We start from the raw sequence: 72,089 nt of genomic DNA on the forward strand, positions 1-72,089 counted from the left end.
TCCTAAATTCATAATCAATACAGATATAAATAACAATGTGATGTCAAAACAAGTTGACATGTGATGTTAAAGAAAGTGTGCTGTATCAATTTACCAGATTTTGCTAACCGTTACTTTGGACAAAATCAAGACGTCAATATTATTGTAATGCTTTTTATAGAAGAAATCTTAAATTACAGCTTATTCTGATTTAAATTATGAATTTGCAATGAACTATGATTAATCACAGCAAATTCTGCAACTATTTTCATTATATTTTTTTTAAAGTTTGGCAGCCCTATTTTGAACTGAACAGTCAATATTCTTAGAGGAGAGAAATTGATAATAGACATTGGAAGAGAAACCTAGTGTCGGCCCTCTTGGTCTAATGGTCTAATTCTGCTGTGGGAGGCCTAGGTTCTAATCCAGCTGGTTACAAAAGCACAAGTGAAATTTAGAATATCACATGTGAAATGTTTGGAAGCCACATGTATGAGTCATGTGAAAAATACATGTGAAACTTTACACATCTGAAAACCAATTGTCTGACATGAAAAAAATTGAAAAATAAATAACCCAGTGATTTGTTCATACATGTGTCCCGAAACCACATTTTTTCTAACGTGTATTTTCCCGTGATTTTTTATCATTTTCTTTTGTAAGGGAAGCTTTGTGTCATTTCCCTGTAACCCCTATCTATGTCATGACAAAAGAGAGATGTGATTTGTGCGTGCGTGCGTGCTTGATTGATTGAATTCAGCCCTTTAGTCTCTGTAAAAAGTAAAAATAGCATTTACTTTCATAATTCATAGCTCTAAATGAATAACATATTAGCTGCCTCTATAGCCAAAATTTCAACATTTAGATGCCAATGTATTTTCTGCAACAACACACAACAACAACACACTCATACATTATAAACATTATAAACACGCTGGTTCCAGTGACTCCTAGGCCTAGAGACGACGAGAGATGATTGACTATCAGCTGATCAGAACAAATAATGGAGATAGCTAGTAAGCTATGCTGTCGAAACAAACCTGTTTTTACTTGATTTGAGTTTGTTCTGCTGCTGACATCTGACTCTTACTAACAAGCAGCCAAATTGCCCAATTGTTTGTCCCTAACAGTGAGAAACACTGATGAGAGATCCACCACAAAAGAAGCCTACCAGTACTCAAGTCCCCCCGCCCGGCGCCTGCAGCCAGTGGCCACTGCATGCAAGTCAGATGAGTGCACTCTTGGGGCAGGAGGGCGTGGGACTGGGAATTTTCTGAGGCTCAAGAGCTTATGAAATGATCTAGTTTGATGTGCAATTCTACCGAGCTGCGAAGGCACGTTTTCATAGGAGGGTAAAAGGGCAGGTGCTTCCAATAAATGTATTTCTATGGATGAAACACCATCAAGAATATTCTCCGCCCTCAGCTCTCCAGCCATGGCTCTGCAAATGTGAACTAATGGTGTTGTGATTATCCACCTAACTGAGTGGCGTGTGGCTAACCACAGGGCAATTACCACGGCTGGCCTCTTAGTAGGCTTTCCGAGCAATTGGCCCAGGCCTGGGAGATGAACAGCCCACTGGGCACACCACGTCATTTCAACGTGGATAATTGGGTAATATTTGGTTGAGATGTTGATCAATGACATTACACCCTATATTCAACCACAATGTCTGATTTTTGGTTTAGCTGTCACCAAAATGTCTATCACTGCACTCTCAATCATTTAAAAGCACAGCAAGAACAAATGGAAATACAATGTCTGATTTTGTATTTATTTATACAACATATTCATGTGTTATCACTGTGCTTCATCTAATTGCAAAACCAAATTACCTGGATTGCAGTTGAGATTACATTAAATGTACAGGGTGCAGGTGATCAATGACGTTTGAGATTCTGCAGAGATTATTACAGCAATTGTGAAAATCTCCACAGACCAGCGAAGACCTATGCATGCTATCTTGAACATGATGACATAATAATACATTTGTATAGTAAGCTCAAAATGTGTCAATGGATGTGTAACTCATTTTAAGGTTGAATGTTACATTAGTTTGTTAGATTACATATTTAACCTATATATACAGTATATATATGTATTACAAAAGTTATATTGAATATTGCTTATCCACGCTTGGATTGCGTCCTACCTGACAGGTCGCTCCTACCAGGTGGCGTGGCGAGAATCTGTCTCCTCACCACGCGCTCTCACCACTGGCGTCCCCCAGGGCTCTGTTCTAGGCCCTCTCCTATTCTCGCTATACACCAAGTCACTTGGCTCTGTCATAACCTCACATGGTCTCTCCTATCATTGCTATGCAGACGACACACAATTAATCTTCTCCTTTCCCCCTTCTGATGACCAGGTGGCGAATCGCATCTCTGCATGTCTGGCAGACATATCAGTGTGGATGACGGATCACCACCTCAAGCTGAACCTCGGCAAGACGGAGCTGCTCTTCCTCCCGGGGAAGGACTGCCCGTTCCATGATCTCGCCATCACGGTTGACAACTCCATTGTGTCCTCCTCCCAGAGCGCTAAGAACCTTGGCGTGATCCTGGACAACACCCTGTCGTTCTCAACTAACATCAAGGCGGTGGCCCGTTCTTGTAGGTTCATGCTCTACAACATCCGCAGAGTACGACCCTGCCTCACACAGGAAGCAGCGCAGGTCCTAATCCAGGCACTTGTCATCTCCCGTCTGGATTACTGCAACTCGCTGTTGGCTGGGCTCCCTGCCTGTGCCATTAAACCCCTACAACTCATCCAGAACGCCGCAGCCCGTCTGGTGTTCAACCTTCCCAAGTTCTCTCACGTCACCCCGCTCCTCCGCTCTCTCCACTGGCTTCCAGTTGAAGCTCGCATCCGCTACAAGACCATGGTGCTTGCCTACGGAGCTGTGAGGGGAACGGCACCTCAGTACCTCCAGGCTCTGATCAGGCCCTACACCCAAACAAGGGCACTGCGTTCATCCACCTCTGGCCTGCTCGCCTCCCTACCACTGAGGAAGTACAGTTCCCGCGCAGCCCAGTCAAAACTGTTCGCAGCTCTGGCCCCCCAATGGTGGAACAAACTCCCTCACGACGCCAGGACAGCGGAGTCAATCACCACCTTCCGGAGACACCTGAAACCCCACCTCTTTCAGGAATACCTAGGATAGGATAAAGTAATCCTTCTCACCCCCTTAAAAGATTTAGATGCACTATTGTAAAGTGGCTGTTCCACTGGATGTCTTAAGGTGAACGCACCAATTTGTAAGTCGCTCTGGATAAGAGCGTCTGCTAAATGACTTAAATGTAAATGTAAATATTGAACATTTAAAGGACTTGTACACTATATATACAAAGGTACGTGGACACCCCTTCAAATGAATGGATTCGGTTATTTCAGCAGCACCCGTTGCTGACAGGTGTAATGAAATCGAGCACACAGCCATGCAATCTCCATAGACAAACATTGGCAGTAGAATGGCCTTACTGAAGAGCTCAGTGACTTTCAATGCGGCACAGTCATAGGAGGTCACCTTTCCATCAAGTCAATTCATAAAAATGTTGTCCTACTAGAGCTGCCCCGGCCAACTGTAAGTGATGGTATAATGAAGTGGAAACATCTGGAAGCAATAATGGCTCAGCTGTGAAGTGCTAGGCCATACAAGCTCAGAGAACGGGAATGCCAAGTGCTGAAGCGTGTAGTGCGTAAAAAACGTCTGTCTTCGGTTGCAACACTCACCATTGAGTTCCAAACTGCCCCTGGAAGCAATATCAGCACAATAACTTTTAGTCAGAAGCTTCATGAAATGAGTTTCCATTGCCAAGCAGCCACACACAAGCCGAAGATCACCATGCACAATGGCTGGAGTGGTGTAAAATTTTCCGCCATTGGACTTTGGAGCAGTGGAAATGCATTTTATGGAGTAATAAATCACGTTTCACCATCTGGCAGTCCAACGGATGAATCTGGGTTTGGCGGATGCGAGGAGAACGCTATCTGCCCCAATGCATTATGCAAACTGTAAAGTTTGGTGGAGGAGGAATAATGGTCTGGGGCTTTTTCCTGTTTCAGCATGACAATGCCCCCGTGCACAAAGCGAGGTCCATACAAAAATAGCTGAGATCGGTGTGAAAGAACTTGACTTGCCTGCACAGAGCCCTGACCTCAACCCCATCGAACACCTTTGGGATGAATTGTAAATCCGACTGCGAGTCAGACCTAATCGCCCAACATCAGTGCCCGACCTCAATATTGCTTCTGTGGCTGAATGGAATTAAGTCCCCGCAGCAATGTTCCAACAGCTACTGAAAAACCTTCCCAGAAGAGTGGAGGTAGTTATAGCAGTAAAGGGAGGACCAACTCCATATTACTGCCCTTGATTTTGGAATGAGATGTTCGAAGATGTCACACTCTGACCATGATTTGCGTTGTTTGTTTCTATGTTTTGTTTGGTCAGGGTGTGATAGGAGTGGGCATTCTATGTTGTATGTCTAGTTTGTCTATTTCTATGTGTTTTGGTCTGATATGGTTCTCAATCAGTGGCAGGTGTTTGTTGTTGTCTCTGATTGGGAACCATATTTAGGTAACCTATGTTGTATTGTAGTTGGTGAGTTATTGTCTATGTGATGTTGCATGTTTGCACACAGTATTGATAGCGGTCACGTTCGTCTTATTATTTTGTTTGTTTGTTTAGTGTTCGTTGTGTTCTTTCATCTACATTAAAATAATGTATTCACACCACGCTGCGCTTTGGTCTCCTCACTACGACGATGGTGACAGAATAACCCACCAACAATGGACCAAGCAGCGTGGTAAAGGCCAGCAGCAGCAGCAGCAGCAGCAAAGAACGCAGGACTCATGGACTTGGGAGGAGATTCTAGATGGCGACGGACTCTGGGCACAGCCCGGGGATTTGATGTCACCTGGGTCAGCTCTAAAATACTTGTCCTGAGGTGCATGCTAGCCGTCTGGGGAAGACTGTGCCAGCCCCCCGCACCAGGCCTCCTGTGGCCTCCCTAACCCTGCACGTCCTGTGCCAGCTCGGAGTTACAGTTCCCCAGAACCGTGCTTACCGTGGGGGGCGTTGTACTGGTCAGGCACCGTGTTATGCGGTAGAGTGCACAGTGTCCCCAGTATGCGTGCTTAGCCTGGTGCACTACATCCCAGCTCCCTGCATCTGCCGGGCTAGTGTGACAATCCAGCCAGGGCGGATGGTGCCAGCCCTGCTCTCATGATCTCCAGTGCACCTTCACGGTCCGGTCTATCCGGTGCCATCTCCACGCACCAGCCCTCCGGTGGCAGCCCCCCGCACCAGGCTTCCTGTGCGTCTCCAGAGCCCAGTGCTCCCTGTTCCTCCTCCCCGCACTCGCAATGAGGTGCATGTCCTCGTGCAGAACCACCAGTGCCGGCACCACGCACCAGGCCTACAGTGAGCCTCGCCTGTCCTGTGCTGCCAGAGTCTCCCGTCTGTCCCGAGCCGCCAGAGTCTCCCGTCTGTCCCGAGCCGCCAGAGTCTCCCGTCTGTACCGAGCTGCTAGAGTCTCCCGTCTGTCCCGAGCAGCTAGAGTCTCCCGCTGTCCCGAGCTGCTAGAGTCTCCCGTCTGTCCCGAGCTGCTAGTCTCCCGTCTGCCCCGAGCTGCTAGAGTCTCCCGTCTGTCCTGAGCTGCTAGAGTCTCCCCTCTGTCCCAAGCTGCTAGAGTCTCCCGTCTGTCCCGAGCTGCTAGAGTATCCCGTCTGTCCCGAGCTGTCAGAGTCTTCCGTCTGTTCCGAGCCGTTGGAACCGCCAGTCAGCCAGGAACCGCCAGAGCTGTCAGCCAGCCGGAACCTGCCAGAGCCATCAGTCAGCCGGGGCCTGCCAGAGCCGTCAAGTCAGCCGGGACCTGCCAGAGCCGTCAGTCAGCCGGGACCTGCCAGAGCCGTCAGCCAACCGGGAGCTGCCAGAGCCGTCAGCCAGCCGGGAGCTGCCAGAGCCGTCAACCAGCCGGGACCTGCCAGAGCCGTCAGTCAGCCGGGACCTGCCAGAGCCGTCAGCCAGCCGGGAGCTGCCAGAGCCGTCAGCCAGCCGGGAGCTGCCAGAGCCGTCAGCCAGCCGTCAGTCAGCCGGGACCTGCCAGAGCCGTCAGCCAACCGGGAGCTGCCAGAGCCGTCAGTCAGCCGGGACCTGCCAGAGCCGTCAGCCAGCCGGGAGCTGCCAGAGTCGTCAGCCAGCCGGGAGGTGCCAGAGCCGTCAGCCAGCCGGGAGCTGGAGGAGCCGTCAGCCAGCCGTTAATTTCAGAATGGGTGGCAAGGAAGAAGTTAGTCCTAAATATTTCAAAAACTAGAAGCATTGTATTTGGGACAAATCATTCACTAAACCATAAACCACAACTAAATATTGTAACAAATAATGTGGAAATTGAGCAAGTTGAAATTACTAAACTGCTTGGAGTAACCCTGTATTGTAAACTGTCATGGTCAAAACATATTGATACAACAGTAGCTAAGATGTGGAGAAGTCTGTCCATAATAAAGTGCTGCTCTACTTTCTTTACAGCACTATCAACAAGACAGGTCCTACAGGTTCTAGTTTTGTCACACCTGGACTACTGTTCAGGCGTGTGGTTAGGTGCCAGAAAGAAGGACTTTGTAGCAATTGGTTCAGAACAGGGCAGCACAGCTAGCCATTGGATGTACACAGAGAGCAAACATGAATAACATGCACGTCAAAGTGGACGAGAGATTGACTTCATCACTACTTGCATTTGTGAGAGATATTGACATGTTGAAAGCACTGAGCTCTCTGTTTAAATGACTAGCCTACTGCTCAGACACCCACGCATACCCCACAAGAAATGCCACCAGAGGTCTCTTCACAGTCCCCAAGTCCAGATAGGACTATGGTAGGTGCACAGTAATACATAAAGCCATGACTACATAGAACCCTATTCCACAGTAAGGTAACTTATGCAAGCAGTAGAATCAGATTTTAAAAAACGGATAAAAATACACCTTATGGAACAGCGGGGACTGTGAAACAACACAAACATAGGTGCAGACACATGCATACACAAACATGATAACATACACACTATACACACACGTACAGATGGATTTTGTGTTGTAGATATGTGGTAGTGGAGTAGGGGCCTGAGGGCACACAGTGTGTTGTGAAATCTGTTGAATGTATTGTAATGTTTTTAAAATGGTATATTACTGCCTAAGTTTTGCTGGACCCCAGGAAGAGTAGCTGCTGCCAAAGGGGATCCATAATAAATACAAATAGTCAGGTACAAATATGATAGGTATGCAGGGCTGGGATTGCTGAAAACCCTGGGAGACCCAAGGGTAGCTGTAGATAGATTCATTCTCAAGGAGTTGCTGCCCAGACTATAGTAATTGTTTTCTTCTGATAGTGAAGATCTGGCATTGTTTTATAAGGAATAAATTCAACATATTCTTTACAAGGTTTGTCTATGTTGAAATTTGGTTACCATGACGACCTATACCTGTGGTTGAAATGTCACCCTCAAAACAACAGTTTGACTGTATTTTCCACATTGATTCCACCTCACAATACGTTGTCAAATTTACAAAAGAAATGTTGATTCAACCAGTTTGTGCCCAATGGGAGGTCTGCCCAATTCAAGCACAGGGGACTCTCATCTAATATAGTCAGAAGAATAAGATACCAAACATCAAGTAAGTAGGTATATTACTATCTATGATATTATATGCCTCTGATAAATGGAGCTGAAATAATAAGACAGGGAGGTTTAAAGCTAGAATCCATTCAATAATAACACAGTTACCCCACGTCTGTTTTGGTAAAAAGCTGAGGGATGGGTCTGAAGAATTGTAACCACTCACAAATTCATAGAAAGGGCTATGGATGCAAGAACTGACCATCCAGGATATCAAAATGATAGTGTTAACCATGTTTTTAGGCTGTACAGTGCCCTGCAAAAGTATTCATCCCCCTTGGCGTTTTTTCCTATTTTGTTGCAATACAACCTTGACTTAAAATTGATTTTTTAAATTGGATTTCATGTAATGGACATAGACAAAATAGTCCAAATTGGTGAAGTCAAATGAAAAAAAATGACTTGTTTTTAAAAATTCTTTAAAAAAAAAAAACGGAATAGTGGTGTGTGCATGTGTATTCACACCATTTGCTATGAAGTCCCTAAATAAGATCTGGTGCAACCAATTAACTTCAGAAGTCAAATAATAAGTTTAAAAAGTCCACCTGTGTGCAATCTAAGTGACACACACATGATCTCAGTACATACAGTTGAAGTTGGAAGTTCACATACACTTAGGTTGGAGTCATTAACATTTGTTTTTCAACCACTCCACGCATTTCTTGTTAACAAACTATGGTTTTGGCAAGTCGGTTAGAACATCTACTTTGTGCATGACACAAGTAATTTTTCCAACAATTGTTTACAGACAGATTATTTCAATTATCATTCACTGTATCACAATTCCAGTGGGTCAGAAGTGTACATACAGTAAGTTGACAGTGCCTTTAAAAAGCTTGGAAAATTCCAGAAAATTATGTCATGGCTTTAGAAGCATCTGATAGGCTAATTGACATAATTTGAGTCAATCGTAGTTGTACCTGTGGCTATATTTTAAGGCCTACCTTCAAACGCAGCGCCTCTTTGCTTGAAATAATGGGAAAATCAAAAGAAATCAGCCAAGACATCAGAAAAAAATTGTCTGGTTCATCCTTGGGAGCAATTTCCAAACGCCTGAAGGTACCATGTTCATCTGTGAAAAACAATAGTAAGCAAGTATAAACACCATGGGACCACGCAGCCATCATACCACTCGGGAAGGAGACGCGTTCTGTCTCATAGAGATGAACATACATTGATGCGAAAAGTGCAAATCAATCCCAGAACAACAGAAAAAGATGTGAAGATGCTGGAGGAAACAGGTACAAAAGTATCTATATCCACAGTAAAAAACGAGTCCTATATCGACATAACCTGAAAGACCGCTCAGCAAGGAAGAAGCCGCTGCTCCAAAACAGCATTCAAAAGCCAGACTACGGTTTGCAACTGCACATGGGGACAAAGATTGTACTTTTTGTGGAAATGTCCTCTGGTCTGATGATACAAAAATAGAACTGTTTGGCCATAATAATTGTTATGTTTGGAGGAAAAAGGGTGAGGCTTGCAAGAACACCATCCGTGAAGCACGGGTGTGGCAACATGATTTTATGGGGGTGTTTTACTGCCGGAAGGACTGGTGCACTTCACAAAATAGATGGCATCATGAGGTAGGAAAATTATGTGGATATATTGAAGCAACATGTCAAGGCATCAGTCAGGAAGTTAAAGCTTGGTTGCAAATGGGTCTTCCAAATGGACAATGACCCCATGCATACTTCCAAAGTTGTGGAAAATCAGTTTAAGGACAAGAAAGCCATTGTATTGGAATGGCCATTACAACGCCCTGACCTTATTCCTATAGGAAAATTGAGGCCTAAAAACCTGACTCAGTTACACCAGCTCTGTCAAGAGGAATCGGCCAAAATTCACCCAACTTATTGTGGAAAGCTTGTGGAAGGCTACCCGAAACGTTTGACCCAAGTTAAACAATTTAAAGTCAAGTTCTACCAAATACTAATTGAGTATATGTAAACTTCTGTCCCACTGGGAATGTGATGAAAGAAATAAAAGCTGAAATAAATCCTTCTCTCTACTATTTTTCTGACATTAGACATTCTTAAAATAAGGTGGTGATCCTAACTGAGCTAAGACCAGGAATTTTTACTCAGATTAAATGTCAGCAATTGTGAAATACTGAGTTTAAATGTATTTGGCTAAGTTGTATGTAAAAGTCGGACTTCAAATGTGTACACCTGTTCTGAAAGGCCCCATAGTTTTCAACACCACAAAGCAAGGGGCACCATGAAGACCAAGGAGTCTCTCCAAATAGGTCATGAACAATGTTGTGTAGAAGTACAAACCAGGGTTGGGTTATAAAAAAATATATGAAACTTTTAACATCCCACAGAGCACCATTAAATCAATGATTAACAAATTGAAAGAATATGGCATCACAACAGACCTGCCAAGAGAGGGCCGCCCACCAAAACTCACAGACCATGTGTAACGGATGTGAAACGCTAGCTTAGTTAGTGGTGGTGCACGCTAAATAGTGTTTCAATCGGTGACGTCACTTGCTCTGAGACCTTGAAGTAGTAGTTCCCCTTGCTCTGCAAGGGCCGCGGCTTTTGTCGAGCGATGGGTAACAATGCTTCGTGGGTGACTGTTGTTGATGTGTGCAGAGGGTCCCTGGTTCGCGCCCGGGTATGGGCGAGGGGACGGTCTAAAGTTATACTGTTACACATGCAAGGAGCGCACTATTCAGAGAGGCAACACAGAGACCAAAGATGACCCTGAAGGAGCTGCAAAGTTCCACAGCGGAGATTGGAGTATCTGTCCATAGGACCACTTTAAGCCCACACTCCACAGAGCTGGGCTCTACGGAAGAGTGGTCCGAAAATAAAGCCATTGCTTAAAGAAAGAAATAAGCAAACATGTTTGGTGTTCACCAAAAGACATGAGGGAGACTCCCCAAACATATGGAAGAAGTTACTCTGGTCATATGAGACTAATATTGAGCTTTTTGGCCGCCAAGGAAAACGCCATTTCTGGCGCAAACCCAACACTTCCCATCACTCCTAGAACACCATGTTTTTCATCATCAGGGACGGTTTAACCGGTAAGAATTGAATGAATGATGAATGGTGCTAAATACAGGGAAATTCTTGAGGGAAACATGTTTCAGTCTTCCAGAGATGTGTGACTGGGACAGAGGTTCACCTTCCAGTAGGACAATGACCCTAAGCATACTGCTAAAGCAACACTCAAGTGGTTTAAGGGGAAACATTTAAATGTATTGGAAAAGCCTAGTTAAAGCCCAGACCTCAATCCAATTGAGAATCTGTGATATGACCGATATGACTATTTCTGTACACCAGCGGGACCCATCCAATTTGATTTGAAGGAGCTGGAGTGGTTTTGCCTTGAAGAATGGGCAAAAATCCCAGTAGCTAGATGTGCCAAGTTTATAGGGACATACTCCAATAGACTTGCAGCTGTAACTGCTGCAAAAGGTGGCTCTACAAAGTATTGACTTGGGGGGGGGTGAATAGTTATGCACACTCAAGTTCTGTTTTTGCATCTTCAAAGTGGTAGGCATGTTTTGTAAATCAAATTATCAACCCCCCAAAAAACTATTATAATTCCAGGTTGTAAGGCAACATAAAAGGAAAAATGCCAAGAGGGTGAATACTTTTGCAAGCCACTGTATAGTGTTTGTTTATATTTACATTGTTTACAAACATTGGACTAAGACAAGCTTATATTTTGTGTTCTGATGGAGTACAGTTGACAGTTGAACTAAGCTCATGAGGCATTTATAAGGCATGTTCTTTAAAAATCAATGGATATACAGTGCCTTTGGAAAGTATTCAGACCCCTAGACTTTCCACATTTTGTTAGGTTACAGCCTTATTCTAAAATTAATTCAATATTTTTTCCCATCAATCTGCACAATGATAACCCATAAATAAAAATGCAAAAATTGTTTTTTAGACATTTTTGCTAATTTATAAAAATAAAGAACTGAAATATCACATTTACATAAATATTCAGACCCTTTACTCAGTTCTTTGTTGAAGCACCTTTGGCAGCGATTACAGCCTCGAGTCTTAGGTATGACGTTACAAGCTTGGCGCACCTTTATTTGGGGAGTTTCTCCCATTATTCTCTGCAGATCCTCTCAAGCTCTGTCAGATTGGATGGGGAGCATCGCTGCACAGTTATTTTCAGGTCTCTCCAGAGATGTTAGATTGGGTTCAAGCACGGGCTCTTACTGGGCCACTCAAGGACATCCAGAGACTTGTCCCGAAGCCACCTCTGCGTTGTCTTGTCTTTGCCTCGATCCTGACTAGTCTCCCAGTCCCGGCCACTGAAAATGATCCTCACAGCATGATGCTTTCACCACCATGCTTCACTGTAGGGATGGTGCCAGGTTTCCTCCAGATGTGACTCTTGGCATTCAGGCCATCTTGGTTTCAACAGACAAGATAATCTTGTTTCTCATGGTCTGAGAGTCTTTAAGTGCCTTTTGGCAATCTACAAGCGGGCTGTCATCTAGCCTTTTACTGAGGAGTGACTTCCGTCTGGCCATTCTACCAGAAAAGGCCTGATTGGTGGAGTGCTGCAGAGATGGTTGTCTTTCTGGAAGGTTCTCCCATTTCCACAGGGGAACTCTAGAGCTTTGTCAGAGTGACCATTGGGTTCTTGATCACCTCCCTGACCCTTCTCCCCCGATTGCTCAGTTTGGCCGGGCTGCCAGCTCTAGGAAGAGTCTTAATGGCTCCAAACATCTTCCACTTAAGAATGATAGAGGCCACTGTGTTCCTGTGGACCTTCAATGCTGAATAAATGTTTTGGTACCCTTCCCCTGATCTGTGCCTCGACACAATCGGTTTCAGGCTTGTTTCTTGAAAAACGAACAAGTAATTGTAGTTTTTCCAAGGTGTGCTCATCAGGAAAGATAGGCTTTTGGCGCGCGTGAATGATGGCGCTCTCCGTTATTTTCCTTTTCTATTGAACATTTCCGTCTGAAATATTATCATTTATTTACATATTAGGGTACCTGAGGATTTGATTAGAAACATTGTTTAACTTGTTTGGACAAAGTTTACCGGTAGCTTTATGGATTCCTTTGTATGCATGTTGAAGGAGTGGATTACTGAAATCAATGGCGCCAACTAAACTGACTTTTTGTTGGATACTAAGAAGCACTTTATCGAACAAAACAAACATTCATTGTGTAGGTGGGACCCTTGGGATTGCAAACAGAGGAAGATCTTCAATGGTAAGTGATTTTAGTTTATCACTATTTGTGATTTTTGTGAAGCCTATGCTAGTTGAAAAAGTATTTTGATGTGGGGCGCTGTCCTCAGAGGATTTATGTAGACAGGTGTGTCCCTTTCCAAATCATGTCCAATCAATTGAATTTACCGCATGTGGACTCCAATTAGGTTGTAGAAACATCTAGAATGATCAATGGAAACACGATGTACCTGAGCTCAATTTTGGGTGTCATGGCAAAGAGTCTGAATTCTTATGTAAACAAGGTATTTCTGTTTTCTATTTTTAATAAATTGGCACCAATTTCTACAAACCTGTTTTCGCTTTTGTCGTTATGTGTAGATTGCTGAGATAAAAAAAATAAAAAAATTAGAATAAGGCTGTAACGTAACAAAATGTGGAAAAACTCGATGGTCTGAATACTTCCCGAAGGCTGGATGCAACTAAGGATTTCAGTTTTAAAGATGCGCTCCAGCAAACAAAAATTGTTTTCAAACCTCAAGGAGTTGGTCTGATGCTGCCCTCTGATGCCCCCCTTGCTTGCAGGAACAACAGAGGAGAACAGAAGAAGAAAGTCCCCCACTTGTGCAATGTCATGAGGATACCTGGACCACCTATTGAGATGTGACTTTTGCTAAGTATATCAGGTGATAAATGAGCTGATAAGAAGACTGAAGTGGGACTTTAATTGTAAAAGTAAATCACACATTTCAGTTATCAGGATATTTGGTTCATAGGACTTTCGAAAGAGTTATGTAGCAGGTTTGGCTAGAGACATGTTGTCTGTGCCATCTGTCTTGTTAACATTAACTTCCTATCTTCAGCTCTTGCCAGGGAGGAGACAGCCTCGGGGGTCCAGCAAATATGGGTCTGGTACTTGCAGCGCACCTCACGGTCCAAACCCGCCACCGCACCAAAGTTGCGTATAAAACACCTGTAAAAAATGGCAAACCCAAGGAACTGCTGGACCTGCTTGAGTGAGGTGGGATGGGGCCAGTCGGCGACTGCCTCAATCTTTACTGGGTCCATTTGGATGCCTTTCGGTAGAGATATTGTGACCCAGGAAGGAAACCTGGGATACGTGGAACTCACACTTCTCTATCTTGACATATAGTTGACTCTGCAAGAGGTATATCAGGACTTGGTTGATGTGCAGTATGTGTTCCGGAAGGGTCTTGGAGAGGATCAAGATGTCATCAAGGTAAACAAAGACGAACCAATTGAACATATCCCTCAAGGTGTCATTGACCAATGCTTGAAAGACTGCAGGTTAGTTCGATAATCCGAAGGGCATGACTAAATGTTAAAGGCAGGCTTTCACTCATCTCCCTCCCTGAGTCTCAACAGATTGTAAGTGTTGCGGAAGTCCAGTTTAGTGAAAAATTGTGTCCCTTGGACCAACTCAAATGCGGGGGACATCAGGGGTAGGGGGTAATGATTGTTGATTGTAATCTGGTTCAGCCCTATGTAGTCGATGCAGGGACTCAGGCCTCTATCCTTCTTACCCCAGAAGAAGAAGCCTGCACCAGCAGGGGATGTAAGAGGGGCGAATGAAACCTACCTCCAGCAACTCCTGGATGTAAATATCCATGACTGCTGCTTCAGGGGTTGAGAGGGAATTACAGCCAACTCCGAGGATATGTGATGCCGGGTAGGGGTTCTATGGCACAGCCGTAAGGACGATGAGGGGTAAGGGTGGTGGCCTGCCTCTTACTGAAGGCCTCCCGGAGTTCGAAGTATTCGGGAGGGAGAGCGGAAAAGTCTTGGTCTTCAAGGGACACCTATGCCCTATGGACAAGGAGGACAAGTTAATGACAGAGGACACCCATGGCCAATGGGAAATCAGAACCCCCACAGTTCTTATTTTCCTCAGAATCAACAATGAAGGCGCCCGACTCCCCTGCTCCAGTGTCCCCAGTACAAATTCAATGATGGAAGAGAAGAGCCAATGGTTACTCTTAATGTTAATGGACATGACCTACCATTTCTAATAGACACTGGAGCTCACTGTTCGTGTTATACAGCCCCTACCAGAACATTTATCAGCGCAACAGGCAGAATTGTTGGCTCTGAAAACAGCTTGTGAATTAGGGGCAGGAAAGGCACTTACTGTTTATTCAGACTCAACATATGCTATTGGGGTTTGTCTGACCTGGTGTGGGGTTTGGAGAGCAAGAAGGTTTACTAATACCACAGGCACACCTATTAAAAACAGACCTTATGTTGAACAGTTGATTGAAGCTATGCGAAAACCTAACAAATTGGCTATTGTTAAAGTTGAGGCACACACGGGTAGGAGTGATTATGCTAGTATTGGTAACAACATAGCTGATGAGGAGGCCAAATTGGCTGCTTCCCGTTGTCACATGCATGCATTCTAGTTTTAGTTGTTTGTGTCACCTGAAACTACTGAAATTCAGAAACAGCAGCAGTCTGATATTCTCAACCACCAAGTATGGAGGGAGAGAGGATGTGTTCTCTGTCCTAGGTCTGGCTTATGGTTACATCTTTTGTCTGGCATGCCCTGTTTACCATCAACCATGATCTCTACTGTATGCCGAAGGGGGGGGATATGGTGGAGGAGAAGATTTCGGCCCAATGGTTTTGTCCAAATTTGAATCAGCACGTAAAACAGTTCATTTACCATTGCTCAACGTGTATGCTATATAACATAGACAAGGGAACTCCACTACAACCAGGGAAGTTCCCCACTCCAAAATTACCTTTTGTCCACCTTGCTATGGAATTCATAGACATGGTGGAGCAAAAAGAAAGAAAGATAGTGCCTGTTGATAATTGTTGATAATTGACAGGTTCACCAGGTGGGTGGAAGCATTTCCCACCACCAACTGTGATGCGTGAACAGTTGCAAAATTGCTAGTCAGAGAAGTTATACCCAGGTTTGGTGTGACTGATGTTTTGTCTGCAGACAATGGCGCCCATATCATAGGAGATGTGGTTGCCCAAGTGGCCAAAATGATGGGTGTTGGCCAGAAGTTTGTGTCCATCTATCACCCGCAGAGTAACTGGTTTACAGAGAGGGCTAATCAAACAATCAAAGGGGGGCTCGCAAAAGCCTGCCATTCCACAAAAATGAGCTGGGTGGAATGCTTGCCCCTTGTCCTCATGAAAATGTGCAGCAGTCTTAACAAAGGTATTGGGTGTACACCTTACGAGACGTTAACAAGACAACCCATGAACACACCAGGTGTTCGACCTATGACTGACCGACAGATAGACATAACTGAGGCACAGTGTGATCACATTGAGTACACTAACCTCTATTGTCAGGTCTCTCCACTCTGCCTGCAGGAAAGCAAACAAGGTTCCCCCAGGTGAAGACCCTGACGAGCTTCCCATAAATGTTGGAGACTGGGTGAAACTCAGAGTCCACAAGCAAAAATGGAACCATCCACGATGAATGGGTCCATTCCAGGTAACCATGGTAACACCAACAGCCCTGCGAGTGGCGAGAGGTCCGGCTGGCATCATCTCTCCCACTGCAAGCACCTCCCAGAGTGGAAGCCATGGATGAGCGACTGGAGGGAGGGAGAGCAGGGCCACAAGAACATCTGAAGGAGGAAGAAGGTCTGAGCCAAAGGACAGAAGCAGAGGGCCCAGACCAAAAGGCCAGAAAGAAAGATGAAGAAGAAGGCTCTAGCCAACGAGCAGAATAAGGAGACATCATTTCACACTCACACTCAGGTTCTATAACTAGGAAACAGAGACTACACCGGGTCTGGTGGTTTGTTTTACCCATCATGCTTTCCATGGGTCTCCTTGTTGGCGCAGCCACGGGACACCCTGGGGGATCTGAGGAAATCAACAAATGGATACAAATGGTGAGAAAAATTGGAAATCAGACTAAGAGGCCAGGAACCCAGGTTTTGCTATTTAGAAAGCCTACATCAACCACTGAGCTGTTCGGGAGTCAGGTTGAGCCTATGAGAAGGTTGGAGTTTGGAGTTTTTATACTTTATGCAGAGCGGTAATGAGAAACAACCTACTAGGTACACAGGACATTTCTTTGGGAGAAGAACTGAGAGGTTAGCCGGGGATCATGGGACACATGTATGTTAGGGTGGTCACAAGAAGGGAGCAAACTTACCTAATGTGGTAGAAGGAAGCAGGAAGATCCCTCTATGGCCTAGAAGTCACCTCGGGAGAGGTGAGAACTACCTTCTGTCTTCAAATTGAGAACTACCCATTCTTTACGGTGTAATTATCCCAGCAGGCACCCGTGAAGATAATTGTTAGGAAATGGAAGCTTGAGTATCAATCCCATTACTGACCTCCCTAAGCCCGAAGTCAACCCCTGCCCTGTGTCTTTGTAATGATAGGAAGGAAGGTATGGGAGATACTAGAGCTTGTCGTGTATATATGGGTCAACTGAGAGAAGAGTATAGTGATAGGGGAAACTATGCTAAAGGGGATTTTAGTGTTAGACTTACAGCAAAAGGTGACAGGTGTAAACCTTTCCAGGATAGAGGAAGGCATGAGAGCACCTTTTGGATGGATGTGGGTATGCAGTGACAAGGGGTACCTCCTGGACGGGGAGGGTGTTGTTATTTGGGGAGAACAGAAATGTACATGTTAAGAATTCCGGTCACCGACCTTTTCAATGAGACAGGTCAAACCAACTCTGGGGAACTGAAGCTTGCCAAAAGACTCATCCCAGACAATCAGGAAGCCTATGGTCATGTCCTACACCCGGGTGAGATTTTTGGTATGTCAATCATACCCTCCTGGGGTGTGGCTGTCCTGGGAAAGTGGGTAAACAATTGAACCTACTCTTTACAGGCCCATTTAATGATCCAAGGATTTAGCCAACTCTCATTAGAGTTGGCTTTAGATTACATTTCCCAGGGCATAGACATATCTGATATGTATGAATAAACCAATTAGGCACATTTGGGCAGTATTGATACAATATTTTTAATGGATATGCAATAGTTCATTGGATCAGTCAAACTTTGCACATACACTGCTGACATCTGGTGGCCAAAGTCTAAATTGTGCCTAGGCTAGAATAATTCATTATGACCATTCTCTTGCATTTCAAAGATGGTACAAAAAAAAAACTCATGTTTCTTTCTTTGTATTATCTTTAACCAGATCTAATGTGTTAAATTCTCCAACATTAATTTCACATTTCCACAAACTTCAAAGTGTTTCCTTTCAAAGGGTATCAAGAATATGCACATCCTTGATTCAGGTCCTGAGCGACAGGGAGTTAGATTTGGGTATGTCATTTTAGGCGAAAATTGGAAAAAAAGGGTGGATCTTTAAGAGATTTTTAAGGAACTTGACAACGAAACAATTTTCTTGTTATTTTGTTACTTTAACAGAACATTTCTTAAAATTTCAAACATGGTTACATTTAAATTAAAACATAAATAATGTTCTAGTAACATTCTCAAACTGGTTCGACATTGGGAATATGAAGAACTGATAAATGTGCACCTTTTCTTGATGGTAGCAAAATATCAATCACAGGGCAGAAAAGAATGGCCAAAGACTATGCACTTATGCTCAACTTTTGTGAAAAGTAACCACAACATGTCACTGAAGATGATCAGCTTGATCACCTCTGGTTTGGTAAGTGGAGTTAACTTTGTCTGCACCCACTTCAGTATGCAGCTTCCCAACTCAAAGAACCATCTGTGTGCAATTCCCACATGCCAGACGCATATGGACTGTATGTAGGATCTTCTGTTCCAAGTTCCTGGAGGCACAGGTTGAAGTTGGACAGCTGGTGGTAAACATTGGAGTGGGTCACATTTTGGTGTGTACGCCACTCCCTGCAGATTGATAGAAATGACATTGCAGACCCAGGAAATGTATTATGCTACTCTTCTGTTTTGAATGTGATGGTCACTGTGTGCTACAGTCTTTCCAGTATGTGATAGTACAGTAGGGTTTTAGTGCTCCAAAGTCATGGCTATATGGCATGAAAGTGACATGTTGGCTGTAATATTTTTGTGCATGGAAATTATGTAGACTATATATTGAATTGAAAGGAAGGAGTGATTTCAATTACATATTTGTTGTACCAATTGGGAGTGGAGTTAAGTCAAAATTAGATTTTTTTTGTACTGGTTGCTTCATATGGTGGTGTTGGTTTAATGTTGACAGAAAGGGAAAGCAAATGTTTAACCTTTTACTGCAGTGGGCTAAATCAGGGTCACACGTTGATTCTTGGTAGTTTTAAACAAATCTACTTTGAAACAAAAGCATACACCTCACATACATGGTTATGGGCTTAAAAAATAAGACACCTGTACCATGTTAGATAAGAGAGTTGAAATGTATTCCATTTTGAGTTTGCATCCCAATATTACACTTTATATACACACACATCACAGAAGACTGAAATATAACAAAACTGTTTGACAAACACCAGATTGTCATTGTAAAAAAAAAAGAAAACGTATTAATTATGGAAAATATTAATAACATTACACCCGAGGTCAAAGGGGGCGCTTTTGGTCAATGACTGCAGGAAAGGGCTACTCACACTTGTTTATTGGAAATCTTTTGCATTAAGGAAGCTTAAAACTAACTTAATTTTAGCTGTAAGGTAAATGGACTGTAAAGAAGACGCAGGGAGTCAGGAAGCAGGTGTAGTCTGAGTTTAATATGAACGAACATAGAGAGAATGCAAGAACAAGAGTAGCGTTTTTGAACAGGAACACAGATACAATTGTGGTAGCAGGATAACAAGACTGTTATATTTATGCACCAAATGGTTGTTTTATTGAATAGAGTAAGGTTCTTAGGACTCTCTCTCCTTTCAGAGTTAATTGAGATGAGTCTTTATGGAGCTTGGGTTGGCAACTGATTAAGTGATAGCACGAGAGGCAGATGACCAGAGGAAAACCCAAAGTGGCTTATAGTACCTCCAATGTATATTGGAGAGGTGGAACCAAGCATTCTGGGTTTCAGCTATATAAACTGTGCATTGTCTGTAAAGAGTAGGCTCTCAGCCCAACAGTCAAGACTTTTGTGTCGACGGTTTCAGTATTGCAATAATTGATCGATATTGACTTGTTTGAAGAAATGACAAAGTCTCTCTCACTCTCTACATAGAATATTCCACCATAAAATACTGTCTGTTGGTGATACAACAGCTAAAGGGGAAGTAATCGAAAAAATCAAGAGAAAACTGCAAGACTCAATAGAAGACAAAACAAGGAACAAACCAAAAAGACAGGCTTTTGAAGAAGTAACTATTTTTCATAAAATTGTACAGTTATCTTAGCTAGCTGAATTGTTTACTTGTTGCTAAGCAGTTGCTAGGGACTCTCCTGGAAGAAGCTAGCTAGCTTACAAAGAATAACAACAAAAAATATCTAGTTAACAGAAGAAAGGAAGACAAAATAAGGACAGAAGAAAAAGGAAAAGAAAAGGACAACAAAGTGAAACCTCTAAAGAAACAAGAGACCATAATACAAGAAACAGCACTATAGAGAGATAGAACAACAACAACGCAGCCACTGCCAGCTAGCCTACTTCAGCAGTACTGTATCATTTGAATTATTTTAGTCAATAAGATTCCTGCTACGTAAGCTTAACTTTCTGAACATTCGAGACGTGTAGTCCATTTGTCATTCAATCTCCTTTGCATTAGCGTAGCCTCTTCTGTAGCCTGTCAACTATGTGTCTGTCTATCCCTGTTCTCTCCTCTCTGCACAGACCATACAAACGCTCCACACCGCGTGGCCGCGGCCACTCTAATCTGGTGGTCCCAGCGCGCACGACCCACGTGGAGTTCCAGGTCTCCGGTAGCCTCTGGAACTGCCGATCTGCGGCCAACAAGGCAGAGTTCATCTCAGCCTATGCCTCCCTCCAGTCCCTCGACTTCTTGGCACTGACGGAAACATGGTTCACCACAGATAACACTGCTCCTCCTACTGCTCTCTTTCGTCCGCCCACGTGTTCTCGCACACCCCGAGAGCTTCTGGTCAGCGGGGTGGTGGCACCGGGATCCTCATCTCTCCCAAGTGGTCATTCTCTCTTTCTCCCTTACCCATCTGTCTATCGCCTCCTTTGAATTCCATGCTGTCACAGTTACCAGCCCTTTCAAGCTTAACATCCTTATCATTTATCGCCCTCCAGGTTCCCTCGGAGAGTTCATCAATGAGCTTGATGCCTTGATAAGCTCCTTTCCTGAGGACGGCTCACCTCTCACAGTTCTGGGCGACTTTAACCTCCCCATGTCTACCTTTGACTCATTCCTCTCTGCCTCCTTCTTTCCACTCCTCTCCTCTTTTGACCTCACCCTCTCACCTTCCCCCTCTACTCACAAGGCAGGCAATACGCTCGACCTCATCTTTACTAGATGCTGTTCTTCCACTAACCTCACTGCAACTCCCCTCCAAGTCTCCGACCACTACCTTGTATCCTTTTCCCTCTTGCTCTCATCCAACACTTCCCACACTGCCCCTACTCGGATGGTATCGCGCCGTCCCAATCTTCGCTCTCTCTCCCCCGCTACTCTCTCCTCTTCCATCCTATCATCTCTTCCCTCTGCTCAAACCTTTTCCAACCTATCTCCTGATTCTGCCTCCTCAACCCTCCTCTCCTCCCTTTCTGCATCCCTTGATTCTCTATGTCCCCTATCCTCCAGGCCGGCTCGGTCCTCCCCTCCTGCTCCGTGGCTCGACGACTCATTGCGAGCTCACAGAACAGGGCTCCGGGCAGCCGAGCGGAAATGGAGGAAAACTCGCCTCCCTGCGGACCTGGCATCCTTTCACTCCCTCCTCTCTACATTTTCCTCTTCTGTCTCTACTGCTAAAGCCACTTTCTACCACTCTAAAGTCAAGCATCTGCCTCTAACCCTAGGAAGCTCTTTGCCACCTTCTCCTCCCTCCTGAATCCTCCTCCCCCTCCCCCTCCTCCCTCTCTGCAGATGACTTCGTCAACCATTTTGAAAAGAAGGTCGACGACATCCAATCCTCGTTTGCTAAGTCAAACGACACCGCTGGTTCTGCTCACACTGCCCTACCCTGTGCTCTGACCTCTTTCTCCCTCTCTCTCCAGATGAAATCTCGCGTCTTGTGACGGCCGGCCGCCCAACAACCTGCCCGCTTGACCCTATTCCCTCCTCTCTTCTCCAGACCATTTCCGGAGACCTTCTCCCTTACCTCACCTCGCTCATCAACTCATCCCTGACCGCTGGCTACGTCCCTTCTGTCTTCAAGAGAGCGAGAGTTGCACCCCTTCTGAAAAAACCTACACTCGATCCCTCCGATGTCAACAACTACAGACCAGTATCCCTTCTTTCTTTTCTCTCCAAAACTCTTGAACGTGCCGTCCTTGGCCAGCTCTCCCGCTATCTCTCTCAGAATGACCTTCTTGATCCAAATCAGTCAGGTTTCAAGACTAGTCATTCAACTGAGACTGCTCTTCTCTGTATCACGGAGGCCCTCCGCACTGCTAAAGCTAACTCTCTCTCCTCTGCTCTCATCCTTCTAGACCTATCGGCTGCCTTCGATACTGTGAACCATCAGATCCTCCTCTCCACCCTCTCCGAGTTGGGCATCTCCGGCGCGGCCCACGCTTGGTTGCGTCCTACCTGACAGGTCGCTCCTACCAGGTGGCGTGGCGAGAATCTGTCTCCTCACCACGCGCTCTCACCACTGGCGTCCCCCAGGGCTCTGTTCTAGGCCCTCTCCTATTCTCGCTATACACCAAGTCACTTGGCTCTGTCATAACCTCACATGGTCTCTCCTATCATTGCTATGCAGACGACACACAATTAATCTTCTCCTTTCCCCCTTCTGATGACCAGGTGGCGAATCGCATCTCTGCATGTCTGGCAGACATATCAGTGTGGATGACGGATCACCACCTCAAGCTGAACCTCGGCAAGACGGAGCTGCTCTTCCTCCCGGGAAGGACTGCCCGTTCCATGATCTCGCCATCACGGTTGACAACTCCATTGTGTCCTCCTCCCAGAGCGCTAAGAACCTTGGCGTGATCCTGGACAACACCCTGTCGTTCTCAACTAACATCAAGGCGGTGGCCCGTTCTTGTAGGTTCATGCTCTACAACATCCGCAGAGTACGACCCTGCCTCACACAGGAAGCAGCGCAGGTCCTAATCCAGGCACTTGTCATCTCCCGTCTGGATTACTGCAACTCGCTGTTGGCTGGGCTCCCTGCCTGTGCCATTAAACCCCTACAACTCATCCAGAACGCCGCAGCCCGTCTGGTGTTCAACCTTCCCAAGTTCTCTCACGTCACCCCACTCCTCCGCTCTCTCCACTGGCTTCCAGTTGAAGCTCGCATCCGCTACAAGACCATGGTGCTTGCCTACGGAGCTGTGAGAGGAACGGCACCTCAGTACCTCCAGGCTCTGATCAGGCCCTACACCCAAACAAGGGCACTGCGTTCATCCACCTCTGGCCTGCTCGCCTCCCTACCACTGAGGAAGTACAGTTCCCGCGCAGCCCAGTCAAAACTGTTCGCAGCTCTGGCCCCCCAATGGTGGAACAAACTCCCTCACGACGACAGGACAGCGGAGTCAATCACCACCTTCCGGAGACACCTGAAACCCCCCCTTAAAAGATTTAGATGCACTATTGTAAAGTGGCTGTTCCACTGGATGTCTTAAGGTGAACGCACCAATTTGTAAGTCGCTCTGGATAAGAGCGTCTGCTAAATGACTTAAATGTAAATGTAATCGTGGAAGTGATGAAGTCCAAGTGTGCCTAATGAGGTGCAGGTGTACGTAATGATAGTTTGCCAGGACTGGTGGTTAGTAGACCGGCAACATCGAGTGCCAGAGCGGGAGTAGACGTGATAGAACCCCCACCGACGCGCGGCTCCAGCGACAGGAGGACGGCCCCGAAGGCGAGGAGCGGGCCGGTCGGCGAAGGTGGAAATCTCGGGTGATGTTGGGATCTAGAATGTCATCCACTGGAAGCCGAACAGCACTCCTCTGGACCATACCCCTCCCAGTCCACCAGATACTGGAACTGACCCCCATGACGTTGGGAGTCCAGGAGGGATCTGACGTCATCTGACAGGCTTCCTTCGATGTCCAGGGGAGGTGGAGGGGTGTCGTGGGAGATGGCATAAGCCAGGAGACCAGAAACCCCCATGCTGATGAGGGAAACATGAAAAGAGGGTGAGATACGGTAGTTCTAGTGGGGAGCTGTAATTTGTACATTATTTCATTGATCCTCTGGAGGAATTTGCATGGCCCCACAAACCGGGGGCTCAGCTTCCGGTAGGTCAGGCAGAGGGGGAGGTTCCTGGTGGAAGGCAGACGCGATCACCAGGATGAAACACGGGAGCCTCCCTGCAGTGGCGGTCCGTCTGCTCTTTCTGGCGGCAGATGGCGCGTTGGAGCCTCACCTGGGCAGTGTTCCAAACCTCCTCTGCAGGAGCTTCTGGGTCGGGGTCCATGGAGCCAGGGCCGGTTGGTACCCCGGGACGCACTGGAAGGGTGACAGCCCAGTGGAGGAGTGACGAAGTGAATTCTGGGCATACTCCGCCCAGGGAAGGAACCGGGCCCACTTCCCCTGCCGGTCCTGGCAGTGACTCCTAAACTCAGGCACTCTGACCAGCTTGAGCGCAACCAAAACCACGTTCGGCGAATCATCCTTGGCACAGCATATCTCATCCCTAAAGCCAACACCTCATTTGGCCGCCTTTCGTTCCAGTACTCTGCTGCCTGTGACTGGAACGAACTGCAAAAATCGCTGAAGTTGGAGACTTTTATCTCCCTCACCAACTTCAAACATCAGCTATCCGCGCAGCTAACCGATCGCTGCAGCTGTACATAGTCTATTGGTAAATAGCCCACCCATTTTCACCTACCTCATTCCCATACTGTTTTTATACTGTTTTTTTTATTTATTTATTTACTTTTCTGCTCTTTTGCACACCAATATCTCTACCTGTACATGACCATCTGATCATTTATCACCCCAGTGTTAATCTGCAAAATTGTATTATTCGCCTACCTCCTCATGCCTTTTGCACACATTGTATATAGACTGCCCATTTTTTTTTTCTACTGTGTTATTGACTTGTTAATTGTTTACTCCATGTGTAACTCTGTGTTGTCTGTTCACACTGCTATGCTTTATCTTGGCCAGGTCGCAGTTGCAAATGAGAACTTGTTCTCAACTAGCCTACCTGGTTAAATAAAGGTGAAATAAATAAAATAAAATAAAAAAATAAAAGGCTGCACTAAATTCATTATCACTACCCTCATTCCATGAGCAAAGAGACATTTTGCCTGGACGTTTTCCTCTTTCTCTGCATCTTGGAAAAACGCAATCAATCTTATTTGGTTCCAGAGCAAAGCTTGCAAGGTCCCCTGTTTTAGTGTCAAAGTTGGCAACTTAGAAGTTACTCTTCAGTGGGTCATATGATTGAGTGTAGTCTGGCCCAGGAGTGTGAAGGTGAACGGAAAGGCTCTGGAGCAACGAACCGCCCTTGGCTATGGAATCCTGACCTGTTCACCGGACATGCTACCTGTCCCAGACCTGCTGTTTTTAACTCTAGAGACAGCAGGAGTGGTAGAGATACTCTTAATGATTGGCTATGAAAAGCCAACTGACATTTTACTCCTGAGGTGCTGACTTGCTGCACCCTCGACAACTACTGTGATTATTATTATTTGACCATTGCTGGTCAATTATGAACATTTGAACATCTCCACCCGGCACAGTCAGAAGAGGACTGGCCACCCCTCATAGCCCTGTTCCTCTCTGTTTCTTCCTAGGTTTTGGCCTTTCTAGGGAGTTTTTCCTAACCACCGTGCTGCTACACCTGCATTGCTTGCTGTTTGGGGTTTTAGGCTGGGTGTCTGTACAGCACTTTGAGATATCAGCTGATGTACAAAGGGCTATATAAATACACTTGATTTGATTTTGATAGTCTATTTGACATAATTTGAGTCAATTGGAAGTGTACCTGTGGATGTATTTCAAGGCCTACCTTCGAACTCAGTGACTATGCTTGACATCAGGGGAAAATCAAAATAAATCAGCCAAGACCTCAGAAAATAAGTCTGGTTCATCCCTGGGAGCAATTTCCAAATGCCTGAAGGTACCACGTTCATCTCTGCAAACAATAGTACGCAAGTATAAACACCATGGGACCACGCAGCCATTATACTGCTCAGGAAGGAGACTTGTTCTATCTCCGAGAGATGAACGTACTTTGGTGCGAAAATTGCAAATCATTCCCAGAACAGCAGCAAAGGACCTTGTGAAGATGCTGGAGGAAACAGGTACAAAAGTATCTATATCCACAGTAAAACGAGTACTATAATCGACATAACCTGAAAGGCCGATCAGCAAGGAATATGCCAACCGCCATAAAAAAGCCAGACTACGGTTTGCAACTGCACATGGGGACAAAGATTCTGCAAAATTGGGATACATGGCTGATCCTGCTTGCACAAAACCCTCTCTCAGACCTTGTCACAGGCTTAGCATACTTCATTTCCTGATAATGGGCCATCCACTGTGGATGGGCATCCCATTGTAATAAAACTGGTTAGTTAGGTTCAAATTAAACCAGACTGACTCAACTTTGCATCCATTGAGCTACTTGGTACCATTTATACTTTTTAAACTAGAAAAGTTTTGTGCCATAGTCTGACCAAGGAATAAAGGGATACTTCAAACAACCAAAGCGGGTGGACAATGTTGATAGGACCATTGAAAGGCACAATCACAATACAATGACGCTGCAAGGTAAAAGTGGGAGGCTTGATCACTTGGGCACATTGGATACTCTGACAATAGGGGCAGTGAGTGCCAATAGTGTGGCACGCCATTATAATATAAATGAAGTGCAGATGTACATGGGACACACCGCTAATATAACATAATACATTTAAGGCACCCGTTACGGCATGTGAGTGCTAGGCTACTTTTAGAAATACTGGCTGAAATTATATAAATATGCCATTGCATTTATTTTAAATGAACAAAAGAACAACATACAATATTAAACAAAATAAACAAGGTTTTTAACCGATAGTATGTTACATCCAGGTACATTAGTGATTCACAGGAAGAATAAACCCATCATGAAACAAATGAGCCACATCTACAAGATCAGAGAGAGCAGTTAATGAGTGATTGTGACCCATAGAGAGAGGACTCATCATGGATATAACCCATTTTGGCATGGACATTGCCATTGAGGGCATCCACCATGCCTCCGCCATTTCAAAGTATTAAAAGTAGCCAACTGGATGGGGATTCCTATGGGTTGTAACATCAATGGCACTGCCCATGCTGTCAAAGACACTATAATGTCAGAGATAAAGTTGAGTCCTCTCTCCCTTTGGTGTAACACAATATCTGAAAACAAAGACGCATACTAACTATCCAAAGGAATGTGTGTTACATCAATTACCCCCGACACAAATGGGGGGGGGGGGGTGAACATGCAAAAGACAAGTCTAAGGTACGTGATTCAAACCCAACAGACATCTCTTCAGACAGGGCTCACAGAGTGGAAGAGAATGTACAATGGTGCATTATTATTCAAGTCTTAGTTTTACAAAGGGAAAACATTAAAAACATTGTCACTTCCTCCTTTCTAAATGATGAGTACATCGCTTATTCATGATTTAAGATTCCTTCATTGTTAATCAATCGCCTTTCAGAACAGAATGTCTTCGTTCTTTATAAGCGTCTCCACCACCTGTCTCTGATAGCGGATGTCATTGAGCGCCGTCATCGCATCCAGGTCTGGGGCCCGCATGAGGGTGGGCCCAAAAACAATGCCAAGGTTTTCTGCATTCATCAGGTTGTCTTTCTCATTTTGGATTACCCTTTAAAGAGGAACAGGAAAGGGTCAGGGCAAGGAGAGAGAAACAGCAACAACAACTAAAATAACCCCTTTGGATGCCATTGACATGCTCATTCAGGTCCAAATTAGTTTTCTACCATCAAACCAATTATTGGCTATTGTTAACATATAATTCCAAGTAAAAAATATGAACTCTACAATTAATAATAATAACTTACAAAAAGGTCCGTCTTGATTGCATAAGTATTTGTCCTCTAAGATTTTCCTTAAGTCACACAATAAGCTGCTTCACAAGTATTTACACATTTTAACAATAGAACCGCCATTGGCCGACGGGCATTTGATTTTGTCATTAAAATAAGGCAGAGGCTGCGGATCCCACCCCCATGGATCCCTTTTCCCCAGAACTGAAGATCCGAATCACATCGTGCATGTGATTCTTTGGCAGCATGAGAAAAATGTGACCATTCGCACAATCATCTGAAAATCTCATAAGAAATGAGGTGATGTTATTTGTCTTACAGTATGTTATACTGTACTATCATTAATACTATCATTATGTGATCTTGTAGACATTGATTCAGCTTTGATCTAACTTTATTAAACAAGTATCATTCGCCCGGGTGGCATGTTCTCTGGGCAGCTCAACGAGTAGAGCAGAGACTGTGCAAAGTAGAGAACCCAGCACATGCGCAGACGCTTCGGACCTTTAGCCGTCGGGAAGAGGGGTGCAGAGAAGACGGGACTGCAGCCACTCCTTTAAAATAAATCTGCAACATCGTCCTCTTTCTCAGACTTAAGAATTTTTTGAAACCTAATTGCCAAGACAAACAGCATTGGTACCAACACCTGATGTGTCTTTCCTCAGTTCATGATTGAATTTGAATTAACTGAATAATGATCATGACGATGGTGAAGGAGGTGATTGAATTTACAATGGCAAGAGAAACAAAGTGAATTGATGCACAGACTATCAGAGATGGATTAAAATTTGGAACCTCTCACTCTAGTTATTCATATGGAAAATTGTTATTTTAAAATGTTATTTTTTATTGTATTATATTTCATTATATTATTATAAATACTACAACAGCAGAAATCAATTGACATGGCAGGAATCAACTATTCAACGTGAGATAAAGATGCTGTTAGATTCCACTGGAACAGAGCTGCAAAATACGTGCATGCCAGGGAATGTAAGGAAAATGTGGCACCACACGTTTGACCGGCAGCATTTTCATTTAAATTACATTTGAGAAATGCACCCGTCCCATAAGTTTGGGGAAGCAAATTTTCACCATAAAAATGCACCTTTATAATATAAAATAATATTCATCAACACATTTGAAGACTGATGTAAGATCACATTACAAATAGTAGGCTGAATCAATCACTGTTTGCAAAAAAAAATAATACCCATCAATGCATGGCTGAGCGAGTATAGTGTAGAGGCCTGGGCTATATCAGATACATTTCTTCTTTCTTTGCACATGAAAAACACATTTCATGCAATTCTACTACACCTTATATGACTGGAGACATTAGCAGAACCTTTTTTAATAAGACAGATTACAGGGTAGCCTACTCTGCTGAAACTGACGATTAATAACAACAACGTTGTCCATAGAAATAGGCCTACGATAAGGGGATGCACAAATACGACGTCCATCTAAACTGGAGGAAATTATTGTCAAAAAAAAACTAACTTAAGTGGGACTGACCCAACAATGATAGTGTGAATATGCGCTGTGCGCATATTCATATGGCCGATGGTCTCCACTGCTGCCAATAAGGTATGCTATAGGACTACTGTTCTTTGCTCAATTAAGATGAACATTTTGATATCTAAAAGACAGATTAGTCTTTTCATTGTGTTCGCTTTACAGCAATAGCCATTTGCTTTCCAAACGGTGTTTTCCTGCGATTGAATTTAGAAATATTGTAATATGCCTGGCTGGGCCTCTACTTTTCAGTGACAGTCGCAAATCAACAATTTATTTGGTATTTGCAGCACTCGCTGCCTTTCCTTCCGACTGAAGCCAATGATCCTCTGTGGCCAAATCATGCTTCAGAAGTCTATTTTGAATTATTTTAAAAAGAAAATGTATCTGATACAACAGATCAAGACCATTTAGCTTAAACTGTTGATAAACTATTTCTTAACATTATTGGCGCAGCAATACGCACAAGGCAGTAGGCTACATGCAAATTTGCATTTGGCTAATGGAAAATGAAAGAAAGTTGAAATAAAAATAGAATAAGAAATAAGCTACTAGTTTCAACGTCTGTATAAAATAATTGCCTCCTGATATGGTGAGATTTTGCCTTGGCTATGTTGAAACAAGGTAAAACATGCCTCATACTATGTAGTAAAATGCTCAGGTTTCAAACAATTAATTAGCTATAGTATATGCTTTAAAAACGCATACTGCCTCCAGCTCATTGCAAAGTGGTGTGAGAATTACAAATATACATTTTTAATTGTAGCCAAAAAACTATTTTAAAAATCCTAATGGCAGTCAAAGGTGCTTCCACCAAAAGGAAAAGGCATGCTATCGCACAAGGTTAGCAGCTGCATTTTGCGACAGATACAGGGTTTCGGATACTCCCGTAAAGCCCAGCTCATTGGCTATCTAACTAGCTTTGTTTGATCCCAATTGTGCTTATTTGACAAAGTTGTTCGAGTGAAGACCGTCCGTGTCATTGGCGTGCCATGAAGGCGTCGCTTTCTGACCAAATTTGGTGTCCTATAGAATATACTACAACCCTAATGATATAGTGAGGTCTGGTTACGTTCTAGGATCTTAGAGGAATACATACGAATGTGATTTGACTGGTTGAAACAATATTTAGGGTTAGATTTTCATAGATTCTGTTCTTTGAAAATTGAACAAGCGGAAATACAAAATCGATCGTGTATGCTAAGATATGAAAAAGGATTTTATCTAACAAAACGACACTTCATGTTATCTCTGGTACCCTTTGGATGATACATTCTGAAATCTTGCTCTGATTTAAGTAAACATTTCACCTTCAGCGGTGAATTTATGAAATCTATCGCGGTGAGAAAAAAAGTGTTTGGTTGTTAAGGGACTCAAACAATAGCATATTTTTTTGCAGTAATAGCTACTGTAAATTGACAGTGCAGTTATATTTACAAGAATTTGCGATCTTGACACAAGGCACTGCATGATTTGCAACGCCGATCACTAAGTTTTAATAGACTGTAAATCTAATCATCGTCTCTACTCAATGACTAGGCACTGTACGCCTGTTTTACCATAATATACTACAATATCTGGTCTCACCTCTTTAAGTGGGCCATGAGATAACACAGCGATTCACAGTGTGCAGGTGGCAGCAGCTTCAGAGCTTCATGATGGGCCTCTAACCGCTTGTCTGGATCTGTAATCTCTAGAATCCGAAAAAAAAATGAACACACAGTCAGTGTCTGCAGGATAGGAACCATAACACACACCCAATAAAAGTCCAAATACAAATATTCATTAAAAAGGCTAAAGTTAAGGACTAACTTGCTGCCTCCATGAACCTTGGGTAGGCTTCATACGTGATAAGAGGAATAGGTAAATCCCTGAAGTACAGTTTCAGTGCGCCAGTGATTATATTGATGTCTTCATACACATTCACAGAAATGTCCGCCTTTTCACCATCTATTGGGAGACAAGAGGGAGAATTTTTAAACTTATCTATAGACGGGGCAGTTCATTAAAAGATGCCACAACGGTTGCACGCATCCAAAAAGAGAACTTAGAATTCTATTGTTTTGTGGCTTTGCAGCCGGTCTAGAGATTATAAACTCAGTTGGCACTCGATTGGCCTTACTTGATAACTGCCATTACCAATTAAATCAGTTCTTGTCCAACCTAGTCCCCGCAATCTTGCAGCAATATCAACAATAGTCCTTGGCCTAAATCCAATTGATACCCACTGACTGCCCCACCCAGAAAGCAGAATGCGATACAGTGGCAAAGGAAAAAGGTCCCTGCCTCTGTCAAAAGCCAGCTTCACATCTTCAATCAGGTCACTGAAGCCTGAGATTCTGTACAGGCCCTCAGACTGAACACCTACAGTTAGAGAACGGGAGAGAAAGACAATGACAAATTAAACAGCTTTACATTTATCAAACTAACACCAGTGCAAATTCATACCTCTCCATTACTTGTCAGAAATTTGAAAATTGTTACTGGAGGATGTCAGAAACCATAACAACCCTATAGCAAAAACAAAACATCACAAGTTGGTCATTTTCTACCGCTCACCTCTAGACTCAATCTCTTGTATGCACATGTCCACCACCATGGGTCGCTTGGAATGGTGGGCTTTTACCAGGGTTGTAAGGTCACAACTGTATACTTTCTTGACATGCTTGAGGTCAGGCTTACAGTCGTTTGGCACCATTTTGGAACACTGTTTGTGGACATTCAAACCGCAATCTGGGCAGAAAAAGAGATTAGCAATAATACTGTATCATTTAATTGAACCTTTATTTAGGCAGGGTAGTCCTGCCTAAATAAAGTATCCTTATCACAATTTAAAATGTCAGGCAGCACTAAAAACTATTATTCTGTTACAATGCATAAACGCATCCTCAATGTTATGCCAATCTGATTGCTTTTCCAATTGGAGATGACTTGTGTATGTTTTATGTAACCTTTATTTAGGCAGGGGGTCCAATTGAGACCAGCCTCATTTGGAAGGGAGCCCTGTACTACAAGAGCAAAAAGCAATTACACATTAGTTAGACAACTACTTCAAATCAATAAAAAAATACAATAGTAAGAACCCACTCTATCATGCACATCATTTCTTAAGGTCTGCAGTGGCGATCTCTGATCAATTTGCCCATAAAATGGCATTGAAAAATAGAGCAAATCAAATTGTATTAGTCACATGCGCCGAACACAACAAGCTTACTTACGAGCCCCTAACCAACAACGCAGTTTAAAAAAATACGGATAAGAATAAGAAATAAAAGTCAGAAGTAATTAAAGAGCAGCAGTAAAATAATAATAGTGAGACTATATACAGGGGGTAAAGGTAGAGTCGATGTGCGAGGGCACCGGTACTAAAGTGACTATGCATAGATGATAACAGAGAGTAGCAGTAGTGTAAAAGAGGGGGAGATGGGCAAAGCAAATAGTCTGGGAAGCCATTTCATTAGATGTTCAGGAGTCTTATGGCTTGGGGGTAGAAGCTGTTTAGAAGCCCCTTGGACCTAGACTTGGCACTCCAGTACCATTTGCCGTGCAGTAGCAGAGAGAACAGGGTGGCTGGAGTGACAATTTTTAAGGGCTTCCTCTGACACTGCCTGGTAGAGGTCCTGGATGGCAGGAAGCTTGGCCCCAGTGATGTACTGGGCCTCGGACAGATGCCGAGCGGTGATGTAACCGGGTCAGGATGCTTCGATGGTGCAGCTGTAGAACTTTTTGAGAATCTGGGGACTTATGCCAAATACTTTCAGTCTCCTGATGGGGAAAAGGTGTTGTCGTGCACTCTTCACAACTGTCTTGGTGTGTTTGGACCATGATAGTGGTCCAAGGAACTTGAAACTCTCGACCCACTCCACTACAGCCCCGTCGATGTTCACGGGGGCCTGTTCGGCCCGCCTTTTCCTGTAGTCCATGATCAGATCCTTGGTCTCGCTCACATTAAGGGAGAGGTTGTTGTCCTGGCACCACACGGCCAGGTCACTGACCTCATCCCTATAGTCTCATTGTTGACAGTAATCAGGCCTACCACTGTTGTGTCGTCAACAAAATTAAATGGTGTTGGAGTCCTGTTTGGCCACGCAGTCGTGGGTGAACAGGGAGTACAGGAGGGGACTAAGCACGCACCCAAGGGGCCCCTGTGTTGAGGATCAGCGTGGCAGATGTGTTGTTGCCTACCCTTATTTAAATGTCAGTTTTTGATTTAATACATTTGCAAAGATTTCTAATAACCATTTTTTTCTTTGACATTATGGGGTAAACAATTTAATCCATTTTAGAATAAGGCTGTAACGTAATAAAATGTGGAAAAAGTCAAGGGGTCTGAATACTTTCTAAAAGCACTGTAGGTTTTCAAATGTTTTCCCTAAAATAATGGTTCAATTAAAAAAAGTCTAATAACGGCAGTCAAGCATCCAAGCTAACTGGCTAACATTGACTAGCTACTTTAAAGACAAAAATGAGAGAACAGCTCACTGACTAATTTTACTCACCTTTGCTGAGCTGGTTAGTCTATTTTCGTGTTATCAAGAGGGTTAGTGACTAACTTAATGGCAACATTTCAATTCGTTTTTTTAAGCCAATATTTACTGGCACCTGTCATATCAACAGGCACAACTTGTCGTTCTTAAATTCATCAATTATTCTTTGCTCTGACACTCTCAAACCAGAGTGCTCTGAACTCAAGTAGATTACCAGATTGAATTTACGAACGCCCTGTAGACACTGGTATGGTGCTGTATATGACATCTCCTCGAAACCTGGTTCAAACTAGCTGTGTTAAAAGACAAAACACAAAGCAGAGACCACGGTTTGCTTCTCACCCTCCCTTTACCTGCACATTTAACTCCCTGAGCGATGAGGCCCCACATGAAGTTGGCACAATATTCACACCAGTGGGGTCCCCGGAAGGTATGCACCTGCAAGGGCGAGGAAGAGAGGATGGAAAACATGGTCACTTTTTTTACTGGATGGAAGGATAGATGGACATACTAGTCTGGATCTCCACAGCCTGCGCACATGGAAGGAGCCAATTGGGAATTATCCCTGAGAGAGATAAGCAGCACTAGAAAGCAGACTGGCAGGCCTTAATGGGGGTTGGAGAGTGGCGGTGGTGGGAGTGTGTGTGTGTGTGTGTGTGTGTATCATGGTTGACAATGCCAGGATTATCACATATCTAAAAAGGGACTACATCAAACAAATGCCTAGTTCTGCCTGGTAATGGCTAGACCAATCAGAAATGCTCATCATTTATCTGTGAAAAGCATGGTGGACTCAGACCCCTTGTTTTAGATTGTTATTTTGGGAATGGGAACGTGGAGGATAGGCATCTTGTGCAAATGACAAAACCTAAATGACTGGTGTTATAGCAGTCTGGTTATTAAAAAGAATCTCACAAAACAAAATGTATTATTTTCACATGTTCTAGTAAAATTATATCTGGCTGAGATTATTTTAGGACAAGATGGTTGCTATGTTTGGCTGGTAAGAGGTGTGGTTGGCAAGATGCAGCTGGAGGGTCCCTAAGCGTCTGGCTGGACAGAATGGGATTAAGTGCTGTGTTCTGTCAGGTTCTGTCTCCCTTTCCCAGTTTATATGAGCTACCCACGACAGGTCCGGTAGCCAGTCAGACTACACTATCAGTTGCTGAGGACGACTACAATCCCACCTCCTTCATGACTACTCAAAATGCTGCTCACTAGTCAGAAGCCGATCAGAATATAGATTTTTATCTTTTACAAACCGGCAATTCTCTCCCCCCTGTCATTCCAAAAATGTAAAATATGCCAATCAAACAACCTCAAATGTGATATAACAACTATAAAGGCAGTGAAAAAGAAAGAGCAGAAGAGCAGAAGAGCAAAAGTAAGAAGCGCTGAGCAGGCAGGTTCAGGTCTTACCTTGAAATTGTGGACTTTCTCATACTTGGTCGCGTGGTCGTTGTCCTTCAGGGTGGCTCGGCGGACCAGTGAGGTGAGCTGTGAATAGGCAAACAGTTTGAGAGGTTGCCAGAAGGTGGCAAGGGCTTCTGGGTCCCTGACCCCATCCTCACCCAGGGCTGTGGCCATAATGTCCTTCTGCACCCCCATCCTTCTTAGCCTCGTGTACCAGAGACTTCTTCCCTTCCCTGACTATGGACAACTCCCTGGATGGTATGAAGGGTGGGTAATAAAAGGGAAATTCTCCCAGTTCTCAGAACAGCTAATGTGATGCCTATGTGGAAGACTGACAAAGCTCACAGAGAAGAACTCGGAGCAGCTCAGCGCAAGCCTGTACTCAGCACCGATGCTTGTATCGTTAAAATCAACGCATCAGGTAAACCAAAACAACCCAACGAAAGCAGTAGGTAAAATCCACTAAGAATCCAAAGATCTGAAACGTAAAAAATGAAGGAAAAAAAAAGTAGTTAAGAGTATTCCTTTAAAATTACAGTGCCACAGAATTGTGTCCTTAATCCTGTGCTGATCAGGGTGTCTAAACGAGATTCCTCCTCAAAAGATCTGGCTTGACTGTGTGCATCGATGCAGATGAGGTGTGTTGCTAAGTTTATCCTCTCCATGTTGACACTGATACTGTCACTGGTGCACAGACAAAACCCAGAGTGAAGACAGCCATGGGGGGGAGCAAGAGAGAGAGCGAGCGAGTGAAAGCAGGTGGAGCATTGGGTAGTCACTGCTGAATTTAAATGTCACATTGAGAATAAGCCAATCAGAGAAAAGAACAGGCTCGGCTTTATCAACAGTGCTATAGTATATTCCTATTACCCCACAGGCAGAGGGAGAGAGAGCTCAATCCTACAATACAGCTCAATGTCACTGTAGCTCCAGGGTTGAGAGACTAGCTTTCAGATTAATGCTCATAAAAACCACATACAGAAGAAAATAAAAAATCATTACAATTCCCAACATGTTAGGATATGGCGCAATTGATTTCACTTTCAGACAACTTAGTCCTACATGGTTGTAGCTTCCAGAGTAAAACTATATAGGATCTGCATGTTTTCATAACAGCCATTTACAAAAATTATAGTACACATTACTTGTTATAGAGTGCATTCAGAAAGTATTCAGACCCCTTGACTTTTTCCACATTTTGTTACGTTACAACCGCATTATAAAATTGATTCAATCATTTTCCCCCCCTCATCAATCTACACACAATACCACATAATGACAAAGCAAAAACAGGTTAAGACATTTTTGCAAATGCATAATATATATATATATATTTTTTTTTTTAAATAACATTTTCATAAGTATTCAGACCCTTTACTTTGTTGAAGCACCTTTGGCAGCAATTACAGCCTCAAGTCTTCTTGGGTGTGACGTTACAAGCTTGGCACACCTGTATTTGTGGAGTTACTCTCATTCTTCTCTGCATTCTCCTCTCAAGCTCTGTCAGGTTGTATGGGGAGCGTCGCTGCACAGCTATTTTCAGGTCTCTCCAGAGATCTTTGATCAAGTCCAGGCTCTGGGTAGGCCACTCAAGGACATTCAGAGACTTGTCCCGAAGCCACTCATGTGCTGTCTTGGCTGGGTGCTAAGCATCGTTGACCTGTTGGAAGGTGAACCTTTGCCCCAGTCGGAGGCCCTGAGCGCTCTTCATAAAGGAGCTCTGTATTCCCCTCCGTTCATCTTTCCCTCGATCCTGACTAGTCTCCCAGTACCTGCCGCTGAAAAACATCCCCACAGCATGATGCTGCCGCCACCATGCTTCACCGTAGGGTTGGTGCCTGGTTTCCTCCAGATGTGATACTTGGCATTCAGGCCAAAGAATTCAATCTTGGTTTCATCCTTTAGGTGCCTTTTGGCAACCTCCAAGCGGGCTGCCATGTGCCTTTTACTGAGGTGGTTGTCCTTCTGGAAGGTTATCCCATCTCTACAGAGGCCCTTCTCCCCTGGTTGCTTAGTTTGGCGAGCCAGCCAGCTCTAGGAAGAATCTTGGTGGTTCCAAACTTCTTCAATTCAAGAATAATGGAGGCCAGTGTGTTTTTGGGAACCTTCAATGCTGCAGACACTTTTTGGTATCCTTCCCAAGATCTGTGCCTTGACACAATCCTTTCTCGGAGCTCGACGGAGAATTCCTTCGAACTCATGGCTTGGTTTTTGCTCTGACATGCACGGTCAACTGTGGGACCTTATATTAGACAGAAGTGTGCCTTTCCAAATCATGTCCAATCAATAGAATTTACCACAGGCGGACTCTAATCAAGCTGTAGAAACATCAAGGATGATGAATGGAAACAAGATGCACCTGAGCTCAATTTTGAGTCTCATAGCAAAGGGTCTGAATAGTTATGTAACGAAGGTATTTCGTTTTTTTATTTGTAATACATTTGCAAAATGCTGTAACGTAACAAAATGTGTAAAAATCAAGGGGTCTGAATACTTTCCGAATGCACTGTAAGCTGGAAAAGTGCATGATTGTGGATAGATCCAAGTAGCAGAAAGTGGGGTACAGATCATGATTGTAGAAGCTGGTCTCTGCCTGCAGCTCAGGACTGTTAACAATATGTACAGAACATAAAGGGATAGATAACAGCAGCCATCGGACTTAAAATCAGGCCCAGACTTGCCTGAGGTTCACAGAGGCTCTGAGAAATGGAAAGATTTCTCCCCTTCACCTTTTATCCTTACTTCTAAATTTGCCCGATTGCATCTTACCCTCACACTCTCTGCATCTCCCTCTCACCACCACCATCTTGAACCCTCTGTGTGTGTAGCACTCTCTTGGTGGTGAGGTCCAAAAGTATTTGGGCAGTGACATTTTTTGTTGTTTTGGCTCTGTACTCCAGTACTTTGTATAATTTTAAATCCTATGACTGAGGTTAATAAGGTGAAGGCGAAGGAATTTTCATCCATAGAAATGACATAGAAATATAAATTAAATTACAGCACTTTTGGTACATAGCCCATTTTAGGAAACCAAAAGTATTTGGATAAATTCACTTCTTTGAGTAGTCAAAAGCTTCGTATTTGGTCCCATAATTCCTAGCATGCAATGACAATAACAACAAGCTTGTGACATTACAAACTTCTTAAGATGCATTTGCAGTTTGTTTTGGTTGTTTTTCGGATTATTTTGTGCACAAGAGTAATGGTAAATTATGTACTGCGTCAGTTGAGTCACTTTTATTGTAAATAAGAATAGAATATGTTTCTGAACACTTATGCATTCATGTGGATGCTACCATGATTACGGATAATCCTGAATGAATTGTGAAAAATGACGATTGAGAAAGTTTGAGGCATAAATATCATACCCCCAAGAAATGCCATGACCAACAACAGGAGAGGTTTGCATTTTTGGGGGGGAATGATATTTATGCCTCAAACTTGCTCACTCATCAATATTCAAGATTCATTCAGGATTATGTGTAATCATGGTAGCATCTATATTAACGCAGAAGTGTTCAGAAACATTCTTTCCTTATTTACAATAAAAGTGACTCCAAAATGACAATACATTATTTAGCATTCATTTATATTGGGCACAAAACCTAAAACAAGCCCCAAAAAAACTGCAAATGCATCCAACAAGAGTCACAAGATTGATTGTGTGATAGGAATATGGGACAAAATAGTAAACTTTTGAATACTTTAATACACAAGTGAATTTGTACAAATACTTTTGGTTCCCTAAAATGGGGGAGGTGGGGCACGTACTTAATGTGGATGAAAATATGATATGGATGAAAATACCATCAAATTCAAGTTGACAGTATTGACTAACCAGTCATTGTATAATAAAAAAAAATCCAAAGTGCTGGAGTACAGAGCCAAAATCACCAAAAAAAGTCACTAAATACTTTGACCTCACTCTATAGAAAGCACTAACAATCATGATTAGACGGTCTTCCCTGAAGGGAAAATGCAGAAAGGATATTGAGTGATCTTGATAGTGTCCTCTGTATACATAGCCTGTTAAAGCTACCATGGGACAGACAGAAAAATACTGCCAAGATTGATCGTGTATCAGAAGAGGCCACTAGTACACACCATAGCAACTCAAGGAGTGAGTTGTGTTATTATTCTCAATAAAAATCACCTTTAATTCAGGCCTCCCGAGTGGCGCAGCGGTCTAAGGCGCTGCATCGCAGTGCTAGAGGCTTTACTACAGACCCGGGTTCATGCTGTGGCCGGCAGTCCCATAGGACTGCGCATAATTGGCCCAGCATCGTCCGGTGGGGCTATAATTGGCTCATCGTGCTCTAGCGACTCCTTGGTGCAGCTGGCTGGCGGGTCATGTTTCGGAGGACGCATGACTCCACCTTATCAGTCTGTATTGAGGGGTTGCCGGGTTGATTATGTCCAGGCTCTTCAAAAAGAACCTGCATTAGGATGATTATAGGCATTTAACTACATAGAGAGAGAAGAGTGGGAGGAGGGAGAAGAAGGCTGGGGGAGGTCAGCGAGTGAATGACCATTAGATAACTTCAGTGGTGTAAAACAAAACAAAAAAAGTATTGCATACATCCATTTGAGGCTGAATCATGAGATGAGGCATCTATATGCAGACCACGACAGTCCAACAGTAGGCATTTAGCCTACTACCATTATTTTATAGTATTTTATAGTAAGAAGAATATAATTGAACTTAGCTGAATAAAATAGAAAGGATATTTCCCCCATTCTGGAGCGAGAGTGCGCATATGATCATTTGAAACTGGTCCTATACCCTAGGTTATTTATTTGGCAACTTTAGTTGTGAATGATACAAATATTAGAAAAACAAAAGAATATGGACACCTGCTCATCGAATATCTCATTCCAAAATCATGGGCATATGAATTTGGTCAAATGGACCAAGGAGTGTGCCTGTCTGCACGTAAGTAAAAAAGAAAATTGTGCCATCTAGTTTGCTTAATATAGGAATTTGATGTGATGTGTAAGTGCACGTGAGTATGAGGTGTGTGAGATTACTAGCTGACTGCTGGCGATGACTGTTCAACTGTCTGAAGGCCAAGTAATAGAATCAGTTTTTTAGTCTCGGTTTTAATGCACCTGTACTGTCTCCATCTGTCTGACAATAGACGAGTGAACAGTCTGTGGCTCACCTGGCTGAGGCCCTTGATGATCCTCTTGGTCTTCCTTTGACACCGGGTGCTGTAGTCCTGGAGGGCAGGCAGCATGGCCCCGGTGATGCATAGGGCTGTCCACACCTACCCTTTGGACAGTCATGCAGTTGAGGGCGGAGTAGTTGCCGGACAAGGCGGTGATGCAGCCTGACATAATGCTCTCAATGCTGCCTCTCCAGAAGTTTGTTAGGGTCTTGAGGGCCATGCAGATTTTCTTCAGCTACCTGAGGTTTTAGTAGTGCTGTTGCTCCTTCACCACAATGTTGGTGTGGCGAGACAATTTCAGGTCCTCTATGATGTGCACGCCAATTAACTAGAAGCTTTTGAACCTATCCACTGCGGCTCCATCGTCTCCTATATTCCACAATAAGCTCCTTTGTTTTGTTGAGGGAGAGGTTATTTTCCTAGCACCACTCCACCAGGGCTCTAACTTCCTCCCTGTAAGCTGTCTCGTGGTTGTTGGTAATCAGGCCTACCACTGTCAAGTCGTCAACAAACATGATGATCGAGTTGCCACACAGTCAGGGGTGAAAAGTGGAGTACAGGAGGGGGCTGAGCACACACCCCTGGGGCGGGGGGGAATTTATATTTAATATACATCCCTAATTAAGCTGGTGTACTCTTCATGGGGTCCAGAACATTTTAATTCAGTTAGGGCACTATGACTACTGCTCACCTTTTAACACCAAACAGCATAGGTATTTTTCTTGTCCAGGTGGGATAGGGCAGTGTGCAGTCCAACGCCGACGGCGTCGTCCTTAGAAATGTTGGGGCGGTATGCAAATTGTAGTCTGTCAAGGGTGTCGGGTAAGGTGGAGGTGATATGGTCCTTGACTAGCCTTTCAAAGCACCACAAAAGTGAGCGCTACGGGACGATAGTAATTTAGTGCAGTTGCCTTGGCTTGCTTGGGTACAGGAACAACGGTGGCCCTGTTGAAGTGCAGATGATAGACTGGGATGGTGAGAGGTTGAAAATGTCCGTTAACACTCCAGCCAGTTGGTCTGTGCATGCTCTGAGGACACGGCTTGGTATGCCATCTGGGCTGGCAGCCTTGCGAGTGTTAACATGCTTGAAGATCCTACTCGCGTCACCTACAGAGATTGGGAGCCCTCAGTCCTCATAAGCAGTGGAGGCATACGTCAATGGGTCAGTGTCATTTTCCTCGAAACAGGCAAAAAAGGTGTTAACGGGTCTGGAAGTGAGGCATCAGTGTCCGCAACGTGGCTGGTTTTCCCTTTACAAATCGATGATTGTTTTAAGTCCCTGTCACATGAGTCTTGTGTCAGAGCAGTTGAACTGCAACTTCACTTAGTCCCTGTAATGTCTTTCTGCCTCTGTCTATATTTGCCTCTGTTTCCAGTCCCTTTACCGTGGTTAAATGCAGTGGTTCACACTTTCAGTTTTGTGCGAATGCTGCCATCTATCCACTGCTGAAATTTCAAAACACAAAAAGCTTATTTCTCAAAGTTTGTGCACAGATTTTTTTACATCTTTGTTAGTGAGCATTTTTCCTTTGCCAAGATAACCCATCCACCTGACAGGTGTGACATATCAAGAAGCTGATTAAACAGCATGATCATTACACATCTAAAGTTTTGAGGAGGGGGGGGGGATTGGTATGCTGACTGTAGCAATATTCACCAGAGCTTTTGCCAAAGAATTACGATCAGGGGTTCACTGATGTCAACGCTTCCCCATGGTGGCGGTGGGGTTATGGTATTAGCAACGGACGATGAACACAATTGCATTTTATCGATGGCAACTTGAATGCACAGAAATACCGTGATGAGACCCTGAAGCCCATTGTTGTGCCATTCATCCGCCACCATCACCTCATGTTTCAGTATAATAATGCATAGCCCCATGTTGCAAGGATCTTCACACAATTCCTGAAAGCTGAAAATGTCCCAGTTCTTCCAGGTCTGCATACTCACCAGAACGTCATCCATTGAGCATGTTTGGGTTGCTCTGGATCGATGAGTACGTCAGCGTGTTCCAGTTCCCGACAATATTCAGAAACTTCGCACAGCCATTGAAGAGGAGTGGGATAACATTCCACAGGTCACAATCAACAGCCTGATCAACTCTTTGTGAAGGAGATGTCTCATGCAGCGCAACACAAGTGGTGGTCACACAAGATACTGACTGGTTTTCTGATCCATGCCCCTACCTTTTTTTTTTTTAAGACATCTGTGATATCCATGGATTAGGGACTAATTTATTTGAATTATTTCCTTATATGAACTGTAAAACTAAAATTGTTGCATTTATATTTTTGTTCAGTATAATTGCCCCCTTACACTCAACTGACTGTGCCACCTATAGCAACAATGACTAACCAAATCCTTCCTGTAGTAGATGATCAGTCTCTTACATCGCTTTGGAGGAATTTTGGCCAACCTCTGCATCCAGGACTGCTTTAACTCAGTGACATTTGTGGGTTTTCAATGATGAACTGCTCGTTTCACGTCCTGCCACAATATCGCAATTGGGATTAGATCTCCACTTTGACTAGGCCATTCCAAAACTTAAAATGTGTTACTTTTAACCATTTTCATGTAGACTTGATTGTATGTTTTGGATCATTGCCTTGCTGCATGACCCAGCTGTGCTTCAGCTTCAGTTCACAGACTGATGCCCTAACATTCTCCTGCAGAATTCTCTGATACAAAGAATAATTCATGATGTCTTCTATTAAGGCAAGTCGTCCAAGCGCTGAGGCAGCAAAGCAACCCCAAACTGTCACACTACCACAACCATGCTTGACCGTTTGTATAAGATTCTTACTGTGGAATGCAGTGTTGGTTTGTGCCAGGGATAAATAGGGCCCATTTCACCACTTTTGACTCCTGTCCATAGAACATTCTTCCAAGAGTTTTGATGATCATCCAGGTGCTTTTATATCAAAATATAGTCAACTTTTTGGACGAGAATTGAATTTATATTTTTGTTCAGTTTGTGTGTACATGCAGTGCATTCGGAAAGTTTTCAGACCCCTTGACTTTTTCCACATCTCGTTACGTTAGCCTTATTCTAAAATGGATTAGTTGTTTTTTCCTCAATCTACACACAATACCCCATAATGACAAAGCAAAAAAAGGTTTAAACATTTTTGCTAATTTATTTTAAAAACTCCAACGGAGTTTTGAGAGTCCTTTAGGTGGCTTTTGGCAAACTCCAAGTGGCGGTCATGTACCATTTACTAAGGAGTGGCTTCTGTCTGGGCACTACCATAAAGGACTGACTGGTGGAGTGCTGCAAAGATGGTTGTCATTCTGAAAGGTTCCATCTCCACAGAAGAATTCTGGAGCACAGTCAGAGTGACCATCTGGTTCTTGGTCACCTGACCAAGGCCCTTCTCCCCCAATTGCCCCGTTTGGCCAGCTCTAGGAAGTATCTTAATGGTTCCAAACTTACTCCATTTAAGCATAAAGGAGGCCAGTGTGTTCTTGGGGACCTTCAATGTTGTAGACATTTTTTGATACTCTTCCCCAGATTTGTGCCCGTCTCAGTGCCCTACGGACAATTACTTCGACCTCATGGCTTGGTTTTTGCTCTGACATGCACGGTCAACTGTGGGACCTTATTTAGACCGGAGTGAGCCTTTCCAAATAATGTAACCAGTTGAATGTATCTACAGGTGGACTCCAAGTTGTAGAAACATCAAGGATGATGAATGGAAACAGGATGCACCTGAACTCAATTTCGAGTCTCATAGCAAAGTGTCTGAATACTTGTGTAAAAAGGTATGTTTTTAAAAAATATTAACACATTTGCAAATAAATAAATAAAAACCTGTTTTTACATTTTCATATTGTGGTATTTATTGTGTGTAGATTGATGAGGGGAAAAAATGATTTAATCAATTTTAGAATAAGGCTGTAAAAGTAACAAAATGTGGAAAAAGTCTAGGGGTCTGAATACTTTCAGAACGCACTGTACACAACCACACGCCAGCAAATCCAGGTTCCATGAATCACAAAACGACAAAGTTCCGTTCAATAGCATGAAGTGTTAAAAACGGATCTCAGGATGCATCTAAAAAAATTCTGGCTATGCATCTAAAAAAATTCTGTCTATCTTCTTTTGGTGAGCAACAAGAGCAGTGCTACCAACTTTCTGCACATTAGAATAGTAGAGCTGGAATTTCTTGACATGGAAAACATTCACTTCTGCCTGGTTTTCACATTGCATTCATTTCAGCATCTGCTCCATTTGTTTCCTTTTCCAGTACAGTAAAAGGCTGACATTTTTAGGACAGTGAGAGTGTTCCTTACCCCTTTCTCCTCGTCACCTAGCTCTCCCTGTGGCGCAGGCCCATCAGGAACCTCCTGGCACACAGGCAAGTGTTTCTTCAGCGTGGGCTCCTTGTTGAGTGTTGTGTAGCCAATGTGCTCATAGATTGGGTTGATGGTCATCTTAGCGATGTACTCTGCTGCCTTGGTCTCGATGTAGAGCGTGATCAGCCCATCTGTCACAAGGTCGTGGATGGACTCAAAGCGCTTCTCCCCAACAAAGTGTTTCCCATCACGGTAGAGACGGAAGTTCCTGGTTTGATTTCCAAAGCTGGGTTCAGGATATAGGGGGGAAAGAGGAAAAGGGAAGGGGGAGGGAAATTAGTGAGAATCAGTTTCTATGGGTAGGAGAGTGTTTTTACATCGTCTCAAGTGGGAAGCATAAGGAGGAGGCCGTACAGCTGGGGGGGGGGGGGGGGAAATCCTAGGATGAAGAGCCGACCTTAAAAGCATTAAAAAAAACTTTGCCTGCCTCTCCTTCCTCGTACCCTGGATCAGTGGAAAACCAAATTAAATCATGCTAAAAAAGCTTTTTATATCCAGTAATGACTGCTAGATCAAATCATTTCTTCCCTGCACATAGTGGTTATAAATAATGGTGACCTTTATTAGAGCTGATCAATACATTAAGTGTATAGTGAATGCTAACAAAATTCCTCATCTCACAGGAAAAAGGCCTCTCAGATGTGCATGCTGCAAAAGCGCCAACCATTACACTCTGTACGGACAGCAAATCCAATCACTGTGCACAACATGAGCCAGAAGAATGCAAGGAATTCTTCATCATTGGGTAAATGCAAGGAATTCTTCATCATTGGGTAGATGCAAGAGACCAATATTTCAACCTCATCTGTCAATGAGAAATAAAGGGAGATAGTTGGCGAAGAGAAGAAAGTGTTCCTGTGTGAAAAGAAAAACACAAACCAGCACAAATAACTCAGGAGACATCGTAAACTAACTAGCTAAGAATTCTTACTCCAATACTAACCAGATGCAAAGTTCATTACCTAACCCTTCCAAATTCAGATCCAAGGATGCCCATTGTTGGACAACCATTTTCCAGCCATCCTTACAAAGGTGATTATATTTATGGAAAGCAATTATAGCAAAGAATCAGCAAAGGTGAGACACTTAAGCAGAGAGAAAAGAAAGATATACAGGAGGAAGAAATGCAGTTTATTTGCATTTCAAAACCTCATTGCTTGTTTGGAAAACAATGAATTTTCACATGAGAATTTCAAACGCTGGCCTAGTTTTAAAAACACAAAATCAGAGCCAAAAACATTCATCACCTCTGCCGATCTGCTTTAACGAGACCAAATGAGATATGGGACAGAAAGGGTTTGAGGGAAGCCTCAGACTTGGGGATTATGAAAAAAAAGAAACACTGGGCAGCCCTCTCACTGGCTTCAAGGACAGAGCCCAGACCTGGGAATACACTGTGCATTAGATTTACCACGCTAACGACATCTGCGACAGAGGAAGGTATACTCCTCTGTCGCAGAGGCAAACACATAAGCGAAGCAATGCACAGAGTGGCAGATTGACACTAGAAGCACAACTTGGCTGACCTCAATAAATACAAGAAATCAACATTTTCATCACAGCAGTTTCAAGGAAAATGATCTGGATAAATAATTACATTTAGTCAGGCCCCAGTGCATAGGAAATACAACACTTAACAGCTGAGAGAAGCTGATCAATGCTGCTCATACAACCTATGTTCACATCATTCTACATCTACACTCTACACTCTACATCATTCAATGTTTATTTTCCTGGTGATTCATATCATCCTATGACGGTGCCATGTAAAAGTCACTGAGCTCTTAAGTAAGGCCATTCTACTGCCAATGTTATTCTAAGGAGATTGCATGGCTGTGTGTTCGATTTTATACACCTGCCAGCAACGGGTGAGGCGGAAATAGCCTAATCCACTCATTTGAAGGGGTGTCCACATACTTTAGTATATATGTATATATGCGTACCTAAAGGGTTCTTAAAATTCAAAATCAAAAAGATAAATGATCATCTTAAAGCAATTCCATATGTTAGCTTAGTAGAACCACCCCCACCAAATGGCTTAGATGTTGAGGTCACCAGCTGAAAGGTGTTTCTTCCTCAGACACATTGGTGCGGCTGGCTTCCGGGTTAAGCCAGCAGTGTGTGAAGAAGCAGTGCGGCTTGGCAGGATCGTGTTTCGGAGGACGCATGGCTCTCGACCTTCAACTCTCCCGAGTCCGTAGAGGAGTTGAAGTGATGGAACAAGACAAACTACCAATTGTAAATCTCAAAATTGGGGGGGAAAAGGGGTGTAACTACAAAAAATTCTAAACTAATCAAAAGAAGTCATGCATCACACTGTTTGGAAAATCTATCTGTAGAAATGGTGTGCGTGTGCCTAACCGTAGGGCCAGTGTGTAGGTCCCAGGCTGCCTCTGGCTCTCTCTGATGAGGTAACTCCCCTCTGCCACACTCAGCAGCTGGTCAGCCTCCTCTCTGGAGATCATCCCATGGTACCTGGGGAGAAGACAGAACATTGGAAATACAGATGCAGACTGGATTAAAAAAAACTACAGCAATGACTAGTTTTGTATATAAATTCTACATTGAAATAATCCAACTTACTCTCTCCCATAGTATTTGGGCCGGTTATCCACCTGAAAATAAATAGAATATTCCATTGATAAGTAAATCAAGAAAAATAGACATCTGGTTTTCGGATTGTGAAGGTTGGAAGGTTAACCAGAGGAGAACTAAGTCACCGCAATAGTACTTTCCTTGCATCAGCTATAACACTGGGATGCATTCCGTAGGACACAACTCAACATCATGGAAGATAAAATAAAGAATTATCCACCGTATGCAATGCGACTTGACTACTGTGAAGACATATAGCAAACTTAAAATAGGATCTAATGCCCACCATCTAGGTGTTTCAGAGGAAGGTCACTGGATAAGCACCATGGTCAGAGACAATGCTAGCATGCACAGGTGTCCATCAAGGGGCTGGCCAAGCCGGAATGTAATAATACTCCGTGAGACGGCTAGAATTATTTGTTTTTGCATCCCTTATTACACTCTTGCAAGCCTTTTCTTTAATATATTCAACTGGCTATGAAGTGCAATGGCAGCATTATATATATATACATACATACATACATACATACATACATACATACATACATACATACATACATACATACACAGTGGGGCAAAAAAGTATTTAGTCAGCCACCAATTGTGCAAGTTCTCCCACTTAAAAAGATGAGGCCTGTAATTTTCATCATAGGTACACGTCAACTATGACAGACAAATTGAGAAAAAAAGAATCCAGAAAATCACATTGTAGGATTTTTTATGAATTTATTTGCAAATTATGGTGGAAAATAAGTATTTGGTCAATAACAAAAGTTTCTCAATACTTTGTTATATACCCTTTGTTGGCAATGACAGAGGTCAAACGTTTTCTGTAAGTCTTCACAAGGTTCACACACGGTTGCTGGTATTTTGGCCCATTCCGCCATGCAGATCTCCTCTAAAGCAGTGATGTTTTGGGGCTGTTGCTGGGCAACACGGACTTTCAACTCCCTCCAAAGATTTTCTATGGGGTTGAGATCTGGAGACTGGCTAGGCCACTCCAGGACCTTGAAATGCTTCTTACGAAGCCACTCCTTCGTTGCCCGGGCGGTGTGTTTGGGATCATTGTCATGCTGAAAGACCCAGCCACGTTTCATCTTCAATGCCCCTGCTGATGGAAGGAGGTTTTCACTCAAAATCTCACGATGCATGGCCCCATTCATTCTTTCCTTTACACGGATCAGTCGTCCTGGGCCTTTTACAGAAAAACAGCCCCAAAGCATGATGTTTCCACCTTCATGCTTCACAGTAGGTATGGTGTTCTTTGGATGAAACACAGCATTCTTTGTCCTCCAAACACAACGAGTTCAGTTACCACCAAAAAGTTATATTTTGGTTTCATCTGACCATATGACATTCTCCCAATCTTCTGGATCATCCAAATGCTCTCCAGTAAACTTCAGACGGGCCTGGACATGTACTGGCTTAAGCAGGGGGACACGTCTGGCACTGCAGGATTTGAGTCCCTGGTGGCGTAGTGTGTTACTGATGGTAGGCTTTGTTACTTTGGTCCCAGCTCTCTGCAGGTCATTCACTAGGTCCCCCCGTGTGGTTCTGGGAGTTTTGCTCACCGTTCTTGTGATCATTTTGACCCCACGGGGTGAGATCTTGCGTGGAGCCCCAAATCGAGGGAGATTATCAGTGGTCTTGTATATCTTCCATTTCCTAATAATTGCTCCCACAGTTGATTTCTTCAAACCAAGCTGCTTACCTGTTGCAGATTCAGTCTTCCCAGCCTGGTGCAGGTCTACAATTTTGTTTCTGATGTCCTTTGACAGCTCTTTGGTCTTGGCCATAGTGGAGTTTGGAGTGTGACTGTTTTAAGGTTGTGGACAGGTGTCTTTTATACTGATAACAAGTTCAAACAGGTGCCATTAATACAGGTAACAAGTGGAGGACAGAGGAGCCTCTTAAAGAAGAAGTTACAAGTCTGTGAGAGCCAGAAATCTTACTTGTTTGTAGGTGACCAAATACTTATTTTCCACCATAATTTGCAAATAAATTCATTAAAAATCCTACAAATGTGATTTTCTGGATTTTGTTTCTCATTTTGTCTGTCATAGTTGAAGTGTACCTATGATGAAAATTACAGGTCTCTGATCTTTTTAAGTGGGAGAACTTGCACAATTGGTGGCTGACTAAATACTTTTTTGCCCCACTGTATATATAATATATATATGCATGCATGCCGCCCCTTGTGTGCACGTTCGGTAAAACCGTATATCCTGGTATTGTACAGAAATGTTCTGAAAATAGGAATACCTCCCAACCCTAACTGCAACACAACAGTAATACATTTTGATATGTGAATTTCTAGTAGATATTTCAGGTAGTATAGGCCTGGACAACTGCACTGGATTCTCTGTGGCGTTGACCACACTGTTAGTGTTGTCACATTCCCATAGAAACGTTGAGACCCCGCAGAGATATTAATTTCACTTCATAGCCAGTTGAATATATTAAAGAAAAAAAAATGTGTATATATATATATATATACACGCATATATAGGGAAAAAAGTATTTGATCTCCTGCTGATATTGTACATTTGCCCAATGACAAAGAAATTATCAGTCTATAATTTTAAATGGTAGGCTTATTTGAACAGTGAGAGACAGAATAACAACAAAAATCCAGAAAAACTCATGTCAAAAATGTTATAAATTGATTTGCATTTTAATGAGGGAAATAAGTATTTGACCCCCTCTCAATCAGAAAGATTTCTGGCTCCCAGGTGTCTTTTATACAGGTAACGAGCTGAGATTAGGAGCAAACTCTTAAAGGGAGTGCTCCTAATCTCAGTTTGTTACCTGTATAAAATACACCTGTCCACAGCAGCAATCAATCAGATTCCAAACTCTCCACCATGGCCAAGACCAAAGAGCTCTCCAAGGATGTCAGGGACAAGATTGTAGACACAAGGCTGGAATGGGCTACAAGACCATCGCCAAGCAGCTTGGTGAGAAGGTGACAACAGTTGGAAGAAACACAAAAGAACTGTCAATCTCCCTCGGCCTGGGGCTCCATGCAAGATCTCACCTCGTGGAGTTGCAATGATCATGAGAACGGTGAGGAATCAGCCCAGAACTACACGGGAGGATCTTGTCAATGATCTCAAGGCAGCTGGGACCATAGTCACCAAAACTATTGGTAACACACTACACCGTGAAGGACTGAAATCCTATCGCAAGGTCCCCCTGCTCAAGAAAGCACATATACATGCCCGTCTGAAGTTTGCCAATGAACATCTGAATGATTCAGAGGACAACTGGGTGAAAGTGTTGTGGTCAGATGAGACCAAAATGGAGCTCTTTGACATCAACTCAACGTGTTTGGGGGAAGAGGAATGATGCCTATGACGCCAAGAACACCATCCCCACTGTCAAACATGGAGGTGGAAACATTATACTTTGGGGGTGTTTTTCTGCTAAGGGGACAGTACAACTTCACTGCATCAAAGGGACAATGGACGGGGCCACGTACCGTCAAATCTTGGGTGAGAACCTCCTTCCCTCAGCCAGGGCATTGAAAATGGGTCGTCGATAGGTATTCCAGCATGACAATAAACCAAAACACACGGCCAAGGCAACAAAGGAGTGGCACAAGAAGAAGCACAGTCCTGGAGTGGCAAAGCCAGTCTCCAGACCTTAATCCCATAGAAGATCTGTGGAGGGAGCTGAAGGTTCGAGTTGCCAAACATCAGCCTCGAAACCTTAATGACTTGGAGAAGATCTGCACAGAGGAGTGGGACAAAATCCCTCATGAGATGTGTGCAAACCTGGTGGCCAACTGCAAGAAACGTCTGACCTCTGATTGCCAACAAGGGTTTTGCCACCAAGTACTAAGTCATGTTTTGCAGAGGGGTCAAATACTTATTTCCCTCATTAAAATGCAAATCAATTTCCAACATTTTTGACATGCGTTTTTCTGGATTTTTTTGTTGTTATTCTGTCTCTCACTGTTCCAAACAAACCTACGATTAAAATTATAGACTGATAATTTCTGTCAGTGGGCGAACGTACAAAATCAGCAGGGGATCAAATACTTTTTCCCCTCACTGAATGTAATATATACATATATACATACACACAGTTGAAGTCTGACGTTTACATACACTTATGTTGGAGTCATTAAAACTTGTTCAACCACAAATTTCTTGTTAGCAAACTATAGTTTTGGCAAGTTGGCTAGAACATCTACTTTCTGCATGACACAAGTAACCTTTCCAACAATTGTTTACGGACAGATTATTTCACTATATCACAATTCCAGTGGGTCAGAAGTTTACATACACTAATTTGACTGTGCCTTTAAAAAGCTTGTAAAATTCCAGAAAAGGATGTCATGGCTTTAGAAGCCTTTGACGGGCTAATTGACCTAATTTGAGTCAATTGGAAGTGTACCTGTGGATGTATTTCAAAGCCTACCTTCAGACTCGGTGCCTCTTTGCTTGACATCATGGGAAAATCAAAAGAAATCAGCCAAGACCTCAGAAAAAAATTTGTAGTCCTCCACAAGTCTGGTTCATCCTTGGGAGCAATTTCCAAACGCCTGAAGGTACCACGTTCATCTGTGCAAACAATTGTACACAAGTATAAACACCATGGGACCACGCAGCAGTCACACCGCTCAGGAAGGAAACGCGTTCTGTCTCCTAGAGATGAGCGTACTTTGGTGAGAAAAGTGCAAATCAATCCCAGAACAACAGCAAAGGACCTTGTGAAGATGCTGGAGGACACAGATACAAAAATATCCATGTCCACAGTACTATATCGACATAACCTGAAAGGCCACTCAGCAAGGAAGAAGCCACTGCTCCAAAACCTCCATAAAAAAGCAAGACTACGGTTTGCAACTGCACATGGGGACAGAGATTGTACTTTTTGGAGAAATGTCCTCTGGAATGATGAAACAAAAATAGAACTGTTTGGCCATAATGACCATCGTTATGTTTGGAGGAAAAAGGGTGAGGCTTGGAAGCCGAAGAACACCATCCCAACCGTGAAGCACGGGGGTGGCAGCATCATGTTGTGGGGGTGCTTTGCTGCAGGAGGGACTGGTGCATTTCACAAAATAGATGGCATCATGAGGAGGAAAATGATGTGGATATTTTGAAGCAACATCTCAGGACATCAGTCAGGAAGTTAAAAGCTTGGTTGCAAATGGTTTCTTCCAAATGGACAATGACCCCAAGCATATTTCCAAAGTTGTGGCAAAATGGCTTAAGGACAACAAAGTCACAGTATTGGAGTGGCAAACACAAAGCCCTGACCTCAATCCTATAGAAAATGTATGGGCAGAACTGAAAAAGTGTGCGAGCAAGGAGGCCTACAAAGCTCACTCAGTTACACCAGCTCTGTCGGGAGGAATGGGCCAAAATTCACCCAACTTATTTAGCACCTAAAGCTGCAATATGTAACTTTTTGGTGACCCGAACAAATTCACATAGAAATGTGAGTTATAGATCTGTTATTCTCTTTGAAAGCAAGTCAATGAGAAATTGAAAGCAAGTCAATTATTGAAAGCAAGTCAATTACCTCAGAGGTGCAGGTCAGTCGCCGTGGATGTGGTGCCTCCTGCTGGAGCTGATACACTTGTGCAAAAACAGAACACAGTCAGTAAAACATGATTACAGTGCTCCCTACAATATTTTCATCTTTAGAATACATTTATACTCACGGTAAGATTTCCACACTGGCGGCCTGTATTCATCATGGTCTGAGGAAAGAAGAACATAATTTCAAGTCTTAAAAAACTTTAACATTGACACACTACCAAAAATCTTTGTTTCCTGATTGACAGTGCCTCCAGGTGGTCATTCTAACACACTACACTTAAACTGTGTTGATTAAAGCCACCCTGACAAATTAGATTTTCTACAGATTCAGTAACAGACAAGATATTTTTGAACCCAAACAAATGATTACATTAGCGGGCCTTCAGCACATCTGAATTGCCTTGAAGCATAATATAGGGTCACTCATTTTAGGCTAGACGCAAGATACTATGCAACTAGCCTAATCAACAATACCAAACTAATGCTGTGGGAAAATTAGCATTTTATGCAAATTCAGAATACATCTAACATTGTTATTAGCTTAAGCTTATTGTACTTGAGAAGTAAGTTCATCAATACATTAAAACATTATGGTGCCAAGCCAAATTGTTTTATGAGGACTTTACTTTTCACACATCCGCTATGGTTGGTATGGTCGCTCTGTCTCCACTCTTAGCAACATATCCTTACAACAACAAAAATACCACTGTTCTATACTGAACCATATCACTACCGTAGCACATGCAGTTTGGGTCGACACCATTATGTAGGATAGCTTTAAAAAGAGCTACTACTTAATACTGACAAAGATTTCATTTAGGCTACTACAAGGATGTTCTGACCCTCAAATAGCTATTGCACTACATAGGACTGCAGACTGTGCTTTCAATCACACCATGAAAGGACTATGGCATGTGTGTTCTGACAGAATACACTGGATATCTGTCCCAAAGCAGAGCTTCCAGTCTCATCCCCCACAGCCTGGAAGTTAGCTCGATCTTAAACTTGAAATGCACGTAATTTCCAGCCCCCTAACCGTTGTGTATGTATTTTCTCTCCCTCTCCTAGTTCAACAGTTACAGATATGTCCATGTCTTTTGTTTAATGCAAAAAAAGGCAATAGACTGTAGTCTACTATTCCACCTCAACCTCATGAAAAGTCTTGTGATACCCTTTGGTGATGAAGGGGTTTTAACATGGCTTAAAACGCTATAATACATGAACGTTGACAATTACTTAAATAAACTGTTAGTTAGCTAGCGTTAGCTATCGAACATCGTATCTACAAATCGGATGACGCAAAATACGGTGTTTCTATACGGTGCGAAAAAACTCTACAGGCCTCCCGACAAGGCCAAAAAGAATGCTGGCTAGATGGACAAACACATATCACATTTCTATAGCAAAACATTTGCATATCTGTCACATGCATTACTAGGAAACTGGCGTTAGAGCTGGTATTGGAACTAGTGAGGTATCAAACTGACAGAAAGGAACAGTTAGCTAGCTAACGTTAGTTAACTTACCAAAGACATTTAGAGCCATTCTTGGTGCGATAACTGATGCGCAATATGACTATTTCCACCGCCGTTAGAAAGCTGATAAGGGGAATACAGTGAATAAATATTATTTTGCGAGAAAACATTCAGCAACTAGGAAAAATGTTGAAAACTGTAAAGTGTTTATACTAATTATACTACAATAACAAAGCCAGTCCAGGCTAGATAGCGTTGGCCACTTAAGTTAACGCGTTTGCTCACACTGTGAGTCACCGCTAGTAGTACCGCCGACTTCATGACAAAAATAAACAAACCTAAGGAATGGGAACAGGCGTAGATGCAAACATGCATTTATCTACAGTGAGGATAAAGCCAATATGTAATATATCCGGTTGCATATGCATGCATATAGCTAATATAATTGATCCCAATAAACACCGTATCTATATTCTATAACGAAGTCGCCATCTTGTGATATCACGTGACCATCAGCCTCAATTTTAGGCCGTAGTTTTACCATGGTTACCATGTGAAGCTGCTCAGAAAAGGATGGGGCAGGGTTGGTGCTATCTGGGATCCTTAGGATGTCCCTACCCGTAACTATTTTAAATTTCAATTTGGGAAGTCCCAAGGATCCCGGAAAGCATGGACCGGTGCAGCAGCAATCCAGTTAAATCACCATGTTAGAAGGATGAGAGAATCCATACATCTGATTAGATTAATATACCGTTGAGATGTCCTTGTAATTTCGTTCTCGTTTTTTTGGGACATCCTAAATGGAAATCTTAACTGCAAATTCGGTTCTGCAAGTAGGCATAGTACAGGCAATGTTTGAGCTAACGATTCATAAATCCTGCAGTCCAAAGGTAAGACCACTACTTGTGCCACCAGTCATACACACGTACACATGGATTGTGTGTTGTAGATATGTGGTAGTAGAGTAGGGGCCTGACGGCCCATACCTAATATGTTGTGAATGTATTGGCATGTTTATTTTTTACAACTGCCTTCATTTTGCTGGACCCCGGGAAGAGTAGCTGCTTCCTTGGCAGCAGCTAATGGGGATTTATAATAAATAGAAATACAAAATACCTATTCTATCATGGAAGGTGTGTGTGCTACCAACTTGATCTTGTAGGGTCATGAGAAGGAGCACATCCAGATAAAGCCCAGGCCTTGTGCCAGGCACCATAATAGTAGTAATTTATTACACATGTAGGCTGTACTTGGCAGCTATAGCGTAATTACATGCATAGCACATAAGTAATTAAACAGTTAAAAATCAGGATGGGAGCAGAAGCAGTTTGTTTTTGGTAGTGTCAATGGGCTGAGCGGTGGGAGGCAACATTCACAGGAATGAAGAATTAAGGTCACAGCAAAGGGGGGGGGGGGGGGGTCATTGGTCAGAATCAGACAGGTCCAAAGCCATTAGGGGCACACTGCACTGTCCACTCACATACAACCACTTGCATTATTCCCTCCCCCCTCTTAAAGCATCCTCCTCGCATTAGCACGAAATCAACTATGCTCCAACAAAGGCTATCCCACTATTACAAAGCAATGCATAGTGTGAGAAATGGAGGGTCAATTCAAAAGCCCAGGCACTGCACAGGATCCAAACTCCATGTTTTGTATTCAATATAGAAAGTGAAATTCAATGGACCCAAACTGTTTCAATTTAGCATGCAGATTAAATTAAAGCCAATGTTAGATCATCTCTGCTATGAATGTTTTAACTACCGGTATCCATAAATAATATCTGCTCATGACAAGCAAAATGTTTACTTAGCGCTATGAAGTTTATAATCTCAAAATGCAAGAGATTGGAAGTGTCTATTCAATTGTAATCCAACAGCTGAACTAAATCTCACCCCAAATCTAAAATATATTCAAGATCAAGTGAAATGTATGGCTTTGGGGTGAAGTTTGCCCTAGGTAAAGAGCTCAGATCAGCTTCCCCAGTCCTAACGCAAAACTGACCCAATATCAGCATCTATTGGCAACTTTAACATATATTAAATGGCTGTTCTAAAAAATAAGTGCAAAGCAGAGTCAAGTTGATAATTTTTCATGGAATAGCAAAAGAGGACATTGTATTACACCAGTGAAAGATGACTTCAGTATTTATTACAATTAAGAAAAGCATATGATAACCAAAAGTACAGTAAAAATGTACTTAAACTCACTTGATTGCAATCAACCTGCAGTTAACATACCTATATGCTTTGTTTTGAGCTGAAGGGCACACACTAGAGAAATGCATTTGTTAATCCAAAATCTGGTGTTCCTTTGAAAATGTTTTGCAGGGAAGTGGGGCTACACACAAAATAACTAAACCATTTTAAAGTGAAATACATGCATTTAATTCTGTAATTGGTTACATTTTTACAATACATGCCTTTTCTTTTGTCAGCCTTCAACAAAAACTTGGAAAATGTACAATTCTATGACCAACACTGAACAATTTGGGTTGCTCGAGTAAAATAGGTAGCCACAGCTGTGGTTTCAAAATCATGATCACCATCTGCTGTAGACCTATTTACATGGCAAACAGGATCAGGAAAGCAACCATCAAGCAGAACAGACCCATGGCTTCAGACAGGGCAAATCCCAGGATAGCATAGGAGAAAAGCTGCTGCTTTAGGGAAGGGTTCCTGGGGAGAAAAAACAAAACAAATTGCTAGTGCCATGAATCAAAACTGTGGGAGAGACTTGCAGCCATAGCGATTGTTAACCATTTTCACAAACATTGTAAAAAAATTGACAAAAATCAACAACGATTCACATAAAGGGCATAAAGTAGGGCACCATATTGATAAAAAAAATATATACAATTTTTTTTAACCTTTATTTAACTAGGCAAGTCAGTTTAGAACAATTTCTTATTTTCAATGACGGCCTAGGAACAGTGGGTTAACTGCCTGTTCAGGTGGCAGAATGACAGATTTGTACCTTGTCATCTCAGGGATTTGAACCTTCCGGTTACTAGTCCAACGCGCTAACCACTAGGCTACCCTGCCGCCCCAATATCTACTAATGGCAATATTTACCTTGCATAGCCGATGATAAGGCTGCCGAACACAGTCCCGATTCCAGCACCAGAACCAGCCACTCCAACTGTGGCAGCTCCAGCGCCGATGAACTTGGCTGCTGTGTCAATGTCTCTGCTCACAGCACTAGTCTGGAAACCCCGCAGTGCTACCTGAGAAAAGGCACTCTGTGGCACAAAGTCAGTGCTAGCCTGGGAGCAACAAATAAAAAACCACAAAAAATTATGAACCAATTGATCATAAAAACAGCTTGAAGATAAATATTACAATCATTTATGATTAAGACAACACTTAAATCATTGCAGAGGGGTCCAATAAAATTTGGAAGAGAACAGAGGGCTGTTTCCTTATCATTTCTATCAGCAACATTTTACCAAAGGAAACAAATCTAGACTAAAAGGTAGCATCAGTTGATGTTGTTCCTCAGGGTAAGGGCGCTAAGGGGTAAAAGGGGCAGGTAGACACTCACCTCTCCAGTTCTGACATCCGGCCGGGAAAGCACAGACGCAGAGAGAGGTCTGTATAATGCCCTGGATCCAGCACGGACCTGCACATTTAAAAAAAATTGTATACATTAAGTGATGCAACTTCCATAACATTATTGTAACTTGATTATAAACACACCACTACAAAAATAAATAACATTTGTTAACAGTCGCAAGGGGACACATGGCCAAATCATATGTACATCACCACTGACCAACTGTACAAGTCAGATGTGGGCAGTACAACAAGTAACTAGTAGCTTGCTACATACTACTAGCAAGCTACAGAGCCCCCCTCCCACAGAGGAGAATGTGCTGTTAAACATGACAAATGCATGGAAGCACTGCAGTGTTTAGTTCCAAATATCTGCCTCTACTGAACCAGCCCTTGCAGATGTCCTAGACGACCAACTCAGAGGGCATTATGGAGTGGATCAATATGTAGTGCCATGGTCCAAAATACCCAAACGCCAAACTGGCAAAGGGCACAACTAGGATTGACATTACTAGTAGCAAATGCACATAGCCAAATGAAAGCAGTCTTTGCTGCTTTATTTCTGCATGACCTTGAAATTACAGTCTCATTGGCTCATTCGAAAGCTAACGAGCGATGGTTAGCAACCTAACGTAAGCATAGCTAAAGCTGGCAACCTAGCTTAGGTGACAAGAGGTAACGTTATTTTCTAAGAGCAAGTTTAACAATTATTATAATTATTTTTAAAGGTTAGCTAGCTACGTTGATTTCAATTACATTTCAAGCCAAGTTACTTACAATTCAGTGTGCACAATTGCATGCACTGAAACGTTACAGCAGTTCCTAAGTCACAAATAAGTATAAATTCAGCAGGCCCATCTAACTTGCCTAGTTAACATTATGCTATGACAACTTATATGCATCATTACTTTCACAACTCACCAGTGCAGGCGTAGAGACGAACTTCGCACAGGCGTACATATTAGTTTAATGTGTTGACTGATCAAATCAACTAGACGAATCACCTGGTTGTCTCAACAAAAAAAAGAGAGAACAGTCGCTAAGGTCAATGATAATTTCACTACAAATTCAAAGATACAGCGAATCCATGAAAACGATTAACGTTATGTGCAAAACAACTGTATTCACATAAATTATGTGTCGGTGTGGGATCAAAAAGACTTTAGATAGAAGATGAAAATGGATTGTTAAAATGTTTCAGCGTAGATCCCCATTTACCTCCCCTTCACTTACCGGCTGCAGAGGTCGAAGCGCTGAGGAACAACTGCGCATGCCCGAAACCGTATTTAATCATATTCCCGGATGACGGGATTTACGACATCAGACCTCATTCCTTAGCTAGCACCTTTGTTAGAATATTGGAAAGAAAAATAGTACAATCACAGCGTATTCAATATTGTTCCTATCAACCATCTATGTTTCTATTTATCAATCAAATATCTATTGTATTCGTTTCAATGACAATGTGACATATTTTAATCAAGCTACTAGTGATAATAAACTCATAAACGCAGGGTGATAGTAGGGCACACTCAAAAGGGTTTCTTTCTACTTGTGTGAGTGCCACACTGTTCACCAATGATGTTGAACTGCTATTTTTAAATTCTCTGTGAATGTATGTATCAGTTTTACCCCACATATTTGTTTTAACCCCAAAATAATTTTGAATTCTAGTTTTCCTGTTCTTTAGCCTTTTGTTGTATTCATATATGGACAGTGTCATCCTTTTCAAATGTTCTCTTGTCTATTACATTTTTTAAAAATATATAAAACCATTATTTATTGAGTTTGGTTTTACACTATAGCAGATCATATATAGTGAATGCACCAATTTGTAAGTCGCTCTGGATAAGAGCGTCTGCTAAATGACTTAAATGTAAATGTAAATATACAACATGATCCATCTCCAGCAGAGGGGGATGTGGTGTAAACCTGTGTGATGTAGTGGCAGCTAGGCAAGGTATCATTCCAGCTATACTGACCCAATCCCAATGTCAAACCTCAACCTTTAACGCCCTGTGCACTTCAGTGATCTGAGAAGGTTTGACAGGTGTTAGCAATATGGCATTAAATCCAACTAGCCTATCTGAAGCCTAGGTGGAGCTATTACCATACCTATGCCATGTCCTTTCAGATCTCCAATCTGCACAGGGAGTAGGGCAGTGGTAGCAATGCATAGTATTCAACTCTTACACTACGAGGTCCAGTGCCTGCTTGTTTTCTGTTATACCTGATAATTAATTGCACACACCTAGTGTCCCAGGTCTACATCAGTCCCTGATTAGAGTGGAACAATGGAAAAATGCAGTCGAACTGGCTTCGAGGTCCAGAGTTGATTTTAAAGGCCGTAATCTTATGATTAAAATTGAGATTGGGCCACTGTGTAGACACACACATGCACACATGCACACATGCACACATGCACACATGCACACACACACACACACACACACACACACACACACACACACACACACACACACACACACACACACACATATATACTGTACATACACAAAAACATATGACCAGCTTAAAAAAAGAGTTGGATTAACATTCCTTGTCCATTAAATTAATGGTATTTTAGAGATGAGAGCAAAATAATGATGAACTACTATTTTCATGCCCTACCTCCCTCAAAGATCTGTCTTTGTGTGTTTTTCTGGGTATGTGAGGGAATGACAGGGGCGAACAGACATGCAATGATTGGTTCATAGACAGGGTCTCTACCTATGTCTTCAAGGACATGTAGATGTAGCCTAGCTAAATTCCCAATCTGACCCTCATACCATCATGGCCACCTAATCATCCCCAGCTTCCAATTGTCTCATTCATCCCCCTTCCTCTCCCCTGTAACTGTTCCCTAGGTCATTGCTGTAAATCAGAATGTGTTCTCAGTCAACTTACCAGGTAAAATAAAGGTTGAGTGAAACATTTAAATAAATATATTATACTGCATCGCCAAGGTTCTTAAATAACGGCAGTCTGAAGCTGATTAAAAGGCTTGGAGAGATGTATCATTAATGTATTGTGCTTGACCTTTTCTTCACATCAATATGACATTTAAATATCTAAACACATGCTTGGAAATTCACAAATGTGGACAATATACAGTAATTGTATTTGCATTTATTATGGGTCCCCATTCATTTTCCTGGGGTCCTTCAAAATTAAGGCAGTGATACAATTACTCTACATTAATTACAGAATTAATGTGTGTGCCCTCAGGCCCCTACTCCAATACCACATATCTACAACGCAAAATCCATGTGTACATGTGTGTATAGTGCGTATGTTATCATGTGTGTGTATGCATGTGTCTGTGCCTATGTTTGTGTTGCTTCACAGTCCCCACTCTTCCATAAGGTGTATTTTTACCTGCTTTTTAACTCTGATTCTACTGCTTGCATCAGTTACCTGGTGTGGAATAGAGTTCAATGTAGTCATGGCTCTATGTAGTACTGTGAGCCTCCCATAGTTTGTTCTGGACTTTGGAACTGTGAAGAGACCACTGGTGGCATGTCTTGATGGGCATGCATGGGTGTCCAAGCTGTGTGCTAGTATTTTAAACAGACAGCTCAGTACATTCAGCTTGTCAACACCTCTTACAAAAACAAGTAATGATGAAATCAATCTCTCTTCCACTTTGAGCCATGAGAGATAGACATGCATGGCATTAATGTTAGCTCTCCGTGTACCTTTAAGGGCCAGCCATGCTGCCCTGTTCTGAGCCAACTGTAATTTTCCCAAGTCACTCTTTGTGGCACTTGACCACACGACTGAACAGTAGTCTAGGTGTGAACAAAATTAGGACCTGTAGGACCTGCCTAGTTGATAGTGTTGTTAAGAAGGCAGAGCAACACTTTATTATGGACAGACTTCACCCCATCTTAGCTACTGTTGTATCAATATGTTTTGACCATGATAGTTTACAATCCAGGGTTACTCCAGGCAGTTTAGTCACCTCAACTTGCTCAATTTCCACATTATTCATTACGAGATGTAGTTGAGGTTTAGGGTTTAGTGAATGATTTGTCCCAAATACAATGCTTTTAGTTTTGGAAATATTTAGGACTAACTTATTCTTTGCTACCTATCCCGAAACTAACTGCAGCTCTTTGTTAAGTGTTGCAGTCATTTCAGTCGCTGTAGTAGCTGACGTGTATAGTGTTGAGTTATCTGCATACATAGACACACTGGCCTTGCTCAAAGACAGTGAAATGTCATTAGTAAACATTGAAAAAAGCAAGGGGCCTAAACAGCTACCCTGGGGAATTCCTGATTCTACCTGGTTTATGTTTGAGATGCTTCCATTGAAGAACACCCTCTGAGTTCTGTTAGACAAGTAACTCTTTATCCACATTATAGCAGGGCATGTAAAGCCATAACACATCAAGTTTTTCCAGCAGTAGACTATGATCGATAATGTCAAAAGCTGCACTGAAGTCTACAAGACAGCCCCCACAATAATTGTATCATAAATTTCTCTCAGCCAATCATCAATCATTTGTGTAAGTGATGTGCTTGTTGAGTATCCTTTCCTACATGTGTGCTGAAAGTCTGTTGTCAATTTGTTTTTTGTTAAATAGCATTCTATCTGGTCAAACACCATTTTTTGGGTTGATAACAGACTGATTGATTGGCTGTTTGAGCCAGTAAAGGGGGCTTTACTATTCTTGGGTAGAGGACTGACTTTAGCTTCCTTCCAGGCCTGAGGGCATACACTTTCTAGTTGGCTTAAATGTAAGATGTGGCAAAAAGGAGTGGCAATATCACCTGCTATTATCCTCTGTCACCCAGGTGTTTTGATAGACAACAATCATTGTTTCACCTCTTCCACACTAACTTTACAGAATTCATAACTACAATTCTTGTCTTTCATAATTTGGTCAGATACACTTGGATGTGTAGTGTCAGCGTTTGTTGCTGGCATGTCATCCCTAAATTTGCTAAACTTGCCAATGAAAAAGTAATTAAAGTAGCTGGCAATATCAATTTGTTTTGTGACAAATGAGCCATCATCTGATTCGATGAATGATGGAGCCGAGATGGCATTTTTCCCAAAATGTAATTTAAGGTGCGCCAAAGCTCTTTACTATCATTCTTTATATAATTTATCGTTGTTTCATAGTATAGTTTCTTTTTGTTTTTATTTAGCTTAGTCACATGATTTCTTAATTTGCAGTACATTTGCCAATCAATTGGTCTGCCAGATTTATGTGCCATACCTTTTGCCTCATCCCTCTCAATCATACAATTTTTCAATTCCTCATCAATCCAAGGGGATTTAACAGTTTTTACAGTAATTTTCTTAATGGGTGAGTGCTTATTAGTAACTGGAATAAGCAATTTCATAAATGAGTCAAGTGTAGCGTCTGGTTGCTCCTCATTACACACCACAGACCAGCAAATACTATTTACATATGAATCACTACAAAACGTATTGTATGACCTCTTATACATTATATTAGGCCCAGCCCTTGGAAGCTAAGTTTTCCTAGATATGGCAATTATATTGTGATCACTACATCCAATGGATTTGGATAATGCTTTAAAGCAAATTTCTGCAGCATTAGTAAAGATGTGATCAATACATATTGATGATTTCCTTCCTGTGCTGTTTGTAACTACCCTGGTTGATCTAAAACCTGAACCAGGTTGCAGACACTGGTTACAGTTTTACATTTTTTTCTTGAGTGGGCAGCTTGATGAGAGCCAGTCAATATTTAAATCACCCAGAAAATATACTTCGCTGTTGATATCACATACATGATCAAGCATTTCATACATATTATCCAGATACTGACTGTTAGCACTTGGTGGTCTATAGCAGCTTCCCAAAAGAAGGGGCTTTAGGTGAGGCAGATTAATATGTAGCCATATTACCTAAATAGTATTTAACATTAGATCGTCTCTAAGCTTTAAAGGAATGTGGTTCTTTATATAAACCATGTTTTGCCATGTATAACCATGTATTGCTACCACTGTATCATCAAAGGTATTATCTAAGTGAATTTCAAAGATTGTCAGAATATGAAAGTAATCTGTTACAAGCAAGTTATTGACTTCATGGACTTTGTTTCTCAGGCTGCATATGTTAATATGGTCTATTTTAGCACTTTTCTGGGACTCTTGATTGTTTTTAATGCTTTACTGGGAAGCTTATCAGAAGTAGACTTGCTCATGCTATTTATATTGGAGCTGATAGTGCAGGGTGAAATGCACAAAGTGCTCTTCCTACTAGGGCACGCCACCTCATTGCTAATGGTGTAACTCTGATTCATACGCTCCTGATTACTGCATACAATAGTAGCAGGATCAACAGAGTTATTCAGGGCAATTAGGGGGACATAAATTACATAGTGTCCGCAAACGCCACAAGGAAAATGTACATTTGATGCAGCATTATGACAACTCACTGTAGATCATAGTCTGCTGCTGGAAAAACGTACGTGTTATGGATTTACATCCCCTGCTATAATGTGGATAAAGAGTTACTTGTCTAACAGAACACAGAGGGTGGAAGCCTATCAAATATAATCCAGTTAAAATTAAGAAATCCCTAGGTAGCTATTTAGGCCCCTTGCTTTTAATTTTTTTTATGAACGACATGACACTGGCTTTGAGTAAAGCGTGAGTGTCTACAGTTGGAGTCGGAAGTTTACATAGAGTTAGGTTGGAGTCATTAAAACTCATTTTTCAACAACTCCACAACTTTCTTGTTAACAAACTATAGTTTTGGCAAGTCAGTTAGGACATTTACTTTGTGCATGACACAAGTAATTTTTCCAACAGTTGTTTGCAGACAGATTATTTGACTTATAATTCACTCTATCACAATTCCAGTGGGTCAGAAGTTTACATACACTAAGTTGACTGTGCTTTAAACAGCTTGGAAAATTCCCAAAAAATGATGTCATGGCTTTAGAAGCTTCTGATAGGCTAATTGACATAATTTGAGTCAATTGGAGGTGTACCTGTGGATGTATTTCAAGGCCTACCTTCAAACTCAGTGCCTATTTGCTTGACATCATAGGAAAATCAAAAGAAATCAAGACCTCAGAAAAAAAATTGTATACCTCCACAAGTCTGGTTCATCCTTGGGATCAATTTCCAAACGCCTGAAGGTCACCTATACAAACAATAGTATGCAAGTATAAACACCATGGGACCACGCAGCCATCATACCGCTCAGGAAGGAGACGTGTTCTGTCTCCTAGAGATGAACATCCTTTGGTGTGAGAAGTGCAAATCAATCCAAAACAACAGCTGGAGGCTCCGGACCGCATACCGTTGCTGGAGACTCCGGAACGCCGACCGTCGCTGGAAGCTCCGGACCACGGTCCCTCTCAGGATGTTCCGGACCGCCGACCGTCGCTGGAGGCTCCGGACTGCGGACCGTCAATGGAGGTTCCGGAGTGCAGACCGCCTCAGGAGGTTCCGGAACGCAGACCATCTCAGGAAGGTTCCGAGCAGCGGACCGTCGTTAGAGGTTCTGGACCGCGGACCGTCGTTGGAGGTTCGGGACTGTGAAATGTCGCCGGAAGCTCTGGACTGGGAACTGTCGCCGGAAGCTCTGGACTGGGAACTGTCGCCGGAAGTTTTGTACTAGGAACTGTCGCCGGAAGCTCTGGACTGTGGAGGCATACTGGAGGCCTGATGCGCGGGACTGGTACAGGTGGTACCGGGCTGATGACATGCACCTCAGAAGGAGTGCGGGGAGGAGTCACAGGACGTACTGGACTGTGGAGACGCACTGGAGGCCTGATGCGTGGGACCGGAACAGGTGGCACCGGGCTGATGACACGCACCTCAGGGCGAGTGTGGGGAGTAGGCACAGGACGCACTGGGCTGTGAAGGCGCACTGGAGACACAGTATGCATGGCCGGCGCAGGATATACTGGGCCGTGGAGGCACACTGGAGGTCGGGAGCGTAGAGCTGGCACAACGCGTCCCGGCAAGTGTGGGGCGCTGGCACAGGACGTACTGGGCTGTGAAGGCGCACTGGCGACACGTTGCGTAGAGCCGGCGCAGGATATCCTGGACCGAGGAGGCGTACTGGAGACCAGGAACGCTGAGACAGCACCACTCATCCTGGCTGGATGCTCACTTTCGCACGGCAAGTGCGAGGAGCTGGCACAGAATGCACCGGGCTGTGGATGCGCACTGGAGACACATTGCGTATCTCCGCAAAACTTGGTGCTGGTCCCATGCTCCTCACAGCGACTGTCTTGCTCCAGACACCAAAACATCCACTCTACCTCATCACTCCCCTCAACTCTCTCACAATACTCCTCGCTCAGTCTATCCCAATATTGCTCGCTTTAAGACTCGCACCTCGGCTTCGCTGACCAACCCGTGTGCTCCCTCCCAAAAACATTCGGGGTTGCCTCTCAGGCTTCCGTCGTGGTCGTGAACTTCGGAGTCGCGATTGATCCTCCTTTGCTGCCTCCTGCATCTGCTTCCATGAAAGGCTTTCGTCTCCTGCCAATATCTCCTCCCATGTCCAGGATGTTTTCTCCTCCTGGCCGCGCTGCTTGGTACGTTTGTGGTGGGATCTTCTGTCACGCTCGTTGAAATGAGTGGACCAAGATGCAGCGTGGTATGTTTCCATCCTTTTACTTAGAAGAGAAACTTAAAGCACAAAAACAGTAAAGCGAATAAACGAAACATGAAGCTACATGCAGTGCAAGCAACTACACACAAACATAGTCAAGATCCCACAAAGCACAAAAAGGGGAAATGGCTGCCTAAATATGATCCCCAATCAGAGACAACGATAAACAGCTGCCTCTGATTGGGAATCATACTAGGCCAACATAGATATATAATTACCTAGATGACCCACCCTAGTCACACTCCGACCTAACCAACATAGAGAATAACAGGCTCTCTATGGTCAGGGCATGACATCTCTCTACTATTATTAATATTAGACCCCTCCTGTCTCAGCCTCCAGTATTTATGCTGCAGTAGTTTATGTGTCGGGGAGCTAGGGTCAGTTTCTTATATCTGGAGTACTTCTCCTGTCCTATCCGGTGTCCTGTGTGAATTTAAGTATGCTCTCTCTAATTCTCTCTCTCTTTCTCTCTTTCTTTCTCTCTCGGAGGACCTGAGCCCTAGGACCATGCCTCAGGACTACCTGACATGATGACTCCTTGCTGTCCCCAGTCCACCTGGCCGTGCTGCTGCTCCAATTTCAACTGTTCTGCCTGTGATTATTATTATTTGACCATGCTGGTCATTTATGAACATTTTAACATTTTGACCATGTTCTGTTATAATCTCCACCCGGCACAGCCAGAAGAGGACTGGCCACCCCACATAGCCTGGTTCCTATCTAGGTTTCTTCCTAGGTTTTGGCCTTTCTAGGGAGTTTTTCCTAGCCACCGTGCTTCTACACCTGCATTGCTTGCTGTTTGGGGTTTTAGGCTTGGTTTCTGTACAGCACTTTGAGATATCAGCTGATGTACGAAGGTCTATATAAATACATTTGATTTGATATTATTCTGACATTTCACTATCTTAAAATAAAGTGGTGTTCCTAACTGACCTGAGACAGGGAATTTTTACGAGGATTAAATGTCAGGAATTGTGAAAAACTGTGTTTAAATGTGTTGGTCTAAGGTGTATGGAAACTTCCAACTTCAACTGTATGTATGCGGATGACTCAACACTATACAAGTCAGCTACTACTGCGACTGAAATGACTGCAACACTCAACAAGGAGCTGCAGTTAGTTTCAGAATGGGTGGCAAGGAATAAGTTAGCCCTAAATATTTCTAAAACTAAAAGCATTGTATTTTGAACAAAACACCCACTAAAACCTTAACATCAACTAAATCTTGTAATAAATCATGTGTAAATTGAGCATGTTGAGATGACTAAACTACTTGGAGTAACCCTAGATTGTAAACTGTCATGGTCAAAACATATTGATGCAGTAGTAGCTGAGATGGGAAGAAGTCTGTCTATTATAAAGCGATGCTCTGCCTTCTTAACAACATTATCAACAAGGCAGGTCCTACAGGCCTTAGTTTTGGCTCACCTTGACTACTGTTCAGTCGTGTCAATGCCATAAAAAAAAGGAAAATTGCAATTGGCTCAGAACAGGGCAGCACGGCTGGCCCTTGGATGTACACAGAGAGCTAATATTAATAATATGCATGTCAATCTCTCCTGGCTGAAAGTGGAGGAGAGATTGACTTCATCACTACTTTTATCTATGAGAGGTATTGACATGTTGAATGTACCGAGCTGTCTGTCTAAACTACTGGCACACAGCTCGGACACCCATGCATACCCCACAAAACATGTCACCAGAGGTCTCTTCACAGTTCCCAAGTCCAAACAGACTATGGGAGGCACACAGTACTACATAGAGCCATAACTACGTGGACATCAAGTAACTGACACAAGCAGTAAAATTTTATTTAAAAAACATTTAAAAAACACCTTATGGAACAGCGGGGACTGTGAAGAAACACAAACATTGGCACAGACACACACACACACACACACACAATAACATATGAGGTAAAGGGTGGCTACTTTGAAGGATATAAAATATAAAATATATTTTGATTTGTTTCACACTTCTTTGGTTACTACATGATTCCATTTGTGTTATTTCATAGTTTTGATGTCATCACCATTATTCTACAATGTAGAAATTTGTAAACAAAGAAAGAAAGAAAAAACCCTTGAATGAGTAAGTGTGTCCAAACTTTTGACTGGTATTGCACATGTTTCATAAACAGACAGATGGGGAGGTGCCAACGTCTGTTTGGAGATAAACTGTAAATGGGAGGATTTAGGACCTTCATCATACTCTACGATGATTTGTAAGGAATCTATAACAGTGATTTGATAAATCGCTAATTTCATTTTGCACATTCATGGAAATGAGGTTGCTTGGTTTTTAAACATGTATTATATTTGTCTTATGTGACAGTGATTGGAATTGGATGCTTTTACTGGTTCAGTCTGCAGCTACGCCCTAACTCTGACTCAGAGGAGAGCAATAAAGTCACACTGACGGAGGTCCTGTGGGCTGCAGTATGTCTGCACCGGCAAATTCCAGAAAGTTACATTTGTAGATAGAAAATAATTTTGCAGGAATACTTTACATTTTTCGTTTTTGATAAAAAGGCATTCTTACATAAATTGCTTTTCAATCAACACAGCCTATCAAAACAAAATAAAATAAAATTGTATTTGTCACATGCACCAAATGCAACAAGTGTAGACTTTACTGTGAAACGCTTACTTACGATCCCTTTCCCAATAACGGAGTTAAAACGTAACAAAATTAACAAATAGATTAAAAATAAAATAGTAACACAATAAAATAAAAATAATGAGTACAGTGTAGTTGGGGTGATTGATTAAGGTAATATTTACATGTAGGTTTGGTTAGGTGATTGATTGTTTTTATTGATCTATACCATATATACTTCAAAGGATATTAAAATACAAAACATTTTAGTAGTATAATGTATGTCTCAGTTTTATGCAATTGGTGTTACCACCTTAAAAATAACTGATTACAAAGGCATACAAGGACCTTGAGCATTCTCCCCAGTGGGAAACTTATCGGGGGAGGGGTCTATATTAAAGAAAATTATTAGCTAATCTCACCCTTTTAGTATGTCATACATTTGAGGATTCCATTAATAGTTTGGTGAGTCTAAATCCGAAGTATCACAAGGTTTTATTCAGTTTAAATGGGGAAATAACATTGTGAAAAAATGATTACAAATAATTTACTACAGTGATATTATTAAAGATTTGATTTGAGCATTTGTGGCCTCAATTTCAGAAAATCCAAATTTTGCAGATTTAAGATACGTTAAGATACGTAAAGTCACAGTGTTGTTTGCTAGCCTACAGCTCTACTGTTAGTTTGGATTAGTGAGAAATGTTGTATGTACCCCTTACGTTCTATTTTCTATCAGTGTGGTTACCATTGCTACATGCATTTATAGAATACCACTAGGCCTACTCCTGATTAGGCCATAACCAAACAAGAAAATGCTCATCCAGAGCCGGGAACTTCAATGCAGGGAAACATAAGCCTACCAGATGAACTAAATTACTTCTATGCGCGCATCGAGGCAAGTAACACTGAAGTATGCATGAGAGCATCAGCTGTTCCTGACAGCTGTGTAATCACGCTCTCCATAGCTGATGTGAGTATGAGTATGATATATATATATATACACACAGTTGAAGTCGAAAGTTTACATACATACATTTAAACTCAGTTTTTCACAATTCCTGGCATATAATCCAAGTACAAATTCCCTGTCTTAGAATAATAGTAGAGAGAATGAATTATTTCAGCTTTTATTTCTTTCATCACATTCCCAGTGTGTCAGAAGTTTACATACACTCAATTAGTATTTGGTAGCATTGCCTTTAAATTGTTTAACTTGGGTCAAACATTTTGGGTAGCCTTCCACAAGCTTCCCACAATAAATTGGGTGAATTATGGCCTATTCCTCGGGACAGAGCTGGTGTAACTAAGTCATGTTTCTAGGCCTCCTTGCTCGCACATGATTTTTTAGTTCTGCTCGCAAAAGGGCTTTGTGATGACCACTCCAATACCTTGACTTTGTTGTCCTTAAGCCATTTTGCCACAACTTTGGAAGTATGCTTGGGGTCCTTGTCCATTTGGAAGACCCATTTACGACCAAGCTTAACTTCCTGACTGGAATGTCTTGAGTGTCTTGAGATGTTGTTTCAATATATCCACATAATTTTCCATCCTCATGATGCCATCTATATTGTGAAGTGCACCAGTCCCTCCTGTAGCAAAGCACCCCCACAACATGATGCTGCCACCCCCGTGCTTCACAGTTGGCATGGTGTTCTTCGGCTTGCAAGCCTTCCCCCTTTTTCCTCCAAACATAACGATGGTCATTATTGCCAAACAGTTCTATTTTTGTTTCATCAGACCAGAGGACATTTCTCCAAAAAGTACGATATTTGTCCCCATGTGCAGTTGCAAACTTTAGTCTGGCTTTTTTATGTCGGTTTTGGAGCAGTGGCTTCCTCCTTGTTGAGAGGTGTTAAGGGATTTTTATCAATAATGACTAAATTATGTATACATTTGAATCAGAACTATGACTAAACAGAATACTATTACGTTACTGTATGGATGTATGAATCTTATTATAATCATAATACTGAATATAATGTGTGTAATTATAATCAAGAATTAGAACAAAGACTGTCTGTTCCTTGGTAGAAACGAATGAAGCTATCGTCAGACTGGATAGAATGCTGTGTTCCTTACGGGACATCTTATCTACACCGGGAGAGGAGAGACCTTGGGCTGGTAGTAAATTATCTAACAGGTGGTGGACGATGTGGGAAGGCTTGTGAACTATACTGCCATTGTATCGGAGTGGAGGAGGGACAGTTTAAAAACCTATGACGTCATTTTTAGTTTATAACCTCTTGTAAATTGTACCATGATCAGTACTCTCGAGAATAAACGCTATTGATTGATTTTGAGACTGGTCTCTGTCCATTTTATGCAAATAAGTATCTTACAAATTCTTAGAAATGGGTGAAATACATCCAGTGTATTAATTGAATTGTTTAATAAACATATAGGAATCAAATTCCTTTAACAAGCTGCCTTTAAGTGTATGTCGATATAGGACTTGTTTTACTGTGGATATAGATACTTTTGTACCTGTTTCCTCCAGCATCTTCACAAGGTTCTTTGCTGTTGTTCTGGGATTGATTTGCACTTTTCGCACCGAAGTACGTTCATCTCTAGGAGACAAAACACGTCTCCTTCCTGAGCGGTATGATGGCTGCGTGGTCCCATGGTGTTTATACTTGCGTACTTTTGTTTGTACAGATGAACGTGGTCAGAAGCTTCTAAAGCCATGACAACATTTCCTGGAATTTTCCAAGCTTTTTAAAGGCACATTCAACTTAGTGTATGTAAACTTCTGACCAATTTTGAATTGTGATACAGTGAATTATAAGTGAAATAATCTGTCTGTAAACAATTGTTGGAAAAATTACTTGTCTCATGCACAAAATAGATGTCCTAACCGGCTTGCCAAAACTATAGTTTGTGGTTGAAAAACAAGTTTTAATGACT

At 42.7% G+C, this 72,089-nt stretch overlaps 2 protein-coding genes across 5 annotated transcripts; both read right to left on the bottom strand.

Moving 5' to 3' along the window:
• Positions 1 to 26,771: 26,771 nt before the first annotated feature.
• Positions 26,772 to 54,920, bottom strand: LOC115134678 (N-chimaerin-like). Of its 3 annotated transcripts, none has more exons than XM_029668873.2 (14): positions 54,749 to 54,920; positions 54,462 to 54,533; positions 53,058 to 53,096; positions 52,916 to 52,971; positions 47,369 to 47,400; positions 47,147 to 47,260; positions 44,723 to 45,011; positions 35,268 to 35,345; positions 34,202 to 34,286; positions 31,921 to 32,094; positions 31,648 to 31,725; positions 31,174 to 31,311; positions 30,949 to 31,054; positions 26,772 to 27,662 (listed from the first exon to the last, which is right to left on the bottom strand). In XM_029668873.2, exons 2-14 carry the CDS (start codon positions 54,478 to 54,480, stop codon positions 27,491 to 27,493), a joined length of 1,380 nt encoding a protein of 459 aa, XP_029524733.2. In that variant the 5' UTR covers positions 54,481 to 54,533; positions 54,749 to 54,920; the 3' UTR covers positions 26,772 to 27,490. The 3 variants fall into 3 exon arrangements, with proteins under 3 accessions (XP_029524733.2, XP_029524740.2, XP_029524747.1); XM_029668880.2 differs by having other exon boundaries at positions 54,696 to 54,920; XM_029668887.2 differs by lacking the exons at positions 52,916 to 52,971; positions 53,058 to 53,096; positions 54,462 to 54,533; positions 54,749 to 54,920 and adding an exon at positions 51,806 to 51,925.
• Positions 54,921 to 56,539: 1,619 nt separating this feature from the next.
• Positions 56,540 to 59,258, bottom strand: atp5mc3b (ATP synthase membrane subunit c locus 3b). 2 transcript variants are annotated; one of them, XM_029668901.2, is made up of 5 exons: positions 59,198 to 59,258; positions 58,886 to 58,968; positions 57,954 to 58,031; positions 57,485 to 57,675; positions 56,540 to 57,088 (listed from the first exon to the last, which is right to left on the bottom strand). In XM_029668901.2, the coding sequence occupies exons 2-5, from the start codon at positions 58,922 to 58,924 to the stop codon at positions 56,974 to 56,976; spliced, it is 423 nt and encodes a 140-aa protein (XP_029524761.1). In that variant the 5' UTR covers positions 58,925 to 58,968; positions 59,198 to 59,258; the 3' UTR covers positions 56,540 to 56,973. The 2 variants fall into 2 exon arrangements, with proteins under 2 accessions (XP_029524761.1, XP_029524766.1); XM_029668906.2 differs by having other exon boundaries at positions 58,886 to 58,976; positions 59,198 to 59,240.
• Positions 59,259 to 72,089: the final 12,831 nt, after the last annotated feature.

The sequence above is a fragment of the Oncorhynchus nerka genome, linkage group LG2 (genome assembly GCF_034236695.1).
Source record: "Oncorhynchus nerka isolate Pitt River linkage group LG2, Oner_Uvic_2.0, whole genome shotgun sequence".
Classification (NCBI taxonomy): domain Eukaryota; kingdom Metazoa; phylum Chordata; class Actinopteri; order Salmoniformes; family Salmonidae; genus Oncorhynchus; species Oncorhynchus nerka.

Excerpts from the sequence above, each read along its gene's own strand:
- LOC115134678 (XM_029668873.2), bottom strand. Across the intron at positions 32,095-34,201 it reads TCAGGGAGTTAAATGTGCAG|ATTGCGGTTTGAATGTCCAC; the intron begins GTAAAGGGAGGG and ends TTTTCTGCCCAG. Across the intron at positions 31,055-31,173 it reads AAGGTTCATGGAGGCAGCAA|AGATTACAGATCCAGACAAG; the intron begins GTTAGTCCTTAA and ends TTCGGATTCTAG.
- atp5mc3b (XM_029668901.2), bottom strand. The coding sequence starts at position 58,924 with ATGTACGCCTGTGCGAAGTTCGTCTCTACGCCTGCACTG. Across the intron at positions 58,032-58,885 it reads TCGTCTCTACGCCTGCACTG|GTCCGTGCTGGATCCAGGGC; the intron begins GTGAGTTGTGAA and ends TTAAATGTGCAG. Across the intron at positions 57,089-57,484 it reads CTTATCATCGGCTATGCAAG|GAACCCTTCCCTAAAGCAGC; the intron begins GTAAATATTGCC and ends TTTTCTCCCCAG.